The sequence below is a fragment of the Curcuma longa genome, chromosome 20, assembly GCF_044706935.1.
Source record: "Curcuma longa cultivar G26 ecotype Majalengka, Jawa Barat chromosome 20, ITB_CL_G26_1.1, whole genome shotgun sequence".
Classification (NCBI taxonomy): Eukaryota; Viridiplantae; Streptophyta; class Magnoliopsida; order Zingiberales; family Zingiberaceae; genus Curcuma; species Curcuma longa.
Genome location: NC_133880.1, coordinates 8653332 through 8710741, shown reverse-complemented (window position 1 = coordinate 8710741; position 57410 = coordinate 8653332). Strand labels below are relative to the sequence as shown.

General features: G+C 34.3%; 6 protein-coding genes across 8 annotated transcripts; 2 read left to right on the top strand and 4 right to left on the bottom strand.

Moving 5' to 3' along the window:
• Positions 1 to 6477: 6477 nt before the first annotated feature.
• Positions 6478 to 9764, top strand: LOC141813884 (uncharacterized). The gene is made up of 3 exons (XM_074701883.1): positions 6478 to 6569; positions 7228 to 7650; positions 8785 to 9764. The coding sequence occupies exons 2-3, from the start codon at positions 7255 to 7257 to the stop codon at positions 9601 to 9603; spliced, it is 1215 nt and encodes a 404-aa protein (XP_074557984.1). The 5' UTR covers positions 6478 to 6569; positions 7228 to 7254; the 3' UTR covers positions 9604 to 9764.
• Positions 9765 to 11797: 2033 nt separating this feature from the next.
• LOC141813896 (replication factor C subunit 5) lies at positions 11798 to 25498 on the bottom strand. Its single transcript, XM_074701895.1, has 11 exons — positions 25396 to 25498; positions 25148 to 25258; positions 25029 to 25061; positions 24650 to 24818; positions 23866 to 24047; positions 21569 to 21705; positions 21314 to 21412; positions 19635 to 19704; positions 19475 to 19549; positions 17685 to 17730; positions 11798 to 12100 (listed from the first exon to the last, which is right to left on the bottom strand). The coding sequence occupies exons 1-11, from the start codon at positions 25477 to 25479 to the stop codon at positions 12042 to 12044; spliced, it is 1065 nt and encodes a 354-aa protein (XP_074557996.1). The 5' UTR covers positions 25480 to 25498; the 3' UTR covers positions 11798 to 12041.
• Positions 25499 to 27318: 1820 nt separating this feature from the next.
• LOC141812927 (uncharacterized) lies at positions 27319 to 29605 on the top strand. Its single transcript, XM_074700877.1, has 3 exons — positions 27319 to 27390; positions 28255 to 29403; positions 29471 to 29605. Exons 1-3 carry the CDS (start codon positions 27319 to 27321, stop codon positions 29603 to 29605), a joined length of 1356 nt encoding a protein of 451 aa, XP_074556978.1.
• Positions 29606 to 32450: 2845 nt separating this feature from the next.
• Positions 32451 to 41882, bottom strand: LOC141813465 (zinc finger A20 and AN1 domain-containing stress-associated protein 9-like). 2 transcript variants are annotated; one of them, XM_074701434.1, is made up of 2 exons: positions 41794 to 41882; positions 32451 to 33242 (listed from the first exon to the last, which is right to left on the bottom strand). In XM_074701434.1, the coding sequence occupies exon 2, from the start codon at positions 33160 to 33162 to the stop codon at positions 32656 to 32658; it is 507 nt and encodes a 168-aa protein (XP_074557535.1). In that variant the 5' UTR covers positions 33163 to 33242; positions 41794 to 41882; the 3' UTR covers positions 32451 to 32655. The 2 variants fall into 2 exon arrangements, with proteins under 2 accessions (XP_074557535.1, XP_074557534.1); XM_074701433.1 differs by lacking the exon at positions 41794 to 41882 and adding an exon at positions 33921 to 34010.
• LOC141813467 (zinc finger A20 and AN1 domain-containing stress-associated protein 9-like) lies at positions 40753 to 49143 on the bottom strand. Of its 2 annotated transcripts, none has more exons than XM_074701436.1 (2): positions 49053 to 49129; positions 40753 to 41384 (listed from the first exon to the last, which is right to left on the bottom strand). In XM_074701436.1, exon 2 carries the CDS (start codon positions 41275 to 41277, stop codon positions 40771 to 40773), a length of 507 nt encoding a protein of 168 aa, XP_074557537.1. In that variant the 5' UTR covers positions 41278 to 41384; positions 49053 to 49129; the 3' UTR covers positions 40753 to 40770. The 2 variants fall into 2 exon arrangements, with proteins under 2 accessions (XP_074557537.1, XP_074557536.1); XM_074701435.1 differs by lacking the exon at positions 40753 to 41384 and adding an exon at positions 47912 to 48633 and having other exon boundaries at positions 49053 to 49143.
• A 5206-nt stretch (positions 49144 to 54349) lies between these two features.
• On the bottom strand, positions 54350 to 56377 carry LOC141813003 (uncharacterized). Its single transcript, XM_074700924.1, has one exon. It carries the CDS (start codon positions 56375 to 56377, stop codon positions 54629 to 54631), a length of 1749 nt encoding a protein of 582 aa, XP_074557025.1. The 3' UTR covers positions 54350 to 54628.
• Between the last annotated feature and the right edge of the window lie 1033 nt (positions 56378 to 57410).

The window sequence follows — 57410 nt, the reverse complement described above, 5'->3', positions numbered from 1 at the left end:
TATATAAAAGATTTGTATTTTCTATTAAAGCTAGACTAATTAGGCACTAAGGGAAGTGAGACTGATAAAATATGATGGTTCACGGTAATTGGTTGTAATCCTCGTCCTTTTTTAATTAAATTTGGGACTGACTTCGATGGATTTAAGTGAGTAAATAAGAGAATAGGAGAAGAAGAAAAATCTAAAATTCTCAACATCTATTTTTTTTCTTTTTCCCCCAAATAAACACCAAGTTAATCCATTCATTGGGTCTATCTCATATGTTGTGAATCATTGACTTGAATATCTAAGTTGGTCGAATTATATATATTGACTATGTCATCAAAATTAATTAGACCAAATTCATTCTTGATATTGCTCTTGATATTTAGATATTGTGTTTTTCAAATATTGAGAGTGTCTAATATATTAATGGTTAAAAATCAAAAGGGCATTCTTTTTCACTTATTGTCAAAATAGTAGTCCATCCCACAATCCCACCTCGGTCTATTTTTTGTATTTTCAAAATATCTTTATTTTCAATGATGTTGTAGTACAACTATGATTTCATAGCTGCTACAACTACACAATCATAATAGTTATGATCCTATAGCTGATACAATATAATACTGATTAGTATTGACAGAAATAAATTATTTATGTTGCAATTGCTACGATTCATAGCTGCTACAATATAATGTTAATCAATGTTGATCAAAGATGATTATTATAACTATGTAGTAACTATGTTCTCGTAACTATTATATATAATATAATATTAATCAGTATTGATAAAAAAATAAATTATCTATGTTGTAATAGCTACGATTCATAACTATTATAGTATAACATTAATCAGTGTTAACTAAAGATGAAATACTCATATTGTAGTAGTTATGAACTATAGCTGCTACAATATAATAATATCATTATTGATCATATTATAGTATGGTAGTAGTTTCTACCATAGTGTAAAAAATAAGAATATTTTCAAAAATTAAAATGTGTTGAAATGAGATGGGAAGTTGTTTTAATAATAAATTAAAAACATGTTTTTTTATGATTCCAATAAATTAAAAAGAAATTTTTTTATGATTCGTAACTATTCTTTTGATTTTTACCTTATATTAATCAACATCAATTCCTTGAGGCCATTTTCAATATTACTCTATCTAGATAAATGATCTTAGACATTAATGAATTTGTCCATAAAAAGCTCATGTCTAAAGACCAAGGGTATAAGAGGAGAAGCTTAGGACTATGATACAATGATAAAACGCTTTCGTAGTTAACTAGGTGATGCAGGTGCCATAGATGATGTGACTTACTTTAGGACAAAAGTTAAGAGTCAAACGAAGGTCAGAATTCAGGCTGACCTAACAAGACGAGTCAACATGAACCCGAAGAGAAATGATCCCACCAGGGTGAGATAGTTGTCGTCTCCGACTCAAGTTGTACTTCAGGCTCAGCATGGGCTTAGTCCTGGACCTCACTTGGGCCTCCAAAGCAATCTCGTTTGGCCCCAAAGTCTCATTTCGACCGTCTCAATCTCGGCCATCTCGGTCTCAATTGTCCATCTCAATCTCGGTCGTATCAGTCTTGACCGTCTCGATCTCGGCTATCTCGCCTCAGCCATCTCATCACGCCACCTCAGTTGGCTATGCCACCTCACTTTTACGTTTTATGTGAATCTAGCTTCATCCTATTAAAGGGGACTCACTTTTAGTGGCGGTCTAAAAATACCAGGCGGTTATGAGGTTGTTAGACATGGTCCCCTCGGATATCCTTTTTTTTCACATAATACCAAAAAGAAACGAAAACAATCAATAACACTCATCAGATTTGGTCTCCTCATACACTTCCATAATGATACCGCTCTAGTCGACGTGGAGATGCTCGCTTGACGGCTATATAAATCCTAAAAAAGATTTTAAAGGGAGGCTTCTGCTCTCTCTGAGGTTCGGCTTTGAAAACTCTTTTGGCATCTTTTTCTTCTTCTGCAATTTCCTCCTCTTGAATCAATTCTAACTTGAGCGTCGAAGTGGTCTGCCGGGACTCTTGGGCACCATTCTCATCTTCTGTTGAAGTGTATTTCAGGTCATCATGTTCTCCTTCGAGCTCCGCCAAAAAGTTATGCACACATCAGATCATTCGTTGACTTGGTAGCTTGACCATTCGTGGTGTTTAACCGGAATATTAGGTATCCATGGGTCAATTCCTAATTATGACGCACTGCGGATTAATTTTCTCTGGTGAAAAAATAATCCTGGAATGTTGACTATGGAGCAACACACCATTCATGCTTCTCAATGTATCTTAGTGATTGTGGAAAACTTCCGTGGGACCTGATTGATTATCTTCAAGATTAATAGATTCGAAGAATTGAATACATAAATTATCTTTAAAAAAAAGGGTATAAGAGGAGAACCACACCTATGAGATGTACCAAATGGCTTTAGTGTTGACCCATCATTCTCGAATATCCTCTACATTGGCTTCAAATCCCATGATGAAGTCCCATGATGAAGAGCATTAGGTCAGAAATTCTTATTCAATTATCAATAGTTTGTCGAGCATTAGGTTTTAAATTTCATTCAATATATTCTAAGAATTTTTCTTATGGCTTTCTATTTTTTGCCTTGTTGATGAATAGTTTTCCCACACTTGAAGTAACTTCCCTAACCCTTGATTTTATTAGATGTTTCCATTTCTTACTAGTGTATGCTTTAGCCATACTAAACCCTAACCTCTTTTATCATGGCGAGTTGAAATGACTCACTTAGTTTTATGCCCTCGACATAAATACATACCTTGCATGATCACCTTTAGCTCTAGCTAGTCTTGACTCATGATGAACTTGGAGTCCACTATTTTGTAGTCGTCCAAGATCCTCTCCTCTTGATATATATGAATTTCTTGGAGTTAGATCCTATATATCCTCTACTTTGTATTTCTTATATAATGATGCTTACATATATAGTTTCCAACATGATCAGTTATACTACCTAATGTACGTACAGTTACTCATTGAGAATATATATAGTTTTTACATAGAAATATTTTACATAGAAATGCTAACATTTCAGGCCAGAAGAGAATGGATGACCATTATTACTCCTGCCTTGGGTAGAGTATAGTGTAGAGAAATTACAGTGAAGAATCTATCCAACTTCTTCCTCCACGTTCTCCACCTCCCTCCTAGGCAACATTATCTAGTAGCTCTTTGCTTTTTGGATGATAATGTTCGGGTAGTGGTCGGAAGGTAAGAAAGAGGATCCATGTTGTAGGTCCTTGATTTAGTCAAAATTAAAGGAAGTCTATGTAAGAAATCCCTTAACTTGATCAACGTAAGAGCCATGTCATCTGCCACTCTTGACTTCTTGATCATGCGAAGGGACTCGGTGATTATTATAATTCGAAGAGACTTGACAGTTGCCAAAAGACAAAGGGACATGATGACTATGACACCCTTTATTGAGGTGTGTTCCTTGATTTCTTTCCAAGAGGTATGTCCCTTCGCATGATCAGGAAGGGATGATTGGAAAAGAAGAAATGATTGGATAATCGTCGGTTAATTGTTGATATTTTAGGTCAGTCGGTAGAGAGTGGATGACCATTGCTCCTACCTTGGGTAGAGTATAGTGTAGAGAAAATACAGTGAAGAATCTATCTAACTTCTTCCCCCATATTCCACCTCCCTCTTGGGCAACAATATTGTCTAATAGCACTTTACTTTTTCGATGATAGTGTTCGAGTATGATTCAATTCATCAAGTAACTAGTGCTTGTTGCTAAAATGGTTGAGTTGTTGTATCAGGAGAGATAGACGTTCATACAAACCTCTAAGAATTGTTAGAGAGAGAATGAATTTGTTTTAAGAACTATGTCTAACTATAGCCTCAGAAATGCTCAGAACACCTCCTCGCTTGGCAACTCGATTTGCTCAACAAACTTATCTTCTAATTTGGCAACTCTCTATCTGGCCTCCCATTCAACACCTCCCTATCCAACCTTCCTACTTGACAAGTCGACCTACCCGATTCAACACCTCCCTGCTCAGCCTCCCGACTTGACAACTTGGTCTCCTTGCTCGGTCCACTCAAGCTACTCAACCTACTTGGCAGCTTAGTCACTAGGTCATTTAGGTAGTTCAGCCTTCCTTGACAGTTGAGTCATCTTAGATAGCTCAGTCTTTCCTAGCAATTAGACCTACCTAGCTTGGTAGCCTGATCTCCCGGTTCGACCTTTTCAACTCAGAGTTTAAATCCATTTGGTAGATCAAATAAATTTTTTAAATTTAATAATTTTTTAGTTATCTCCAATATAAAATAATTTTAAAAAGTAAGATGGTCCTTAGGAGAGTGTCATTTTAATTTAAAATTAGGAGAGAAAATACTAAAGGAAACGACACCATTTGTTTTGTTTCTATTGTGTGTTCTATAGCACTATTTTACATGTTTTTGTAAATAAATTAAATATTTATACGTAAATTTAATATTATATTTAATAAGAATTTATTTATATTCATATAATATATAAATAAATTAAATTAATTAATTAAATTTACATAATTTATTAAATTTAAATATAAATATATTCAATCAATCAATCTCATTAAACAAATATTAATAATATTTATAAATAAAACTTATGAATCAGATTCATTAATAAATTTTTTTATCAAATTTATAAATAAATAAAAAAAACTTTCAAAATATATAAATAAACTTATAATATCCAACTCACTAATAAACTAAATAAATTTAAAAATATAAAAATTTTAAACAATCAAACCACCCTATTAGGAATTTGATAACAACTAAATGAATCAAACTGCTCCACGGCTTTTCTTAATTTGATTTGATTATGTTATCAAATAATCTTTATATATATATATATATATAGATATATGTGTGTGTGTGTGTGTGTGTGTGTGTGAAATATTCAACTTATACCGATTACTAGGTTGTTCAAATATCGTATATATGCATTGTATGAATTTTGAACTCTAGTTATTTGATAAAAGTATCTTGCCTCTTACCATCACACCATTAACATCTTATCTAAGAGTGTCAATTCGAGTAGTTCGGATGAATTCGGATTGGATCAAAACAAGGATATTACAAAAAAAAAAAAAAAATCTCAACTCAAATCCGACCTGAACCCAATCTGAAAACCTTAAACTTTACTTCGAATAACCCAACCACCTAAATAACCCGACCGACCTGATTTTAAAAAAAAATTGCTATCTTTTTTGCTATTTTTTTATTTTTATCTCAATACTTTATTATTATTATTATATTAACCTTTTCTGTTGCTATCTTAATATTTAAAATAAAATTTGATTTAACTCTAAAAAATTCTTAAATCTTAAATTCAAATCAATCCAGGTCAATCCAAATCCAACCCAATCCAAAAACTCTCAATTTGAACCTGAATACCCCCAATCCTAATTAACTTGATATTTTTTGGGGTTGGATCCATATTTGCCACCCCTAATCTTATCAAATAATCTTAAACAATGTTTGACTTGTTTACCGCCCTATTAATCTATATAGTTTTCTCATCTATTTATTTGTGGCTCATGCAAATTTGAGGTTCCACATATTAGGTTTGATATTTTTTTGATAATTCAGATATCCAACTCTTATGATTCGATTAATCCTGAGGCGATCAGTCAAACTTAACAAAAGTTTTTTACTGACCACCAAGATAATTATGAAGCTCTCACAAGGGTCATCCAAGCGTGAAGCGGCTAACGTTCTAGACATATCATCCCACTGTAGGAAAAACCTTGATAATGCACCTCAACTGAGACTACCTCAACTGAGACTTGAATCTTAGATGCATGATTATCTGGATTGACCACCGTATGCGCTTCTCGATTTACCCTGGTGGTCGGTGGAAAACTTCCGTGGGAATTTCTCGATAATGCACCTAGAGACTGACCACTCTCAGAAATTGAGTTCATGAGACTGACTGGGATTTATCATTTTTTTTAGATGCATGATTATCCAATAGAGAACTTAATCGCTGTATCGTAGCCCAAGAGCTGATTTGGCTCTTTGTATCTGTGTTTTGGGCTTTTATTCATCTTCCTTGATCGATCGTTATTAAGTTGAGTCCAAGTTGAATTTAACAATTTATCATAATTTATCAGTGAATCACAAAATCTATATTCAATGATTTTTTTTCTTTTCAAATAATGATTTCTACTTGATTTGTGGGCTAAAAAACTAATTTTTTTTCCAACACAAATAAAGTATTTTTTTTTTTATCTTCTGATATTGTGATGTTCGAAATAGTTTTTTTTAATAATAAATAATTAGGAAATACGATAAACTCTCCCTTTCTTTATTCTTTCAAGCTGTGATGAGAAAAAAAATGTCATCTTTGAACCAAACAATCACGCCGTTTTGATGTATAAGCGGTCCTGCTACGCCCAAATCGAGCCTTCCTAACCGCCTCAGATCCTTCTCCGATCGGACTCCTCCAATATTCCCCTCCTGCTCTCAAAAGATTACTACTTTTTTTTTTGTCTCTTCTGCTTCAGACCCTGCTGCTCTTCCCCGATCCCAAAATCCGAACTTGGTAAGTTCTGATTTGTCAGAAAATTGTTCTTTTCATGTGATTTTTTTTTTTTGGATTCTTCAATCGAGAAATGCGATCGAGTTGTGCTATTACTAATTTAGGTGTCGCTTAAAGTTCATTGTTTTTGGGGATTGCGTTTATCGGGGGTGGTAATTTTGTAAGCTTTGGTGCCACTTCTATGCTTTGTTCTTTGATTTATTAAAAGGTCAGTGCCATTAGTTTGATGCTAGTTTATCGCCTTCTGCACTTCGTAGTCTTATTAGTCTATTTCTTGGCCAGATGTTTGGAATTCTCTTCTACTTGATTTTAGCTTTATGTTCGGACTCCTTTGTTGCATAGTTTTGGATCTTGATGAATATCGCCACCTTTGGAACCCCTGTTTCAAAGTTAGTTTTTTTTTTTTTTTTTGTATGCTTTTGCTTTAGTATCTTGCATCGTCAACTGAGTCTCTGTTGAATGATACGCTTCATTTTATCATTAGGGATCATAAGAAGGGAATGGTGGATTAAAATGTTTTTGGGTTCGCTTAATCTGGCTAAATTATTTGGCAAAGTCATTGTCACTTGACAAAATTATTTTCAGATCAAAATGCTGTTATCTTCTTTGCCTTTTGATCTAGTTATAGTTACATGTGTCGATTGTTTTGCGAATCATACAGGTTTAAAATGAGATTCTGAACAAAGCCATGAAGTTCAAACCGGGAGATGAGGTGGAAATATTAAGAAGAAGTGAGGAACCAAATGGCTCTTGGTTTCCTGCAGTGATTTCATCAGTTCTTGTTGACAAGTATTCTGTAAGATATAAACTATTCATATCTCCTCGAGGAAAGCCCATTGTAGAAACAGTGGATGATAAAGATGTCAGGCCCTCCCCACCTTTTGTTCCTTGCAAGCAAGATTGGAGTACCGGTGAAATTGCTGAGGTGCTTGACACACATTCTTGGAAGGTTGCAAAGATTGCTAAGATTCTGAAGAATGGATATGTCGTCGCCAAAGTCCTTGGCTCTATCCAGCTTAAAATGTTTCCTCTATATGATGTAAGGGTTCGACAAGCTTGGCAGACCAACCATTGGATTAATAAGGTAAAATTGTGGTTATACCTATATGACATATCATCAATCTTCTTCCTATGAGCATATTTTATATATTTCATTTAGATGTAATTTAAACAAATAGACAATCAATCACACTTAGATGGCATCAATTTTGTGTTTTTCCCTTATGAATGTACATGCTGCATTTTTTCCATTTAGATGAGAGAAGGCATGCTAACCTTTTTTATCGGATATCTAGCTCTAACCTTCAGTTATTTCAGATTCTTGTTTACACTTTCTATGTTCTAATCATTTGCACTAAGACTTATTATATATCCAATACCTAGAACGAATGCATGCTTGCTTGAATAATTTTTCACCCGCATCTCAGTGAAATTGCTTATGTAGGTATATTTACAACATCATTAAACATGCTTTCATTGTGGGGATCTTCTTGTTTCGTTTATCGAAGGATGCAATTGCTGAGAGATGCAGGCAACTGGGTTAATATATCTTACTCGTATAATATGTATAAGCATTATCACAAGTGTGCAATTAGCAGTAACTGTCATAGGAGGGGGCCAGATTTTCTGAAATCTTAATTGTGTACTCTCATTTAAGTTGGGTATCTATGTTGTCTAATTCAAAAAACAACCTAGTTCTAATCAGTGTTGACTATCAACTTCATCTCATGTCCGTGGCAAATACAACCTGCATTATTTTAAGAAACATATAGCATATATCTGTGCTAAATCTAAGCTTGATTGATCCAGTTAAACTAACATTGGCTTGAATATTTTCTGGTTGTAGCATTTTAACTTCAAATTGAGAATAACTAATGAGTTAACTAAGCTCAATCTGTTCATAAGACCCATTAGTTAAATAAGCTCAATCTGTTCATAAGACATTTTGGTTTGCTTTCATTTTATTAAATTTTATTAGGGTTTTGCATTAATGGCCATATAGCCTTATCATACTTAAGTGCTTCCTTTCATTAGTTCCATTTGTTTGTTATTGTTTGTATGCACAATAGATTATCAATATCTTGAAAAAAATAGCCTATGATTTGAAAATGAGCGTAGAGCAATAGAATTTGATGGTTGAAAGTCCTGAGACCTTTACTTCTTGTGAAACATTAAATATCCATTTTATCTCAACTTCTGTTGGTTAATTCCCTTTCAGATCACTAATGAGAAGTATTTCGATTGTGGTTTGATGCCTTCAAGCTCCAAACACACAACAAAAGTCAAAGACGGAGCACACCAAGAAGCTTACATTATACAGAAGTTTGGGACAAAACACTCAGAACCTTACAATGCACATAAGTTTGACAGAAAACAGTTTTGCACCACGCCTCAGACAACTTTGAATAGGGACCTCAACCTCCGCTACATCTCAATTCCTGATCGTGAGATAAGAGCTACAGACAAGAAAAGGAAGCCAACATCGGAAGCTGATGACCCTGACTGGCTTACCAAAGAAACTTCGCCAAGAAAAGTAGATGCTGTTACTTTCTCTAGAGTTTCAGATCATGGAAATCGCACCCCTACATCCAGTAAAACTAGAAGAAACATAAACACTCAGATACACATTGATAGGTTGTTCCTGGATGATCATGACACGAGATTATTTAGAAGACCTATGGGAGTTGCTGAAGAGGCTGATGAATGCTCTGTTGCTAGTTGTAGTAGTAATGATATAGCAGAAAGTTATTCTGGAGGTACGAGAAAGCATTCTACGAATGCTTCTGGTGAAGCTTCTGATTTCATGTCTTCGAGTCCGTATAAAGGTGAGAGAGAGCAAGAAAACACTTCTGAAGATAAGTTAGCTGCTGGCATCCATATGTTAGAACTACATGCATATCGGTCCACTCTGCAAGCTCTATATGCGTCGGGCCCTTTAAGTTGGGAGCAAGAGTCACTTCTAACAAATCTACGGCTCTCTCTCAACATAACTAACGAGGAACATTTGCTTCACCTAAAGCAGCTACTATCTGTGTAGTTAACCTTCCAAAGATTATTTTATGTTGCATTTCTTTCTGAGAAAGAATTCTTAGTCCAGGTTGACTCAGCAATACCCTGACATCTTCCATTAACTTTGCTCTTGTTTCATGTGTAATATGACTATCACATTGATTTAAACAATGCCCTTCTTCTTATCATTATAATTAACTTCCAACTGCAAATAATTTAGTGAGTTGCAAAGTAGATTCTTCAGAAATGATCAAATGTTTATCATTTTGGCAGTATTTTCAGTTGCTTCAGATGAAAAAGTTTGTCATGTTGCTTTCTTTCTATTTGTGTTTTGACTCTTGGTATTATCTATCAGATATTGGGTTCTCTTTCAATTCACTTGACAGAAGCTTGCATCCACTAGAATCAAGTGTTTTTAATGACTATGATTTGTTCACTGAAAGTTTTGTGACAATAATTGTCACCATATTTTATATCAATAGTCATAAATTGATAATCAATACTCTCATGATTAAAACTTTTATTGAAGATAGTATTAATTAAGAATCATCAAATCGATGATAATAATTTTTTATCACAAATATAATCAACTATCAACAACTATGCCTCCTAAATTATTTTTAATGACAACTATTTAATATTTTGTTGTGGATAAAATCTTATCTTTTTGGACACCTTTCCTCACCTCTTCTACACTCTTTTTCTCTTCTCATTTCTTTAATTGGTAGCCTTAATGGTGTGTTTGGTTCTGGGAATTAACTAGATAAGAAATGAAATATGTCTATCAGAATGGAATAAATTAACAACAAATGGAATTGGAATAATTGTTCCAAAGAATAGTTTTCACAATAATAAAAAATATTTCTATAGAACTATTTTGTTTGACTTGTCTAGTTTGTGTAATCTACATGACCTAGTTTGATAGATCTTCCATGCTTGTGCCTGTTGGTCCCCTTTCCAACCTAACTAACTCATCTAACTTGATAACCCTCTTGGGTGCATTGACTCACTTGGCTCGAGGTGTCTGACTAGCATGACTGTTTCATTAGCTTGATTAGATTAGTTCACCCACTCAATTAGACTAATCCACTTACTTAGCTAACTAGCTGATTGATTTACTCTGTCTGTCTACCTAAATTGAGCATCAAGTGAACTAGTTGGTTTAATGACACTACCATCTCAGCTTGATTATTTTCCTTGTCAACTCAATTAGACTAGTTGGCTAACTCAACCAAACCAATCCAATCCAATTAGCGCCCTTGGCTCTGTTAATCCAATTGGCTTGCTTACTTAGCTCAATTAGTTCAACAAACTCACGCAATGTTTGTTTTGCTAGGTTTGTTTGGTTCAATTAGTTTATCCCTACCAATATGTTTGGCTCAATTAAGTGGCTCAATCTATTTGATTTGATTTATCATTCAGCCTACCAACATCCCAATATGACCAATCCAACCAACTAGTTTGGATGGCATAGTGTGACCAAAGATCGATCAGATCATCCAGCCTAACTCACTTGTCTTGTGGTCTTGCACATTCGATCCACTTGGTTAAACTACAATTTTAATGCCCAACACACAACAAAAAATGAAATTTGTTAACGCCCAACACACAAGAAATTACGTTTTTACAAAGGAAGACATTGTCTCTATTCGAGATTTAACTTTTACCCACTATAATAAATCTACACCGCAATAACTAATTCAATCATGTCCCAAGAATTTGAATACCCAGCACATAAAACACATTTTTGGAGATGTGATGATATCCCAATTTAGGAGCCTCATTTTGTGATGTTGAGATGAATCATTATGGGAAAATGAGAAAAGACATTTTGTCAATAAATTAGTACAAGAGAAACAAGAAACAGACCACAAAAATTACAATTTCTTGAATTCATGTAAATCTCAATAAATGGGTATCTAAATGTTTTGGTTGATAAAAATGTTTTATGCATTCATACGGATGATTTTCATATCAACCATCAAACAACCATATGACTACATGTAAAGCATGAATAAACTGTAATTTTTCAATTTACCTCTTCACAGATGATCATAAAACCAACAATATAAAACTGCTAGAATAACAAATTTCACCTTAGGTAAAAAGAGTAAAGCATGAATAAACTCAATTATGTCGCTTCTCCTGTAATAACAAAGACTTGATTGCAGACATGCGTCAAGTTTTGACAAAAAATTGAAAATTTCAATGTGAAATGTGGTAGTACTTCGTTACAAAGTTCAGAAGTAGTCAAAAACATCTAATACAGTTTTACGCATTAAGTTCTTGGCAGAACAGAGGATTTCTCTTAACACGCCTTGAACTAGACCTGAAAGAGCAAAGAAATGCGTTTAAAAATAAACAACTGCCCGTCTATCAGCGTTGCAAGAAACACCATAAGGTTGGAGCTTCAATGGCTCCAAAGTTTCCAGTCAGAGCATAAACGTTTTGCTTGCTTGAGTTTGTTCACCCAAATGTTGCAATCAGGAATGACTTGTATATGCTCATGAACTTTGCGACAAATGCTGATCAAAAGTGCAGAAAGAAAGCATTAGCTGTTTCTTCATATAGGCTTTTTAAGATTTCAGCGTTCACAATTGCAAAATTGACGTGTGAAGACAATAAAGAAGTTTATATATTAGCCAGGCTATTTCACAAACATCTACCACAATTCCAAAACCATGGCATGTGAGGCGAGTATATAAAATGGCGATGCAGAATGTTTATGATTCATAGTAAAACTAGGAGGTGGATCGCCATTCTCCCAAGGAGACATAGTCAACAGTCCTTTTACTTGGGCTAATAGGCAGCTCACCAGATAACCCGAAAAAGTAGTTTTCCAAATATCTATTCTAATAATGGGCAACTCATCAGATCATCATAATGAGCAGCTCATCAAAAGATGTTATTCGAATATCTCTTTAGAAGATCTGCACTAACCCACAATCAAGGGTTTCAACAAAAATGATAATTCTAGTAACTTACATTTTATTTTTGAAGTCAGTAAAATTTCAATTACCGTACCCATTTCATTATTAGCATGGAACAATGTCGTTCCAATGTTAAGTCATGACAACACTCAACATAACAGCTAAACCAAATATATGCTATAGGTATATAAATTACCCCATTAATTAGTATCTGATAAAACTTGTTGTCATGTACATGATCAGCAATTTATAACTTTCAATGCCAATCACCTAAGGGTATAAACCAGCCAAGTTGCTCACAAGCTATTCGAGTCTCGGTTCGAAAAAAAATTCATTTGAGTTCGTTTGATTAAGTTAACGAGCCGAGCTCGAGCCTAATTTCAAGCTCAAAAATATTATCGAGCTGAGCTCGAGCTTAACAGCATTTGGTTTGTGAGCTCGCGAACATGTTCGTTTAAAGGCTCACGAACGTGTGTATATATATATATATATATTTCATGAATTATAAATATTATATAGTAACGAGCCAAGCTCGAACTAAGCTCGTTTAACTTTTAAACGAGCTATTTTCGAACCAAGCTCAAACTAAACTCGTTTAACTTTAAATGAATCATTTTTGAACCAAGCTCGAGTCGTTCGCAAACTATTTAATTTCATTACGAGTTGAGCTCGAGCTTAATAATTAAAGTTCGAATCAAACTCGAGCTTAGGGAAAACAAACTAAGCTCGAGCCTCTTACTGTTCGGCTCGGCTCGGTTCGATTACACCCCTACAATCACCTCCACAATGATCTCCAGGGAGGGAGCAATTGAACTTGTTTGCCACACCAGAAACATCATGCAAAGTTTCTGCATGCATCCTGCTTTTGGCGTTTCGTCATGAAACCCTCATCTTGAGCTCCAACATCCATGTCTGCCTTTTCTTTGTTTGGCTTGATTTTGCTCGATACAAGCCAAGATGAAGTCATGTATCACCCATACAAACAATACATGGTATCAGGTGATACATGAAAACAAGTTTTCTTTGTTATTGATTAGCATGGAATGAGATTTAAAACCATGTTTAATGGTGTGCTAGAGTATATGACATACAATGACCTAAAAAACAATTGAGATCACCATCGGGATGTTATTTCAAATGCAACCTAATGGAGTGCCACCACGGGTGTGGTGCAGTGGTAAAGCATTCAAAGGAACAATAGAAGGACTAAGGTTTGAATCCCAAATGAGACGAATATCCTAGAAATCTTCTAAGTGTGCATAAGTTATGCTCTGAATTTATCCAATAGACAAACCGGGGGGAAAACTGTCTATCTCTAGGATTAGTTAGGTGAAGCTCGGACACCTGATTATAAAAAAAATGCAGCCTAATGGAACCTTTAAAATAGTTAAAATCTCATTCATCAAAATGAATGTTAAACGCATTGCTTTCTCTTCTCATCACATATAATGATGCATGACTCTAAGAGAAGATGAACTTTGGTAGGTTTCACTTTAGGCAGAATGAAAAGATGGAGATTAATTGTCACACCACACATAGGTGAGATGTGACTCAGTATTTCGACAGGCCCAACCATTGGCCAAGATGCTTAACTAAAGTTGATACAGTAGGTCATTTATATAATTTGCTTCATTATTCCGCAATTCACCATGTACACCTATCCTATGATGTCAGATTGGCAAAATGAAGTTATCTAACTATTTTAAAAAGATCACAAAATCTGATCAGTTTGAATTCTCATGAATTTTAAGTTGAATTTCAGTAAACACCCATGCAGGACAGAGATTATACAGCTCCTGATGGAAATGGAAATTCTTATCTTTGATGGACAGAAGATGAAAAAGGAAAGAAGCCTTTATTTGAATAAAAAATTGAAGTGCTATAAGATGAGAAATACTTTTAGTACCTGTTATCGGTGAATAAAGACTGGTTCGAGACACCCCTAATTCAAATGGACAAGTGATGTGCTTGAAATTTAACTAAGAGGACAAAGAATTTTGATCAATTCAAGTTTGAGGCCCTTCCCCATGTTTAATTTGACGGTGGCAACAGGAGAATTGAAGGATGACAGAATCTACAGATCTAAAAAGCACAACTATGGAAGAGAATTTTGGCGGCTGTGGTATCACATTCAAGAACAAAAATACGCTCATGACATTATACCACAGCCACCGTAAGCACCCTCTTGTTGCCTTTCTCTCACTTCCTCAACGCCCACCATTGTTCTTTTACTTATTCCATCATGTTCACTGACCTTGCCATTTCCCTTGCCTCCCTGATTTCTATTGTTGTTGCAGCTCTCTTCCTTTCTGATCTTGAGCAAAATCTTCACCACATCTTCTCCATCTCTGTTCTTAAGTGCAGTTGCCCTCTCCTTTTACAAATGCAAGTGTCGTTGCTCCCCAAAGGAGCCCCAAACACAATCTAGTAGTGTATTTTAGCACTCTTCCTCTCCTTTCCCTTTGTATTTTGTTGCTTGCAGTAAACTTTCCTTCTCTTCTCTCATCCACCCTCCCCCTTCCACTTCCTTCTTCCTCTCCTTCCCCTTCAAAATAGAGACAAGTCTCATCAAAATAATGCTCTTTAGGACTCATGAATAGGCCTATAAATTCATTTTTGGGGACATCAGTGAATAAATTAATTTCTAATGAAGAAAGTATGGTGGGATGTCCTCATTAGGGTTGTAAACAAGCCAAGTTTTGTGGTGTTCAAGCTTATTTGATAAGGTAACCGAGCCGAGCCTAAAATGAACCAAGCCGTTGAAAGGGTTATTCAAGCTTAGCTTGATTTCTTTTTATAAGCTTGAGCTAGGTTCAAGCTTGGCTTGAGTTTGGTTCGTTTCCATATTATAGAGCTTTCAATCCAAGCTTGTTTGATTGTTTGAAACTTTAATATTTTAAAACTTGTTTGATTGGTTATTGAACTTCATAAGACAACCTTATTTGTTCATTGTGAAAGTTTCTTTGTTTATTTACTATATTCAAAAGAGTTTTATTGATGAACATGATTCATAAACTTTGTTCTCAAACATTGTTCATGAATAGTTCCAGAGTTTGAAATTTTAAGCCGTATCGCACGATATGGGCAAAATTTTTTGTTTCACCGATGGACCAGCACCGGCACAGCGGGTTCCGACCGGGAGATGCCTCCAGAGGCGTCGCTCGGGCCCGGCGACGCCACCGGAGGCGCCGCCCGAGCTTGGTGACGCCTCCGCACACGACATGGGGAGCAATTTTGGGGTTTTTTGAACTTAAAGTTTAATTGAATTTTAATAATCAATTCCTAACTATAGTTGGGAATAATTTAAATAGGCTTTATTAAAATCCATAAAATTATCATATTATTTTTTAAAAATATTTTATTTTTTATTTTTAAATATTTAGATTAAATTTTTTATTTTAATTAATATATTTTATATTTTAAAAATACTGAAATTATACCAGCACGATACGATATAGTACCGAAACTGTATCGTTCCAGTCTGGGATTGAAACCTCGGCACAGCTCGATATTTTAAACCTTGGACAATTTTTATTCATGGACATTAATGAACTGAACACAAATGTATTCAACCTTATTCATTTAGTTTAACAAGTTGTTCAAGGTTGTTCATTTGATTAACCTTGTGTATATTGAATAAACATAAACAAACTCTTACCAAATCGAATACCAAGTTTGCACATGAATATTTGGTTTATTTACAGCTCCTTAAAGAATAGATCTTACTTTAGGACTTGTAATGTGGATTTCATAAAATTTTCAACAATTTTAGTAGAAGATTGAATAATATTCCAAAATAATCTCACATCAAATAGCTTCAAAAGAATATGAGACACTGTCCATCTATGATGGTGATCCTTTGGTTTGAATTAGAGAATCCTCTTAAGGTTATTTAAAGCACATACTAGTATTTCTCTTATCAATTTGTTCAACTGTTGTTAGCATCACTAGAACATTATTCTGCCAATACAATAAAGTGAATACGAACAAGCATAGATTTGGAAACTTCAATTAAGTGATTAAGATATCACCAAGTGGTTGCTCATAGACTCTTGTTACTTTCTTAGGTAGACATAGCAAAGCATGGATTAGCCCATAAAGTGTCTATGGTATCGAGTGTATCAACATTAAGTTGTTCATAACCAAACTATAAATTCTCCATGTGCAACTAAAGTGTCTATTGTAGTGATCAAATAGGAATGACTTAAACTTGAGGGCACTTGAGTATGTGATTCCATTCATGGATTAGGGTGTTGACCTATGCACCAGAAACGGATGATTTTTACCATTCCGATACAGGTCCAACCTCAATACCCGTGCGGCATCGGCACTGGCAGAGCCCTTAGCGAAGTCATGCTCCTTTCAGTTGAACTATAAATTCTCCATGTGCAACTAAAGTAGGTTGTCGCAACATCGCGATGGTTTTGTAGAGGCCTCCACAAGGCTGCGAGACCTCCACGACCTCATGGCGGCATTGCGGCGGCCCTTGTGAGGTCACGAGGCCGCTGCGACCAATTTTTCTTTTTCTTTTTAAATTGGGCCACTACTCGTTTTTGTTCTTTAAATTTTCTTTCTGAGTTTAGATTTTTTTTATTTTATCGAATATTTATAGGGTTTAGAGTTTCATATTTATGGCAGTTAATTTTTTCCCTCTTTCATTTTTTAATTTTTTTATCAATTCATTCTTTTCTTTCTAGTAATTTTTTCTCTTTCATCCGTTTCTTTTCCTTCTTCATTCATTTACAAAATAAACAACAAAGACTAAAGAAAAAAAACTCTTTCAAGATGAAGATGGAGATGAATTATTAGAAAAAATATCTATAGTAATCATATACTAATAAAAGATTTTTTAATTAGTATATTTTATATTTTAAAAAGCACCAAAACTGTATTCGCACGACATGAAACGACACCAAAATCGTATCGTTCTAATCGTAAACAGAAACTCTGACATGATTCAAAATTTTAAACCTTAATTCTATTGCACAAGCAATAACATACAATGCAACTATCTACAATAAGAATATGTAATATATGTATAGATTAAGCATCACTATAATAAGATTAGTTTTTTTGCTAACTCTTTGATCAATTTGTCATTTTTCAAGAAATTACAAGAATATTCCCATTTTAGGCTAAGTCTATGAAGTAGCATATACAAAAAATTTAGATGAAATACCTTCTATGTGGAATATGGCCTTTTGTCCAAGTCGCATCCTATGTTCCTACACATAAACATTGACATCAATTTGGACTACAAAAAGATGCAAAAAATAAAATAAATCCAGGGTTAGTCATCTGAAGATAAAAGAAAGTGTAACATCAGTCAATGTAGAGGGGGATTTGCCACTGAATAGTAGTATCGTAGAAAGGGGTTGTCACAAAGTTGAATTCACATTATGATCCAATTACATGGGAAGAAAGGAATTAGAAAAGATAATTATAAAGAGAGATAGACAGTAAGAGAGGAAGATTTTTTTATCCACTTGTTTACAAGGGAAAAAAAGAAAGAGAATGAAATTTTTTGCATTGGTTACTTGGGAAGAAAATAAAGAAGAAAAAAACATGTAAGTGATTCAGAACACATTTTACTTATGGTGCTAATCATGTATTATAAGAAAAATAACCAATTTGGTCATTTCATTTTTAAATCACACCCCTGCCATCACTTTTTCCTAGTAATTGAATTGGAAATAAAGATTAAGGTGTTAATCCCTCCAACTTTCTTAAATTTTTTATCCAAGTAAACAGTATTGTCTAAGTCATCACTCCTACTCCCTCTCATATTTTTTATTTCTTCTTTTCTTTCTCTCAGTGTAAAGAATAAACAGGGACTATATACATCAAAGACATCATTGGTCAAGAATCCTCAACATTTTTAGCATATTTTAGTATCATAACAGTTGGATATAACTCATCAATCAGTAAGTTATTTTTTGGGAGGATTGTGACGATTTTGGGATGATGAGATGCCTCAAAGAGGACTGTGTTATAGTGACACCATTATTATGCCTTGCATGTCATCCATTAAAGATGACTCTGAGTAATAAGTTGGACTTTGTATCTTGATCAAAACATAGGAGATTTTGACACACTATATTAATTTCATGTGGAAGTTATGTGCTATAAAGGGGATTTTAGGCTTATATGAGTAAACTACTATTAACTTTGGCTGAAACATTTTGGGTAAGTGGTTGAGAGTAAAAAGTTGATGAATCAATTCCCAAATTTAGACAGCTCATAAAAGATGTAAAAACACTTTAAAGATGTAAATTTTGTCAAGATATAACTGCAACGATTTAGTATTTTTTATTTTTGTTAATGCATACAGGATAGAATGCATCAGATTAGTGAGAACTCCTACTAGTTTCATGTTTCTTTCGTAATTTTATTTGTTCTATCTTCTTGGTGCAAAAACTGTAAATAGATAGAAGTTATAAAGTGATATCAGGGTATGATGTTTCCATCAAGTTGTTGTTCTCTTTGGTTCTCTCTCCTCCGTCTAATCATCTGGTTTTTATCTCAAGCTCCTATTATACTATTCTACCTGTCCCACATAGAGTAGGAGAGGTAATAACAATTTCAATTTGGTTCTTTCCCAGCAGCTTAAGCCTTTTGGATAGGTGATCATTGGTGAAATTAACAGAATCAAACCAGATTTCAATCAAAGTATCAACTAGAGAAAATGAAGAGAAAAACCTTTAGTTGCTTAGTAATGAAAAGCCATAAAGCAATATACAAGTAGATATGTAAAAGGAATCATCATTATCCATAAGAAAGCTCAACCTGATACAAAACGCCTAGAATCTAGAACGGCACGTGCTCTCAAAATACCCCAAACAAGAATAAGCAATTGCTTTGGCACCATGCCACTTAAGAACAAGCACAAAAATACTAGCAAGGTGGGACCAAGGTGCATCATGCACCCTTAGCAGCAATAATGATAGTTTGCATGAATAAAATACTCACATGATATGCAGCCCAATGACATACTTCATGCTTTAATTCAGAGTCCAATTTCTTCAGTAACTCTGCTAATAGCTTCTGCAAAATCAAAATAAGATAAATACAAGTAAAAAAATGGGCTCGGTTAATATAATATAAAATAATATAATATAGTAACTTTCACCTTTAGAATAATTTCGGGGGGAATGCAGTTCACAAGAAGTTCATATATTTTTCCACGTACTGCAAATAACCTAGCATTGAGAATATATAAAGAGGGGAGCAATTACAATGAGTTGTGGCATTCCTTGAGACAAGTACAGAACATAGCATTCTAATATCTAGAATTCTAGATGACTTTGAGGCAACAGCAACAGGACCAATAGCAGGTTAAATCTATGATTGCATTCCCGATTTTGTGACTCTTGCAAAGATTATACCATGTTCACTTTCATAACAAGGCAACATTTTGAAATGAAATGACAGATTCAATAGACATAAATTATTGAGAAAGATTCCATTTCTATTCAACCACAATAAATATCAGACATGATATTTAATTTACACAAAGAAAACAGAACCTTGTTGCCTATATTGTAAATGACAAGGCACTGCTAAAAGGTTTCATTATTTTCTTTTTTAGAAAATTCAGAATTGGAAAAGAATGAGCTCGGAATTAATGCCAACACTAAGGTATCAACATATGTACAAGATCCTTTCCTCATAAAACGATGAAAATAGAATCCTCAAATTTATGACAGGTGCATGCAACCCTAGTGTCACAGACACATCTGACCACAGGACACAGAAACAACCTCAATAAGGATGAAAAAATCTTGGACTAACAGGTTGACACACAAAGATCATGGCTGAACTTTGTGGGATTGTAACAACTGACAACAACACTTTCTTATCACTCTGAATGTACAATGTGTTGGGTCTCATGTGTATATGTATCTAAATTATATGAATAAATTATATATATATATAGACTAATGATTGAGAAAAAAAAACTGCATCCGATTACTAAATCATAATGAACATGTTCCACAGCAACATTGAGCACAACAGGTAACAACACTAAAACATAAAGGCCAACTTAATGAGAATAAACAATAAATAAAAGCATGATTCTCAACAAAAGAAGTCAGGAGATGCTTAGTAGTTATTAAGAAGCACTGCAATGTTTCAACCAACCGAACAATTACTAATTTTTCAGACTTACAGCTATGCTGTTCAAGTATTTCAACAATTTCAGGTTTTGTTGGAGAGATATATGAGAAATGAACCATTTGAGCTGGGAACCAGTTCAGAGGTTTTTGCCCATGCTTAGATCTCACTGCCTAAGTTGCTTCAGGTTCCAAATTTTTTGGTAAATGGAAGACTCTAATACAGATACCTTTAAACCTAGCTTTTATTCATCTATTGTTCAATCAAATACCAAATCAATCGCTAATGCAGATACTTAGAAGCATGTGGCATTGCTCCTCTAATGCAGATAGGAAGGTCTCAGCAGGAACCTCCTTTATGCTTTACCATTGAGATCAGCTTTGCCCAGTTGTTGACAAATTGAAATGGCATATCTGACATGGTGTCACCCTTATAATATTATTCCAAGTTTCAGTGTGAGGTCAGAATGATACGTCTAACCCCCATCAAGCTGGATAGCACAAGAATTTACTCGATGCATTGTTTAAATACTTTTCAATTAAGATAGGTCTAGGAAGTAAAGTTTGCGAAAATCACAGGTGAGAAACAAAGTTCATCTTAAGAGTGTCATATTTGTTCGATTAGGTCCATTAGGATATGAAATGACAAAAAGTGTTGTAAAATAAAGATGATTATATAAATCTAAAAACAGACCTTTTAGGACTCTGTTCCTTCATTATATCAGATGCTATTTCAGAAACATATTGCTCCCAGTCCAAAGGTGGCAAGGCCTGGTTCGCTGTGAATGGATACCTATTTCAATAAAATGGCATTCCAAAATAAATGCACTTATTACATAGTTGAGGATGCAACTTCAACAAAAATCCTACAAACTCACATATATACAATGTATAGGAAAAAGCATGTCAAACTCCAATGTTATTATTGTATTAATTATAATGAACTTACTGCTGTACTCGACATGCTTCAAAAGTTAATATTGCTCTTCTTAAATTACGGTTTGATTGAGCTGCTATACGAGCTGCGAATCCAGGTGGAAGTTTTAGATTTTCCTTCTTGCTAATTAACTCCAAAACTCTGATAATCTAATTGAATAAGATATAAGATACTTTAATCGAAAACAACATGGAAAATCACTAAAATACCTAGAAGACCATAAAACATAAGGAGATTACCAGTATAATAGAAAACAGTGACCAAGACATTTCGAGATAAAAGTTAATATCTACAAAACTTCAAGAAACAGACTAACCAGTTTCACATTCCAATGTTCAAGATCCTAGTTATACATGCAAGTAGACGGGTATCTCACATCATGGAAGACAACTTATAAATAATCCTTCTACATAAATATTTCTTAATTCTATAGATTACAATGCACAATAGATGTTAAGGCGATCGTAGCATCCATATATATCAAGACAAAAAAATAATTAAAAAAAGGGTATAACTGAAGAGAGAGAAAAAGAAGGAAAACCAAAGATCAATACTTAAGCATCCAAGGAAGTAGGATAATCAAAGGCCAAACAACAAGATGCTAATGTATCTCATTCTCCAAAGCAATAAACAATGACAAACTTGGAGTTACTAATACAGCTAAAGTAACTAATGAGTTTTATCAAAACTAGCGCCAATGAAATAGCACCAGATAATGGTCATCATTCCTTTAGTTGCCATGTCTTTTTCATTCCACTGACACAAGATTATCATAGTGTTTGTGACAACCTGTTAACTCTGCAACTCAACCCATCACATTACCAAAAAACTTCACATGGAAACTAAATTGATTAGTAGAACATGCACCCATTGTTACCACGTGTTGTTTGATGTCATTACTTATTAAACAAAATACTGATAGACAACAGGAATGGTCAAAATTGTCATTTAAGTCTATCCATCAGATCTTCCTTTCTCCCCATAATCCCTGCACTTGTCACCACAATTTGTACCCACCCCCAAAGGTGATCAACCACGAGAATGGACTTGTAGCTCTGCTGCCACCATGGAAAGCAACTTACTATGGCTGTAAAGTCTTTATAGTTGGTAGCCCTACTCACGATTTGCATGATTGGCTTCTCCCATTGCAAGGAGTCCACATCAAACCACACAATGAAGGAGTGGAGTGCAGCTCCTTGCCAAGGGCAGTAGCGATGAGGTGAGAAGGGATCATGTCATAAGCAAAGGAAGAGGAGAAAGATTAGGGGGATTAGGTGGGGAGGAAGAGTTTAAAAAACGAATCAGCCAGATGGAAGGAGGAAATGGAAGAGGAAGAAGGAGATTAGGAGGAGAAAGAAAGGATCAGGAGTAAGGAGGAAAGGGAGGAAAGGAGGAGGAAGCGAGGAGGGAGGAGGGAGCAGGTGGTACCATGGTAGGGAGAAGCGAAAAAGGAACAAAATATTTTTAAAATAGAAATCAATTTTGCACATGACATAACAACATACAAGCTTTTTGGGTATTCAGGTAGTTAACAAATGAATAACGCAAGGTAGCAACAAAGATTCCTTGGTGCCAACAATCTGTACATTGGTTGGGCAAAGTGATAGAAAATGAAATCAAGTGGAAACTTGAGGTTTGCCTCCAGCAAATCAGGTCACCCATTTGTTCACAAACTGCTCGTATGCATCACACTTCTACTTACAAGATTCATACAAAGTAAACTGCAACAGAAAAACTTGAAGAAAGAAGTAGGGTTCAAAATTATAAAAAACTTGGTTTCAAGGATAGGAACCAAAAAAAACTTAAAAGGAATAATGAACTGAAAAGTTGTTCACAAGATATCCATGCATTGGATTCTAGAAGGACTATAATGAGCATGCTGACATTCACGATCAACTAAGCTCAAGTCAAATGTCATTGTAAAGCAAGCTGAAGGTCCCTTTCGGTTTTTGATGGATGGTTAACACTGCCTCTTCCCTCCCTTGACCGCCTTCAAGAAAAGGACTGAAAGGACAACCCTTTTTCTCATATTGCCAGGAGGGGTATCAGTAGTGAATATAGAAAACGGAATTCATGGAGAGAAAACATACTAACAGAAAATTTTCAAGAAAAGTAGAGATGAAAATTATTTCAATTTGAAAAAAAAAAAAACTTGGTTTCAAGGATAAAGAAGATAAAAGGATTAGCGGACAACAAACTTGTTCAGAACAAATCCAGAAGTCAGATTGAAAGGGCATCTGCAGAGGACTAGCATTAAAATATGCAGTAGCATACTGGCAATATTTGTCCATTCCATTTCAAAAACTAACCTGTTCTTCACTAGGTGAATTGACTCTAATGTTCAGACAGCGAGATCGAATAGCCTCAGTTACTTTTGACGAGCTGTTGCAGCATAAAATTAGCCTGCATGAAGCGCTATATTTTTCCATTGTTCTTCGAAGAGAATGTTGAGCTTCCCTTGACAGCTTATCAACTTGATTCAGCACTAGTACTGCCAGTTAGACTACCATATCAGCATAAGAATAGTTAATATGTAGCAAGAATTTTTTCTCTTGAGGTAAACAAACATCAGAAATTCAACATAACAAAGTCAGAAAAGAAACTACTATATGGGGAAGAATAAGTTAGTTAATTTAAGTTTATAATAATAGGTAGAACTGTAGAAGCATCAAGACATATATTTCATAGTTGCACCTCAATAACTCTTGCTTCACAATCCATCATTCAAAGAAAATGTCAACCATATGTTTACGTTACGGAAGTCAAGGACTGTGGTTCACTTTAACAGATAGATCAGAAAATCAACTGAGGTCTATCTATCTAAGCTTCCTAGCAGAACAAACCAAGTAAAATCAACTGAGATCCAGAAGGTCTAATCTTAAGATATTGCATCAATCAAGTTCCATATCTCTGATAATATTCTGTAAATAGTCCAAAATTCCCTATTAACTTAGAAAAGAAAATCAATAAAAGAAACATATTGTAATCTCTCGCATTGTATCACAGGTAAGAAATAGACAAAAAAATCATCCCATAGTTTGCAACATTCTCCGCCTAAAATTTTTTTATAAACAAAGATCAAATGAAATCTACCTTTGAACCCTCTGTTGCCTTTCGCATCTATGAGTCTGTTACTTGCAATTTCCTTAATAATCTCCTGAACTATATATCTATCCTGAAATCCTGCATCACTAGGATTCATCTCAACGTGATGAGCGCTGGAGAGCATTGCCAGTTCCAACTCAATGTTTCGAGTACCAGCCTAAATTGCCAAAAAAAAAAAACAACACACACAAAAAAACAAAACAAAAAGAAAATTAAAGAAAACAAATATTTTAGTAGATTAAGTGATCAAATCATTGACCAGAGCTGATGCATGAAAGTAATAGTTCTGAGTGGAAAAAAAATTCCAGAAGCTACTACACACCAGAAACAAAGGACTAAGATAAAGTCCAAAGCTTCAACAACTTACATCAATTTTCCACGTCTTGTTCTCCAACTTCACCTGCCGTAGGCACAAAAGAGAACAAAAAAGGATAAACAACTGCATTGGGATCAAAGCATATAATTACCAGAATTCTATATAGAGACCTTCTCAATCCCAGGGCCAAACATTTGCTTGAGAAGGGCAACGACTAGGGTTTTTTTACCAGCACCAGTCGGGCCATAAAATAGAAGATGAGGGCAGTCCTGCTCCGTAACCTGAAACAAACGCGCCGCAGGGAAGAAAAAAAAAACATAAGCATTGGCGCGTTCAGAATGGAACGAAGATATAGCGGAAAAGATCAGCAAACCCTAGACGAACCAAAACTAAAAGTAGGGTTTTAGTCGAGATTCACCAATTTTTTCAGGTTTTGGGCGATGTCTTCGTGGGAGACGATATTGTCTAGGTTCCTCGGGCGGTGCTTGTCCACCCACAGCATCGTCGCAGGCAATGGATGGGGCGAGAAGAGGAGAGACGAGGCAAAAGTGGCAGATGACGCCCGGCACGGCAAGAAGACCGGACAGACCGCGATGTACTTAAATTTAGTTAATTAATTATTTCGGTGCATTTTAATTTTAAATTTTTTAAATTAAATTTGATAAATTTTTTATAATATTTAAAAATTTTAATTATTTTAATTAATTCAGATATTATGTTTAATTTTTATTTAAAAATTTAAACAATTTAATTATTTAAAAATTTTGATGAATTCGATTAAATCGAATAAATTGAATTAATTAAAATAAAAAATAATTTTTAAATTTTTAATTAATTGATAAATTTTTTAAAAAAATTAATTATTTTAATTATTTTAATTATTTCAGTTTAATTTTTTTTATTTTAAAATTTAATTAATTCAGTTGATTTAAAATTTTGGTTTAATTTAGTTTCGATTATTAATTTGATTCGATTCATTTTAATTTTAATCAAATATTCAGAAGTTTTTAAAATCGAATTATTTCGAAATTTTATTTATTTTTTTTAAATTAATTAATTTGATTAATTAAAAAATTAAAATAGGATTCAATTTTAAAATTTTAAATTAAATTTAATAAATTAAATTAATTAAAATAAAAAATAATATATAAAAATTTTTAACTATATTAAATTTTATAAAAAAATTCTTTAATTAATTAATAATTTTTTATAATAATATTAAAAATTTTAATTATTTTAAATTTCAAAATGATTTAATTTGGTATTTTTTAGCTTTTGACATTTTAAAAAGGGGAGGTATCTTTTTAATGATTAATTTAAAATAGAGATCAACAAATTAATATTATCCTCACGAATTAACGCAATTTGTATATACATAGATTATAAAAATAACTTGGGGTTAATTTCCAATAGATACGAAAATATCTTGTTGGATAAATTATAAAAATAACTTGGGGTTAATTTCTAGATACGAAAATATCTTGTTGGATACCTGACCTCTTTCATGTAAAGGGTCATTATGTTAGGACATAGTCCTCGTGATTTATCCTCTTTTAGAATGTGTGAAGCAATTTTAGAGGAGGTCAGTTTGGTGACATGGTGACTGGTTCACCTTAATAGCAATTCTTATAAGTAAATTTATTTATCAACTTAAATAAAATTTAATTGTCAAAATAGTATATTTTATAGATTTTTGTATTTTTCTAAATTTAGTATTCGTCATATAAAAAATATAAATTTTATAAATAATTAACATTTTAACATAAATTATAAAAATAATAAAGTTGATAGTTGAGCTCGATTAAAAGTTTAAATAATGTTCATGAATCAGTTTGAATTCCATTTGAGTTTGATAAAAATTAATAAATAAATTTGAACAAACTTAATAATTAAATAAATAAATTTAAATATAATTAAATTTGATTTGGTTTGATTGGGATTCATTTACACCTCTAACTAGGTATGATAACTAAGCACGAGCAATTTTGGATGGACAATCATGAGCCTTTCTTAATTTATCTGATGAATAAAATATGTGATCGGATCGTCCATCTCGATTTATCTTGAGATTAAAAAAAAATAATTAGACGAGTGTCCTTTTATTTATTTATTTTTACAATATATACCTTTTAAAATTATTTTTTAGTATATATAAAATATATATCATGAATTGTTACGTATTTGAGAGTAACATGGTAATAGTTTCAAATTTTATAAGTTAGTTTATGCAGCGAGAGCGAGTTATCTTCCCGAACCGTTTCCCGTGCCTCTTTAATTTGCTACACCAGCACACGTCCAAGCGAGGGAGCCAGAGAAGAGATCGAGAACTCAGAAAAGGGCAATGGCGACGAGCACCGAGCAATGCGAGTTCACCATCCCTACTTCGCGAATCAATCAAGTGGCACCGACGCAGGTAAATCATCCAAGCTTCAATCTCTGTCTGTTTTTGCTTTTTTTTTTCCCCTTGCCTTCTCTCTTCCTATATCCCTTCTCCGCGTCGAAACTGCTCCGCCAACCGAAGCCCCCATTTTAATCTCATCAACCTCACTATATCTCACCTCGCTTCCGTCGTCATTTGATTTCGCTTGTTTTTTTTGGCTTTATTTCTGGACATTTTGAATTGTTTATGTTGATTTGGGGCTTCCACCATTCCGTGGATCCATCCGCCATGAACGATAGATGCAAAGAACTAGTCTGTAAAATTCCTCTGGTTTTATTCACATTCCCTCTACTTTATCTCGTCTAATTCCCATGGCATTTTCAGATTTTTGTTCTTCTTTTATTTATCCAGATCTAAACAGCAGCGATAGACATTTAGAATCCTGTTTGTTCTCAGTTCTCATGATGAGGAAAAAGCTGTTTGTAAGAAGACACACTGAATAATGTTGTGAAACAACAACCGATGTTGTTGTTGAGCGCCGTACAACGGTTATAGAATCGCTCATTATCTTAAGCAGCAAAGTGGCCAACAATGGATGGTCCTGGAGTTTCCATTCAACTTTTGTTTTGCTCTTTTCTTTTCTGTGTTTTGTTGTGGGGTAAGAATTAAGATTGCCCTAAAGCTGAAGCCTTGTGGCCTCCTCTGCAAGTAAAAGATTATTCTCCACTAGGGTTGCAATTACTGTTCTTTACAAAATAGTGACTTCCAAGCAAATTTTTAAACTTGGAAATTCAATTTTTTTAAAAAATGATGTTAGTTTTGGCAAAATCGCATTCAATGGTCAAAGTGTGTGATCTAACGATGATGACTGAAGATAAAGAAGATACTCCTTTGCAGGTTGTCGACGTCGCTGAACTGTACTGCTACCGACGGCCCACCTCCAACTTCGCCGGCCGGCTAGCCAAGCTTCTCTTCTTCTCCCACCTCATTGCCACCGTCATTCTCATCTCCTTCCTATCCATCGCAGCCTTCCTCTCCCGAAGCCTACTGTCTTTCCACTTCCTGCTCCATTGGCACGCCCCTCTCCTTGTTGCCGCCGCCGCCTCCGCCGTCATTTCTCTCCTGTTCCTGCTCGTCTCCCTCCGCCACCCGGCCATCGCCATCAAGTCCTCCCTCTGGCTCTCCCCTGTCATGGCCTGCGCCGTCGCCGTCATCCTCCTCGCTGATGGCACTGCTCTCGGCCTGGCTTTCGCGGTGCCGTTTATTCTCCTCGCCCTCACCCAATCGCTCCACGCCTGCTGGACCGCCCGCCGCCTCCGCCATGCCTACGAGATCCTCTCGGCCTCAGTCGCCGCTGTTCCACCGTCCTTGGCTCTGGTCAACTTCCTCTCCCTCTCGCTCCTCGCATTACTCACCTTCTTCGCGCTCTGGACGCTCGGCGCCGGAGGAGTCACCGCCGGCGTCCACTCGCGATACGACACTATTTACCTGCTCCTTCTGCTGCTCAGCCTCTGGTGGACCGCGCAAGCGGTCCGCTACACGATCTTCGTGGCCGTGGCGCAAATCGCCTACCTTCGGCTGGCGTGTGGAATCACGATCCCGGCGGCCGCGGCCTTCGAATCCGCCGCGAAGTTCGGGCTCGGGGACGTTTGCTGCGCAGCCGCCTTGGTGCCTCTGGTGGCGGCGACTCGAGTAGTGGCGCGGGCGATGAGCGCGGGCGGCTCCGATGAGTTCATGTTCTCCTGCGGCTGGTGCTTCAAGGGGGTGGCCGACGGGGCGGTGGCGCGAGCCAACCGGTGGGGGTTGGTGTATGTGGGAGTGTATGGCAGGGGGCTGTGGAGCTCATCAGCGGAGGCGTGGGAGATGTTCGCCAAGCAGGGGATGGAGCGACTGATCGACCTAGACCTCACCGGGTCATTCTGCCTATTTTGCGGCATCGCCGGCGGCGGGGTCTCAGCCTTGATCGCGGGTTTTTGGATGATCGCCGCCGGCAGTGACCACTCGACGGAGGCCAAGCTCTATGCCTTCATCATCGGCTATTTCATGGTAACATTACAAAACCAAATTATGAAATCGATTACGGTGATGAATGAAAGCTCTCTATATATTACAGGCACGAATTGGAATGGCATGGCCTCAAGCTTGTGTGGCGGCTTATCATGTGGTGTTCGCGGAGAACCCGCAGATGAGTTCCTGCATTGGTGCTCGGATGAGGGAGCTGCAGCAGTTGTCGTCTCCACCAGATTGACGTCAACATCTCCAAATACTGAAGTAATTTACTCGAACTGTCTTCCATTACTGCTTCGTTTCTGCATTCTTACTTATCCTGTTCCCATACAAAAATTGGCTAGATTAACAGAAAACAAGCAAATTGTGTTACGCATCAGATAGAAAGACGAACAGGAAACGTTCTAGTGAAAATTTTCGGATTCAACCGTATGCTATTTCACAGTAAATGCACACTGGAAGAGCATTTACCAAATCTAGCACATTTGAAGAGCAAATGAAAACAGAACCTGTTCTATATTCCAATTTAAAGTTCGATTATGTTCTTCTATCAAATCCAAACATAATTCTTTACAACCTGCTTCATATATCAATTTGAAGTTCAATTAAGTTCTGCTATTTATCATACCGGGAGACTGCTATATTTGATTAGAATTAATGGAATGAAAGGAAGCCAAAGAAAACATGGCTCAAAGCTATGTTTGGTAGGAAAGAATAGAATGAAATAAAATTAAAATACAGAAGAACAAAATAGAAGGCTAAGTGAAATCACCCCTTCTATTTTTCTTGTTCAGTTATATTAATAGAACAGTTAACAAATTGAACGATTCATTCTTGTTTGGTTTGTTAACTGATCTTATGCTTTTGGCTAATTCGCGGGGCTTAGTCGCGTAGTTTGCTCTGGTGATCTAGTCTAAACTATTCACTTGGCTTGCTTAGGCCTTTTGATCTTTCCAATCACCCTTTTATCTAGCTTATAGGTCCAGTTAGTGCATCCAATTCATTCACATTGGCTTATAAGTCCACTTAGTCTGTCTATTTTCATTCGCAATGCAATTAGGTGGACAAGTTTGAAAGCATGGTCTAGCTTATTTTAACAACTTTCATCCTCAATTTATAGTTCATTGTCTCATTGATAATAAAAAAGAATCACAAGTACATAACAAATTGCCTCATAATCTTTTTACTCCCCACACATACAAATGAGGAACTAATGAGAAATGTTATGCCCATGGATTCTATACAAGTGGGCTTAGAATGAGTGGTCTATAAAAGGTTAGTATCACCTAAATGTCCTTCCGTAATAGGCCAGCTCTATTTGATTAAATAAGGAGGAGAGGTGCTTGGGCAGTGCCTATTAAAGGTCTTTAATATTTGTGCAGAAATTAAAAGAACATTTTTTTTTAATTCATAGGAGGTCATGCCTCTATGGCTCTACTATAATTTAGCACTCGTACCAACACATACGCAGAATTGGGATCAGAGGACCGACCCTTAACAGGAGATTGGCAGGTTGTCGACCCCTTTCATCAAGTTGGCATGCCAACACTCTGACACCTGGAGATTTATAGTCATCGATTTCATTGGAAGGAGCTCCCCAAGCTCTCTACTCTAAGCTCCCTGAGGTGAACTACTCAAACTCTCTCCTCTAATGCTCTGAGTTCCCTGTGCTAAATCTGATCTTTTGAGCTCCCCACTTTGCTTGCAACATAGTTAAACGACCCTTACAATTCAACATTGTAAGGGTTCACGGTTTAATAATGTAGATAAACCCAAGATGGTGCTAGATAGACATACTCTATTTTTGGTCCACAGTTTAATAATGTAGATAGATAAGGAGATGAATGATAAAGCTAAATAATGTAGATAGAGGTCATCTAATTCTATCACAATCCAACGTTAGTAGCTTTAGACAATTGGAAACTTGAAATACTCCACCCTTCTTCAAACAATCCATTCGAACACATTTATTCCCCCTATCGATTGAGCATTCCAAACTACTTTTGTTTGAGCATTCCAAACTTTTTTGTTTGGTATCCCTTGAGAATATTATTCAGTGTCAGCTCAGTTGATAGAATTTGGAGGATGCTAATTCTAAACCCAAGAACAAACGGCCAGTTGTGATCGTACAAAATATAAAACCTTTTAGTAATCATTATGTAGTGTGAGTTAGGCCTGAAAACAAGGATAGTTGATAGAACATAGCATATTCCCTGGAGCAGATGAAGCTGTGTACTACTAGTTTAATATTAACCTTTTTTTTCTTTAAGAATAGGTCTCCTTGTCCACTTTCACCATCTTTAGGTATATTATAAATAGGGCACAATCATTTGAGTAATTGCATAGCATATGAAGTGGGTCGGGAATGATTGTTTTTCAGGGAGATGAGATGCTTAGTGTATATCATTTGTTTAGCTGCTCGCTTAATTCTCACTATTGTTGGTTTATTACCTCTTTAAAACTGTGTTTACCCGTAGGGAAAGCAATTAGGCAAAAGGATATTATGATGGAATCGGTAACTGCATGTTAAAGATTGTTTTAACTACAAAATAGTATCTAAAAAAGTTCACTGTCTTAAATTTTAACTACAAAATATTTGAAAAGTATTTATTATATATAAACTTATGATTAAAATTTAAAACATTATGAACTTCTTCAGATTCATGACTTTAGATATAACACACACTTATAACTCTAAAATGTTGAAAATATTATTTAAGGACTAAGCTGCTTTTACCCTACAAATAATGAATGTTAAAGAGGCAGAGATATTTCAAATGAGAATGAAACAATGATTCGAAAACTTAAGAAAGTATTTTGTAGAAAGACAACAGATAAACTATTAGAAGCAAAATAAATAACGACAAGCAATTTACATGAGACCAAGCTTTTTCATCCATGAAATCATGCAAATCCCCAAAAAAGAAACAGAGATGAAATTTGTTGAAAATTAGAAATCGTATGCTCAAAACTTGTTAAATACATACAATCGAAATGCTATGTTATATATTAATACATAGGGTTTTTCTAGTCACACTTATTATTATTTTTAAAAAAAACTATCTACGCTATCACACCCCATAATCTATGAAAATATTCATATTTTCCCACGAGACTTAAACAGGGTTAAACCCATACATTTGATAGAGTTTCTTTTTACATCAAAGGCAAACCACCATCTTCAATTCGAAGAATAAAGCACTTCAATACTCGCTTTCATAAAGACTTGCTAGACTATCTGATTCGCATTGGAACATGCCTTTGTATCCCCATTCAAGGACAACAATAACTTCAAATTTTCTCCAACTTCTTTGCCATCACAACAGGATTCTCTTTGGCTAACACCACACGACCAGCAGCCTTGTAGTCAATTGAGCATTCATGTGCCTCAGAGTACCTATGAGAGGAACAGAAGGTGCCGCCACACCGGCATGTGAAGCCAAGTAAACCTATCTTTTTCTGACATTGGGCGCATCGGTTAGCCGGTTGCTTCTTCAACAAGCCCTTCAGTTGATCATCGACAACCTTGGGCTCACTTAGCCCCTCCACTTTACTCGAACCTTCAGTGTGGTTGATCTGCACAGAAGAAGATGGAACAATCTTCGGTCTCTCCACTTCTGTAATAGGGGAAGAAACCATTGACTTATGTTTCATGGCAATATCCTTGTAGCATTTGGAGCAGAGGTTATTGTTCATGGCAGTTCCAAAAAACCCACATTTGTTTGCACATAAAATGGGGACTTCAGGGGTTTCGCAGTCAGTTTGTTCGGTATCCTTTTTCCAGCTCTCTTGCGCCATTCAGACTCGAAGATCTTACTTTTTCTCTGATTTTTGGTGAGGCAAAATCGAGAGGCAGGTCCAAGATATTCCTGTAGTACCTACAATTACAATAGCAGTCAAGAATCCACCATCATGATAAAAATTTAAGTAATTATCGCAAAAAAATCTTTTGAAAAGGATAACCAGATCATAACAACATTATCATAACAAAATATCAAAAAGATGATCAACATCGATCAAGGTAAAACAGCGAACAAAAGAAAGGGGAAATAAGGACCAAATTGAGCACAAATAAAAGAGAGTTTCATATTTTGATGGAATATAGAACAATATTAGCACAGAAGAATACCATACATATGAAACGATCTGCGGAAGAATATGAATTCAATCCAGAAGTAGGAACTCAACAAGACCAATTAGATGGCAACCAAAATCCAAAACGAAGGGGAATAGGAACAAATTCCAATCTTCAGCTTGTAGATCTCTCAATTAACAAAGAAACAAAGAAAAGGAAAGATCCCGCTAGCATCTTGATCCTTGAAAAGAAAAACACAAAATTAACAAGATAACCTTAAATTTACAAGGAAAAAAGGCGAATTTTACAATTCAAAGAACTTTGGTTAAATCCCCTTCCAAAATCCAGAAGGCAACCAAATCCCTCCATGGAACCAAAAAGAGGAATCCTATCTCGAATCCATAGAAGAATAAACGCTATCTCAATCTTGGAAAAAGCACGAAAAGATCGTATCTTTGAAGAAGACAGAGACAAGAATTACCAATAATCAAAAGCTCAGACGATCGAAGCGAAATAGCAAGCCAGAAGATGGTCGAAGACGCGATCGCCTCCACTAAATCGAAAGCGGAACTGAGACAAGAGAGAACGAGATATTGGAGAAGGGGTAAGGGTTTTTATAGCACGATTTTGAGCACTTCGTCCGGTTTCCCATGATGAGGATTAAAAGATCAAATACTTACGTACTACAATTTCCCAGACAATACCATTATTATTACTGGTGAATTGTTGCACCGAAACTATTGGTGGTAGGAATTAGGTATGCTTGTCCTTAAAATCTTTAAAAAATCTGTTAAGGGTTTGAATTATAAATTTGTTGGTTTGTTAAAAAAAAATCTAGAAAAATTGGTCAATTCGTTACAACCAAAAACAGGGAAATTTTTTTTGGCTTGATTTGATCACATCTTAATTAAAATAACTAATTTACTTAAGATTAATAAAATAAAATTGTTTAAGTCTGACTTGATGATTACAAATCATTTAAGGTGCGTTTGATTCAAACTAAGTTATCATATATAATTTTAATTATCTGATTATCAAGTAATTATATAATCAAGGCTATAGAGGTACAAAATAAAACCTAATATTATTTGATTCAACTTATTTATTTGGAAAGAATAAAACATAACGAGTTTAATATTTACTATATTACCCTTGATTCAAATAAATTAAACTAAATTAATAATATTAATATTAATAATATTAATGATGATAATAAATTAATAATATATCAAAAAATAAATATAATTTATTTATATTTTTTTAAAAATTTAAAATTAATTTATATATATTTAATAAAATAATTTATTAAAATAATTATTTTAATAAAATAAATTATTAAATTAATCAATATAATTCATTAATTTTATTTTTTAAAATTTAAAATAAATTTATATATATTTAAAAAAATAATTTGTTAAAATAATTATTTTAATAAAATAATTTATTAAATTAATAAATATAATTCATTAATTTTATTTTAATAAAATAATTTATTAAATTAATAAACATCATTTATTAATTTATTTTTTAAAATTTAACATCAATTTATATTTTTTAATAAAATAATTCATTAAAATAATTATTTTAATAAAATATTTCGTTAATTTGATTGTTTGAAATTTAAATGAAATATATATATATTTAAAAATAATTCATTAAAATAAATTATTTTAATAAAATAATTTGTTAAATTAATAAATATATTTCATTAATTTTATTTTAATAAAATAATTCATTAAAATAATTATTTTAATAAAATAATTTATTAAATTAATAAATATCATTTATTAATTTTATTTTTTTAAATTTAACATAAATTTATATATATTTTAATAAATCATTCATTAAAATAATTATTTAATAAAATAATTCATTAAATTAATAAATATAATTTATTAATTTTATTTTTTTAAATTTAAAATAAATTATCTTTTTAAATTTATAAAATTTTAAATTAAAATTTATTAAATTAATTAACTTAGTTTTAATTAGATTTCACAATATATTCAATTAATTGAGTTTTAAAATTAAAGGATAATCATGAAAAAAATTTTCGTTAACCTTGGAATTGTAAAAAATCTTAGGCTGCCAAGGTAATCACATTCTCGAGTTATAACCCATTTGATGATGTGACGGTGATATTATATTATTTGAGAATCGATCATAACCTGAATCAAATAAGGTTATTGTTGATAATTTTAAACAAATAACTAAGGTTATCAATGATAACCTCCAACTAAATGCCCCCTTAAAGTTCCATAAATATTGTCAACAATGATGGGAAACAAATAAGAGAAAATTTGATTTATTTTTTTAGTGAAATTTGTCTATTTGTTAACACAGGATTTAATTTCCTTCATTGACTATCCATTTTTTTTAACATGGAGTAAATATCATATTGGAGATCTTGAAAAGAACAATAAAAATAATTTGTAATAAATCAAAGCAATTAAAAACATAGGATATATTTGCTAATCCTCTCTTGAGAAACACTTTACTATGTATATGAACTAGTTAACTCATTATTTCAATGAGGAACAACTAACATGATCAAAATTCAAATCCCACTATAAATGAATATTTTAGAGGCCAGTTTCAAGATATATATAAGTTGTACTATGACATTATCCAAGGAAGGTCATCTACTTATTATCAAAATCAACAATAAAAAAAATAGTGCCTCGAATAATCATGCACAACATATTATCACATGCCACAACCTACTACATTACCTTCATAGTAGTTTGTGGTGGTGCTTTGCGAGTAATTTAGAAGAAGTTTAAGATATCCAAATCTTTTATGAAGTTGAAACATGAAGAATGGACTAGTGAAGTTTCTAAAATGGTCCAAAATGGAATTATGAAACAGAATAGATATGCCCTTGATTCATCTCATCAAGCATAAACCAATAAATCTCTTTTTAATAACTTCAATTGTTCATTAAATAGTTTGGGGTTTATACCTTTTACCTTGTATTTTCCTACAAGTTTCCTTAAGTATGATAGGGTTTATTACTCGATTAGTGCAAGCCGACAGTCTAGATAAGTTTATTTTAAACAAAATAGTTGATTATAAAAAAAGTTTTGATACTTAGCAAAAAGTTGAAGTTAAAATTATAATTGTATCTGTGTATAAAGTTGTGCAGTAGCTTCGTTGAAATACACATGGATACTTGATGATGACTTGATAGTCGAGGTCCAATAAAGGTCAGAGAAGAATGCTGGAAATGCCTTCAAGCTAATAACTCAGGGTATATTTGGACTCAGGTGCATTGTAGAAACCTAACATACTTGGAATGGGTCCGATCAAAGCTTGTTAAGTTTATCAATGAGTTTTGATCGAAACCTAACATTGATGGACTTAGGGAATTTACATTTCTAAAAAATAGACATGTACTTAAAGTGGCGTAGACAAGGTAGTTATGGTGTGGAAGTCTAATTCTGAGCCTTGTAAATGAAGTTATGAGTCAGTGTTAATTGAAACAAAGTCTAAAACTTTAAAAATCTTTTGAACACTATTGCGAATGCCTTCAGGCGATAAGTGAGGACATATTTGGACTTCGGGGCACTATACAAATCTATCAAACTTGGAATGAGTCCAATTAGAGCTTGCTAAGTCCATCAATGAATTTTGATAGAAATCCATTGATGGACCTAAGGGATTTGGATTTTTAAAAAAATTTCATGAAATGGAAGAGGTGAGTGTAGAGAAGGTAGATATGATGTGCAATCCTAGTTGTGAGCCCCTTCCATGAAGTTATGGGTCGTGTCAATTGGCACGTATGATAAAAATTTTAAAACAGTGGTGTTGGTTTTGCAAAATTAGAACCAATGTTTTTAGAAATTAGAAAATAGTAGTGTTGATTTCCAAGGATCAACACCATTGTGGTGCTAGTTGTAAAGATTAGCACCCAACATATATGATAAATTTGAAAAACTATGGCATTGGTTTTAAAAATATGAGGAACAATATGGTGTTGAGTTATATCGAAGATGGTACTGAATTTAAAAATTCAACACCAAGCAATAAATTATTGTGGTGGTAGAATAGTTCAGTATCAATATGATGTTGAATTTAAATCATCAGCACCACCATGGTGTTGGATTTTGAAAAGTAGTAATGTAGTGCTAGAATTTATATTCTAGCACCACAATAGAAAATTTATCTTCACAGTGGTGCTAGAATTTATATTCTAACACCACAATAGAAAGTTCAACACTATAGTGGCACTGAAATATAATGTTAAACACCACTATTTTACGGGTTGAAATTGTTGGTGCAATCAACCTTTAGAATTTTGATATTTATTTGACAATATGTTTAATGGGAGGATGGTCAAGGTTGGCCAAGGGAGTTGGTCAAGGTTGACCAAGTTGGTGAAAGAATTCAAGCAAGACAAGGTTAACTAGATGCTTGAAAAAAGATAATATAGGTTAATGTTGACGAGATGTTTGATAGTCAAGTGAGAAGTCTAGTTAGGTTAAGATTGATCGAATAACTAGCAATGGAAAAGTCTAGTTAGGTCAAAGTTGACCAGATGACTAACAAAGGAAAAGAGTCTAGCCAGGTCAAGGTTGATAGGATGGTTGGCAAAGGGGAAAGTCTAAGCAGATTAAGGTTGACCGGATGCTTGGCAACAGAAAAGTCCAGACAAGTCAAGTTGACCAGATTTTTAGCAAAGGAAAAGGTCTAAACAAATCAAGGATGATCGGATGCCTAGCAAAGGAAAAACCCCAAGCAAATCAAGGTTTAATGGATGTTTGGCAAGAGAAAAACTCCAAGGGGAGTAAATCCTAGGTAGTGAGAAGTCTTAGAGGAGTGAACTCTAAGCAAATGTGATTAGTGGATTAGGGCGACCAAAATAAAATTTTTGATCGACCATAAGTCGATGGACCAATGGGTTTTGGTAGGAATATTATTATTACTAAACCATAAGTACAATGTTTAATCGTTCAACATTATTTTACACTACTATTACACTATTTTATATTGCTAACTCTGTTTTGTAGGAATATTATTATTACTATTGTGCTAACCATATCTTGTAGAGTATTTTGTCGATCGAATAGTTCAATCTCTATTCGAACAAGGAAGCGTTGCAGCCATTGTTGGGTTATTACCTCTTTAAAATTGGGAAAAGCAATCGTGAGCACTGTGACCAACCTTTTATTTTAGTAGTATACACAAGAAATACACAGAATACTCGAACATGACCGACTCATGATCAAGATCTATTTTATTTCCACGTAGAATCTCTAGCAAAGATAGCCAAAAAGCAAACTGGAAACACAATGCATGACTGGAACGCTCGGAAACGTATTCCTCAGGCTAGATGTCCTATCTCATGGAAAATGGAAGAAAGGAAATAGAAGGGGGATAAACGATCACTTCGAGGGGATCGACCTCCAATAATCAATAGAATTGATTAATCAAAATAAATTACATTATTGCTTCATTATCTCCTTAAGGTTTACATAACGTCTCTTTAAATAGGCACATAAAGATGTCTTTTCAAGAGAAAAAGTCTAATAAAAAACTTATCTAAAAAATAAGAGAAAAAGTCTAAAATAAAACTTATCTAAAAAATAAAATTAAAGATAAAGTTTGAAGGATTCATTTGAATAAATCCATCGAAGGGTCGTATCATTCCACTGTCCTTCAAAACAACCTTGTCTTCAAGGTTGATCTTTTTCTTCTTCTTCTTTTTCTTTCGATGATTTATATAAAATAACTTTTTATTGTGCACCGATTGAAATCTTCTTTTGAGAAGACATATGACCTTTTATAATTCCTTCTTAAATTTGAAAATTTCCTTTTGGTCTTCATTGAAAATTTATGAACGTGTCAATGCTTTCTTTTTCTTCGTTTAGCCTTACGTCGGGTCTTGACTCAATGATTTATCGGATGTTGTTGAAGATGACAGGGCATAATCGCTTCGTTCACTAGAATGACAGAAGTAGAGATTGTTGTAGATTCAATGACTTCAATTATGGGTGTCACAGAATTTAGCTCCTCATATATATTGTCTCTGTAACTATCTCGTTGTTGTTCAATGAATTCTCTTTCCTTTATTGTTTGTGAAGATTGTAATTCTTCTGATACACAAATTGATTTTATCATAATGACATCTTGTCTTTCTTGTATTTTTTCTTCATTGATATCATCTTTTTCTTTTGGATCCTCTATTGGTTCATCCATCAATATTCTCCTTTGTGTATATTGATGACTTCGGTGCCACTCATCATTTCTTCGCGCTTCCTCATTGATTTTCTCTTCTTGAATTCGTGCAAAGGATAATGCAGCTTTTATAGTGCCAGGATAGCGTGTCTTCACCTCTTTTTGGATGTTAAGATGAAGTCATTCAATAAAAGTATTCAGCAATCTTCGTTTTGACCAATTACGAGTTTCATTAAAGAGTCGAAGAAAGCGAGTATGATATTCTGTTACCGTGGTGATCTGTTGAATTTTGGATAATTTTTCATCTGCATTATTATATTCTTGAGGTGCAAAACGAGTTAGAAGATCATCTGCAAACTCTTCCCATAGTGTAGATCCATGACATGATATATATAATTGATACCATCGGAGAACCTCTCCATCCTGATGCAAAGAAGCTACTTCGACCTTCGAATCATTTGAGGTGTTGTGTAGAATAAAATATCTTTCTGCTTTAGAAATAAATCCGTTAGGATCTCTACTTTGCCAACAAAGGAATTCATCTTCATAGGATCTCCAATTTGTCATAATATGAAATCAACCTTGCTCTGATACCAAGTTGATAGGAACCCGTGTCCTATCTCACGGAAAATGAAAGAGAAGAAAATAGAAGGAGGATAAACGATCACTTCGAGGGGATTGACCTCCAATAATCAATAGAATTGATTAATCAAAATAACTTGCATTATTACTTTTATTACTTTATTGCTTGTCCCAAAAGATTACATAATGACTCTATTTATAATCCAATGACAATACGAAGTCAATATAAAAATATTAATAAATCTAATAACGGATAATTAATAAATCTGACATTATCTAAATTAATAACAAATAGCATATTCTAAAAGATAATATTTTGAAGGGGCTATTAGAATAAGTCTATCCAGGCATCTGGGTTGGCCGCTACGTGTGCTTCCTGATTTACCCTGGTGGCCGGTGGGAAACTTCCGTAGGACCGGGCATCACCCCCAGGGATTGAATCAATGCGATTGATTGGAATTTATCATTTTTTTTTTGAATAAAGCACTTCAATACTCGCTTTCATAAAGACTTGGCTATTTGATTCGCATCAGAACATGCCTTTGTATCCCCATTCAAGAACAACAATAACTTCATATTTTCTCCAACTTCTTTGCCATCACAACAGGATTCTCTTTGGCTAACACCACACGACCAGCAGCCTTGTAGTCAATTGAGCATTCATGTGCCTCAGAGTACCTATGAGAGGAACAGAAGGCGCCGCCACACCGGCATGTGAAGCCAAGTAAACCTATCTTTTTCTGACATTGGGCACATCGGTTAGCCGGTTGCTTCTTCAACAAGCCCTTCAGTTGATCATCGACAACCTTGGGCTCACTTTGCCCATCCACTTTACTCGAACCTTCAGTGTGGTTGATCTGCACAGAAGAAGATGGAACAATCTTCGGTTTCTCCACTTGTGTAATAGGGGAAGAAACCATTGACTTATGTTTCATGGCAAAATCCTTGTAGCATTTGGAGCAGAGGTTATTGTTCATGGCAGTTCCAAAAAACCCACATTTGTTTGCACATAAAATGGGGACTTCAGGGGTTTCGCAGTCAGTTTGTTCGGTATCCTTTTTCCAGCTCTCTTGCGCCATTCAGACTCCAAGATCTTACTTTTTCTCCTCTGATTTTTGGTGAGGCAAAATCAAAGAATCGAAGAGGCTAGCTGTTCAAACGATGGAAGAGATGGTTTCAATAGGATCTGTGGAAGAATAAGAATTCAATTCAGAAGTAGGAACTCAACAAGACCAATTAGATGGCAACCAAAATCCAAAAAGAAGGGGAATAGTAACAAATTCCAATCTTCAGCTTGTAGATCTCTCAATTAACAAAGACACAGAGAAAAGGAAAGATCCCTCTAGAATCTTGATCCTTGAAAAGAAAAACACAACATTAACAAGATAGCCTTAAATTTACTAGGAAAAAAAAGAGACGAATTCTACAAGGAACTTTGGTTGAACCTCCTTCCAAAATCCAGAGGGCAACCAAATCCCTCCATGGAACCAAAAAGAGGAATCCTATCTCGAATCCATAGAAGAATAAACGCTATCTCAATCTTGGAAAAAGCACGAAAAGATCGTATCTTTGAAGAAGACAGAGACAAGAATTACCAATAATCAAAAGCTCAGACGATCGAAGCGAAATAGCAAGCCAAAAGATGGTCGCAGACGCGATCGCCTCCAATAAATCGAAGGCGGAACTGAGACAAGAGAGAACGAGATATGGAGGAATTGGAGAAGGGTTAAGGGTTTTTATAGCACGATTTTGAGCACTTCGTCCGGTTTCCCATGATGAGGATTAAAAGATCAAATACTTACGTACTACAATTACCCAGACAATACCATTATTATTACTGGTGAATTGTTGCCCGGTCACCGAAACTATTGGTGGTAGGAATTAGGTATGCTTGTCCTTAAAATCTTTAAAAAATCTGTTAAGGGTTTGAATTATAAAATTTGTTGGTTTGTTAAAAAAAAATCTAGAAAAATTGGTCAATTCGTTACAACCAAAAAAGGGAAATTTTTTTTTTTTTTTGGCTTGATATCACATCTTAATTAAAATAACTAATTTACTTAAGATAAATAAAATAAACGTGTTTAAGTCTGACTTGATGATTACAAATCATTTAAGGTGCGTTTGATTCTTTTTCTTAAAAAAAAAATCCAACGCACCTTAAATGATTTGTAATCATCAAGTCGTTTGATTCAAATAAGTTATCATATATAACTTTGATTACCTAATTATCAGGTAATTATATAACCAAGGCTATAGAGGTACAAAATAAAATCTAATATTGTTTGGTTCAACTTATTTATTTGGAGAGAATAAAACATAACGAGTTTGATATTTACTATATTACCCTTGATTCAAATAAATTAAACTAAATTAATAATATTAATATTAATAATATTAATGATGATAATAAATTAATAATATATCAAAAAATAAATATAATTTATTTATTTTTTTAAAAAAATTTAAAATTAATTTATATATATTTAATAAAATAATTTATTAAAATAATTATTTTAATAAAATAAATCATTAAATTAATAAATATAATTCATTAATTTTATTTTTTAAAATTTAAAATAAATTTATATATATTTAAAAAAATAATTTGTTAAAATAATTATTTTAATAAAATAATTTATTAAATTAATAAATATAATTCATTAATTTTATTTTAATAAAATAATTTATTAAATTAATAAACATCATTTATTAATTTATTTTTTAAAATTTAACATCAATTTATATTTTTTAATAAAATAATTCATTAAAATAATTATTTTAATAAAATATTTCGTTAATTTGATTGTTTGAAATTTAAATGAAATTTATATATATTTAAAAATAATTCATTAAAATAAATTATTTTAATAAAATAATTTGTTAAATTAATAAATATATTTCATTAATTTTATTTTAATAAAATAATTCATTAAAATAATTATTTTAATAAAATAATTTATTAAATTAATAAATATCATTTATTAATTTTATTTTTTTAAATTTAACATAAATTTATATATTTTTTAATAAATCATTCATTAAAATAATTATTTAATAAAATAATTCATTAAATTAATAATATATTTATCAATTTTTTTAAAAATTTAAAATAAATTATCTTTTTAAATTTATAAAATTTTAAATTAAATTTTATTAAATTAATTAACTCAGTTTTAATTAGATTTCTTAATATATTCAATTAATTGAGTTTTAAAATTGAAGGATAATCATGAAAAAAATTTTTTGTTAACCTATGGAATTGTAAAAAATCTTAGGCTGTCAAGGTAATCACATTCTCGGATTATAACCCATTTGATGATGTGACGGTGATATTGTATTATTTGAGAATCGATTATAACCTAAACCAAATAAGGTTATTGTTGATAACTTTAGACAGATAACTAAGGTTATCAATGATAACCTCCAACTAAATGCCCCCTTAAAGTTCCATAAATATTGTCAACAATGATGAGAAACAAATAAGAGAAATTTTGATTTATTTTTTTAGTGAAATTTGTCTATTTGTTAATACAGGATTTAATTTCCTTCATTGACTATCCATTTTTTTTTAACATGAAGTAAATATCATATTGGAGATCTTGAAAAGAACAATAAAAATAATTTGTAATAAATCAAAGCAATTAAAAACATAGGATATATTTGCTAATCCTCTCTTGAGAAACACTTTACTATGTATATGAACTAGTTAACTCATTATTTCAATGAGGAACAACTAACATGATCAAAATTCAAATCCCACTATAAATGAATATTTTAGAGGCTAGTTTCAAGATATATATAAGTTGTACTATGACATTATCCAACGAAGGTCATCTACTTATTATCAAAATCAACAATAAAAAAAATAGTTGCCTCGAATAATCATGCACAACATATTATCACATGCCACAACCTACTACATTACCGTCATAGTAGTTTGTGGTGGTGCTTTGCGAGTAATTTAGAAGAAGTTTAAGATATCCAAATCTTTTATGAAGTTGAAACATGAAGAATGGACTAGTGAAGTTTCTAAAATGGTCCAAAATGGAATTATGAAACAGAATAGATATGCCCTTGATTCATCTCATCAAGCATAAACCAATAAATCTCTTTTTAATAACTTCAATTGTTCATTAAATAGTTTGGGGTTTATACCTTTTACCTTGTATTTTCCTACAAGTTTCCTTAAGTATGATAGGGTTTATTACTCGATTAGTGCAAGCCGACAGTCTAGATAAGTTTATTTTAAACAAAATAGTTGATTATAAAAAAAGTTTTGATACTTGAGCAAAAAGTTGAAGTTAAAATTATAATTGTATCTGTGTATAAAGTTGTGCAGTAGCTTCGTTGAAATACACATGGATACTTGATGATGACTTGATAGTCGAGGTCCAATAAAGGTCAGAGAAGAATGCTGGAAATGCCTTCAAGCTAATAACTCAGGGTATATTTGGACTCAGGTGCATTGTAGAAACCTAACATACTTGGAATGGGTCCGATCAAAGCTTGTTAAGTTTATCAATGAGTTTTGATCGAAACCCATTGATGGACTTAGGGAATTTACATTTCTAAAAAATAGACATGTACTTAAAGTGGTGTAGACAAGGTAGTTATGGTGTGGAAGTCTAATTCTGAGCCTCGTAAATGAAGTTATGAGTCAGTGTTAATTGAAACAAAGTCTAAAACTTTAAAAATCTTTTGAACACTATTGGGAATGCCTTCAGGTGATAAGTGAGGACATATTTGGACTTCGGGGCACTATACAAATCTATTGGACTTGGAATGAGTCCAATCAGAGCTTGTTAAGTCCATCAATGAGTTTTGATAGAAATCCATTGATGGACCTAAAGGATTTGGATTTTTAAAAAAATTTCATGAAATGGAAGAGGTGAGTGTAGAGAAGGTAGATATGATATGCAATCCTAGTTGTGAGCCCCTTCCATGAAGTTATGGGTCGTGTCAATTGGCACGTATGATAAAAATTTTAAAATAGTGGTGTTGGTTTTGCAAAATTAGAACCAATGTTTTTAGAAATTAGAAAATAGTAGTGTTGATTTCCAAGGATCAACACCATTGTGGTGCTAGTTGTAAAGATTAGCACCCAACATATATGATAAATTTGAAAAACTATGGCATTGGTTTTAAAAATATGAGGAACAATATGGTGTTGAGTTATATCGAAGATGGTACTGCATTTAAAAAATTCAACACCAAGCAATAAATTATTGTGGTGGTAGAATAGTTCAGTATCAATATGATGTTGAATTTAAATCATCAGCACCACCATGGTGTTGGATTTTGAAAAGTAGTAATGTAGTGCTAGAATTTATATTCTAGCATCACAATAGAAAATTTATCTTCACAGTGGTGCTACAATTTATATTCTAACACCACAATAGAAAGTTCAACACTATAGTGGCACTGAAATATAATGTTAAACACCACTATTTTACGGGTTGAAATTGTTGGTGCAATCAACCTTTAGAATTTTGATATTTATTTGACAATATGTTTAATGGGAGGATGGTCAAGGTTGGCCAAGGGAGTTGGTCAAGGTTGACCAAGTTGGTGAAAGAATTCAAGCAAGACAAGGTTAACTAGATGCTTGAAAAAAGACAATATAGGTTAATGTTGACGAGATGTTTGATAGTCAAGTGAGAAGTCTAGTTAGGTCAAGGTTGATCGAATAACTAGCAATGGAAAAGTCTAGTTAGGTCAAAGTTGACCAGGTGACTAACAAAGGAAAAGAGTTTAGCCAGGTCAAGGTTGATAGGATAGTTGGCAAAGGGGAAAGTCTAAGCAGATTAAGGTTGATCGGATGCTTGGCAACAGAAAAGTCCAGACAAGTCAAGTTGACCGGATTTCTAGCAAAGGAAAAGGTCTAAACAAATCAAGGATGATCGGATGTCTAGCAAAGGAAAACCCCAAGCAAATCAAGGTTTAACGGATGCTTGGCAAGAGAAAAACTCCAAGGGGAGTAAACCCTAGGTAATGAGAAGTCTTAGAGGAGTGAACTCTAAGCAAATGTGATTAGTGGATTAGGGCAACCAAAATAAAATTTTTGATCGACCATAAGTCGATGGACCAACGGATTTTGGTCAACCTAAGTACAATGTCGTCAACATTATTTTACACTACTATTACACTATTTTATATTGCTAACTCTGTTTTGTAGGAATATTATTATTACTATTGTGCTAACCATATCTTGTAGAGTATTTCATCGATCGAATGGTTCAATCCACCGAACAAGGAGGTTCGGTTGACCAGATAGAAGAGTAAGGTCAAACTAGATACGATCCGAGCTCTAATGGAAAGAACGGGATCGGTTGACTAATACATGGATTAGTCGACCCGACCTAAAAGGAAATTGAGGTTCGATCTGATCGGATCAATACAAGAAAGGAAAGATTGGATTTGGTCAATCAATATGGAAGTCAATTGATCAGAAAACTCAGAAATCAAGCACTGACTGGAAAGTATCTACATTGGCATGAGGCCTTTTGGGGAGAGCCCAAGAACAAAACCATGAGGGCTTAGGTCCAAAGTGGACAATATCATGCTATTGTGGAGATACAGACATCCTTGGGGACCCTACAATTGGTATCAGAGCGAGGCCACTCTTCACCGGACTAACCGCCGGATGAGCCATGATCCGGATCTAACCACGTGGGTTGAACCTTAAAAACAAAGGAAGTAGGGGCTCCCGTGTTTGAATCAAGAGGACCAGACACCGGGCAGGAAGTCCTAGTAGGTCGGGTAGACCGAGGGGCATGAAGTCCTGGTTGCGGCAGGGCAGAAAGTCCTAGTAGGTCGGGTAGACCGAGGGGCATGAAGTCCTGGTTGCGGCTGGGCAGGAAGTCCTGGTTGCGGCTGGGCAGGAAGTCCTAGTAGGTCAGGGTGGACCGAGGGACAGGAAGTCCTGGTGGGTCGAAGATTCAGACATCAAACGGAGGCTTTCCGTTTGAGGGGGGTCTGTGGTCCTTTGTTTGAGGGGGGGGGGAATTGTTGGGTTGCAAAAATGCAAACATAGTCCCACATCTAAAACACATGGGAAAGATCATGGGTTTAAAAGAATGGAAAATATCTCTGGCATGAGGCCTTTTGGGGAGAGCCCAAGAACAAAACCATGAGGGCTTAAGTCCAAAGTGGACAATATCATGCTATTGTGGAGATACAGACATCCTTAAGGACCCTACACAGTTGACCAATAAAATTATATAAAAGTGTTTCAACGACCGAGCTCAGAATACAATACTTACAAACAATCATCTTCATTCTCGTGCTCAAAAAATCGTCCAAGCTCTATTCGTGTGATTCGAGAAGCGCTAGGAGTAGCGTTGCAACAAAAAAATTTCGCTATTGTCGGGTTATTACCTCTTTAAAATTGTATTTACTCATAGGAAAAGCAATTAGGCCAAAAGGATTAAACATATTAAGTCTATTACATAGAGTCTTATCCTCCTATTTGATCCTCAAAATAATAAATGTTAATAGAGCCTAGATATTTCAAAAAAGAAACAGAGATTTCAGCATGAAATTTGTTGAAAATTAAAAATTATATACTCAAAACTTGTCAAATACATATGATCGTAATCCTATGTTATATATTAATAATGATATGACAGAAGCCCATAGCTACCACGTAGTCATATATTTTTGAAATGATGTCATTTGAAAAGTTTCTTTTTTTACATCAAAAGCACACCACCATCTTCAATTTGAAGAATAAAGCACTTCAATACTCGCTTTCATAAAGACTAGACTATCTGATTCGCATGGGAACATGCCTTTGTATCCCCATTCAAGAACAACAATAACTTCAAATTTTCTCCAACTTCTTTGCCATCACAACAGGATTCTCTTTGGCTACCACCACACGGCCAGCAGCCTTGTAGTCAACTGAACATTCATGTGTCTCAGAGTACCTATGAGAGGAACAGAAGGCGCCGCCACACCGGCATGTGAAGCCAAGTAAACCTATCTTTTTCTGACATTGGGCGCATCGGTTAGACGGTTGCTTCTTCAACAAGCCCATCAGTTGATCATCGACAACCTTGGGCTCACTTAGCCCCTCCACTTTACTCGAACCTTCAGTGTGGATGATCTGCACAGAAGAAGAAGGAACAATCTTCGGTTTCTCCACTTGTGTAATAGGGGATGAAACCATCGACTTATGTTTCATGGCAATATCCTTGTAGCATTTGGAGCAGAGGTTATTGTTCATGGCAGTTCCAAAAAACCCACATTTGTTTGCACATAAAATGGGGGCTTCTGGGGTTTCGCAGTCAGTTTGTTCGATATCCTTTTTCCAGCTCTCTTGCGCCATTCAGACTCGAAGATCTTACTTTTTCTCCTCTGATTTTGGTGAGGCAAAATCAAAGAATCGATAAGGCTAGCTGTTCAAACGATGGAAGAGATGGTTTCAATAGGATCTGTGGAAGAATAAGAATTCAATTCAGAAGTAGGAACTCAACAAGACCAAATAGATGGCAACCAAAATCCAAAAAGAAGGGGAATAGGAAAAAAATTCCAATCTTCAGCTTGTAGATCTCTCAATTAACAAAAACACAGAGAAAAGGAAAGATCCCGCTAGGATGTTGATCCTTGAAAAGAAAAACACAACATTAACAAGATAGCCTTAAATTTACAAGGAAAAAAAAGAGACGAATTCTACAAGGAACTTTGGTTGAATCTCCTTCCAAAATCCAGAAGGCAACCAAATCCCTCCATGGAACCAAAAAGAGGAATCCTATCTCGAATCCAAAGAAAAATAAACGCTATCCCAATCCCGGTAAAAGCACGAAAAGGTCATATCTTTGAAACTCAATCGAGAGACAGAGACAAGAATTACCAGAAGCTGAGCCGATCGAAGCGAAATAGCAAGCCAAAGATGGTCGAAGACGCGATCGCCTCCACCAAATCGAAGGCCGAACTGAGACAAGAGAGCACGAGATGGAGAGGAGTTGGAGAAGGGGTAGGGGTTTTATAGCACATATTTGGGGAATAAAGATCATATATTAACCTCACGTGCTTAATCGATCCATTCATACCTTTATTATTATTGGTTACTGTTTCTCAGGCACCGAAACTATCGGAGGTAGGAATCAGGTATACTTTAAAAAAAAAATCTGTTAATGGTTTGAATTATAAATTTGTTGATTTGTTTAAAAAAAATCCAGAATTCGTTAAAGCCAAAAAGGGAATTTTTTTGGCTTGACCGGGTTCAGAAATTAGTAATTGATTTGCTAACATCTTAATTAAAATAAATAATTTATTAAACATTAACAAAATAAACTTGGTTAAGTCTGATTTGATTTGATGATTACAAATCGTGTAAAGTTCCATAAATATTGTGAATAATTAACGTTTAGGGCTATGGTGCGATGATTAAAGGTAGGGTGGCTTCCAAATCTCACCCAAGACACAATATATTTCAGAAATTTAAAAAAAGTATGATACCGATCATCCGTTAGGATCGGAATATTCTAAAAATCAATTCTCGAATGTGAATAAATTGTACTTTGAATTTGCCCAGTAGATGAAGTAGAAGAAAAATTATCTAACTAATATATTAAAACATACACTATAATTCCTTAAATAATAGTGCACAACCTATTATCATAACCTCCTACATTACCTTTGTAAGTAGTTCATGGTGGTGGTTTGTAAGTAATTTGGAAGAAGTTTAAGATCTTAGAATTTTGTGGTAGAGAAGAGACTTGAAGAATGGACTAGTGAAGTTTCTAAAATGGAATTATGAAGCAGAATAGATAGACCTCCTGATTCATCTCATTGAGCATAAAACATTAAATCTCACTTAATAACTTCAATTGTTCATTAAATAGTTTAGGGGTTATATCTTTCTTGGCATCTATTGGCACTAGTAATTGAGAGATCCTCCCTCTCTATCTCCAATTTGTAATTTGATGATTTACCTTGTATTTTCCAACAAGTTTCCCTAAGTATGATAGGGTTCATTAACGAAATTGTGCCATTTGTGGTTAATTTTAAGTTTTGGTATTTGAACAAAAGATTCAAGTTAAAATCATAATTATATCTATGGGTATGAAGTTGTGCAGGGGCTTCATTTAAATATATAGACACTTGATGATGGCTCAATGGCTCAAGGTCTGTTAGAGATCAGAGAAGAATATTATGAGACATCTAACAAATTATGGGATAAGAAGGATGAAAGTGCATCTTAATTGAATGAGAGACGAGCTTAATAGATGAAGAGTTAAGATGACATATGAAATAAAAAGGGTTAGATGCATCCATTAGATGGGTAACTTAATGAGAGATAATCTCATGGTGAAGATGAGTTGGAAGGTAAATTTTTAAGTGAGTGAGAGTTGTATCTAGGAAAAGGTAGTCTTCAACTTAGGCAAATAGTTGACTAATAGGATGATTATAGTTGATTGAAAATAGTTTTAGTTAGTTGGTGGTTGAGTTGATTAGACAATCAATTTAAATTGATGAACTAACAAATAGAAATAATTATGTTCATGATTGAATTAGTCAAATAGTTAACTGATATGAGTCAGCAGTCTAATAATAAATTTTAATTAATTTATAACATAGTAAAAAAGTTATAATGATCATACATAATAATTATTGGATGACCTAAGAACTATAAGAGATAGTCGACTACTGTAGTCATTGATTGACTGAAAGTATTGCTATGAAAAACCAGTTAACTGACGATGGATCCAATCAATTGATTGATAATAGATTGATAAATTAGAAAGCTATAAAAGTAGTGTAAGATATATGAGCACACATTTAAACTTATCTGTATTTACATTTTCAACTCTCTTTTTGTGATCTTAACTTAAATCTTCATTGCTTATCTTGTAAAAAAAATATAATAGATTTATTCAACTTTAGAAAGAAAAGATAATGGACTTTCTTAGCATGCTAACATTGGTGTGCTTTATTATTTTTGTTATTATTATTATTATTATTATTATTATTATTATTATTATTATTATTATTGTTATATTATTATTATTATTATTATTATTATTATGCTCGATTTTTTTTGTATGACTCACGTATCTGATTTTTTGAATCAAAATCCTAGGTGATCGGCCTAATACTATAAAAATTTTTGATCGATCATCAGGATAAATCTAGAAATCTCTTATAGTGCACCGTAATTGAAAATCAAACCATAGATTAAAATTATTGGTTGTTTGCTTATGATTGTAAATTTATTTTAATGCCAACCATCTCATCTCTTAAAACGCTATAAATCATCTTTTAGAAACTTATTTATTATAATAGTCAGATTTGCACGCTTTGAAGCACCAATTAAAAAAGGATAAATTGTATGAGATATTAAAATATTTTTCTTTATTTGTCTATTAAAAAATAATTGACGGACAAATTTCAAATCCATCAAAGAAATATTTTTTGATTCATTTTTTAGTCCACCCCAAATAAGGCAAAACAAAATTTTCGATTACAAGAACAACAAATTTCGACTGCGAATGAATCTTCATCTCGAACATCAAAAAATTGATTGCCGCAAGTTTACGGTGAGACCACGCAAGTCGTGGCTTCACCACAAATTCGCACTCATCCAGCCTCATTGCAAACTAACGATGAGACCATGGCCAATCTCTCCGCAGTCATAGTAAGCGGCAAGGCCACAAACTCGCATCTGTCAAAAAATAAAAAATATTAAAAATATTAAAAATTTTAAATTTAAATTATAATTTGAACGGATCAAGTTGTAAATTTTAAATTTGGATTGTGATTTCGATGAATCAAACTCACTATTTCATTAAATTTTCTCTTTTAATTTTAAATTTAAAAAATAAATAAATAAATTTTCTCAACCCGCTCGCGGTGACTCCGCATACTTGTGGTTTAAATTATTCAGCAGACGGCGAGCCTAATCCAAATCGATGGCTCTAGCGGTCGAGAGACTACAAGTTAGTGGCCGTTGCGAGTTCACAACATTGTGGCCGCAAGCTCGAGCTCACCTGGCCAATCGCGACTGCCGACCACCAAACAAACATCCTTGCTTTAGATCATAAAAGAGATCCATCTCCTAGCACAATTCCATTAGCTCATCATTATAGTACTAGATAACACCATGATATGAGCCAACTCAAGTAAATCTTTAAAGAAAAAAAAAACTATAGTTGATGTATTATTCCATCATTTTGAAAGGCAAAAATACAAATGGGATGATAAGAAATAGAAAGAATCCTTAAACAAAAGATAAATCTCATAACAATTTACAAAACTCTTAATCAGGAACTCCTGCCATTCCTCCGTAAACTCAAGTAAAGGCTAGAGATAGATATCCATGGAAAAATTCGAGCAGAAAAGATATGAGCCAACATCACATTCAACAGGCAAAGAGATGAACCAACTTTTGATTCTCCCTTCACAGACGTCCAGTAAGGCAGCTTAAATCTGCACAATCCTGAATGCGTGGATCTGCTCATTATGGTTTGACTGTCCAAGCCAGCAATTTTTCGTTTTGCAAAAGCAAATGAATTTGCACAATCCAAACTCCCAAAGAAAATCCAAGCATGATGGAAATTTTGCGATCATGAATGCATGACTCTGCTCATATATTCCTCAAAGTTTCTAGAAAGGGGAAAAAAGCCTTGAGAACTGTCTTCATTCAAATATATCTTCTTTTTGACATGCCCCAATGGCTTCAAAATATTTCAAGAAGTCAACCAACAATGAGCCTCATGTTCAATGAGTGCACCAAAACTTGCGATGAATGAAAACACAGCCAGCAAAATACTTGACCCATAAATTCTGTTGAGCTCATTCTTTTTGAACTTCATCATAAAGAATGAAGCTCATAGTCATCAGCTGAAAAGGGTACTTGAGCATGAGTTTGCAATTTTCATTCTGAAGTTCTAAAACACTTGAATAAAGACAGGCCATCTCCTTCAACATGTGTCAGGCTATCTTACTTGTAACACAGTTAAGTTGTCTAATTTGCCAACAGATAAGGTGTGCTAGAGTGCAAAAGTATGATGCATTATACTTGATCTGGTAGAATGTCTGAGTCATTTTTTCTTATATTAATGCTCGCGTATCACATATTGTTGAAGTATTATTCCCTGGAAAACAATAGCTTTTGTAACTTCTGCTGAATGATATAGTCTAACTTTCGTGGATGTTATCCTCACAGGCAAGTAATAACTTCACCCATCATAACCATCACTCGAGGTGATCGTGTCAAATTCTTCTAAATTTCTGGACAACTTACCAAAAGTTCAGTCTCAAGAGTGCAACATAACTGTCTAACCATTTGAACTTTTGTTGAAAGCTCACTGTTCAGCTTTTAGCATTTTCTTTGCTAGCAGCATGAAAGCATATGAACATGGCACCAACTCCTTTATAAATAGGTAAATGTTCCTTTCCATTATGAATAGCGATTGTATGGCCAATCATTGTGGGTATAATGGTAGATGCCCGAGACCAAGTTACTATTATTTCTTTCTCTTCCCTCGTGTTGAGTTTTTCAATTTTTGCCGATAAATGATTAGCTACAAAAGGGTTTTTTTTTAGTGAACGTGTCATGTCACAGTGTATTACTCCTTTTTTTTTTACATTTTTTATTTTAAAGATTGGCATTCTATGTCCAATATCTCGATCTAAGTTAAGTATGGAGGTCAGAATAAATACAATAATGATGAATGGAAAAAAGATAAAATCCTTTAGCTAGAAAAGGGGCGGATGTAGCCAAGTGGATCAAGGCAGTGGATTGTGAATCCACCATGTGCGGGTTCAATTCCCGTCGTTCGCCCATTACATTTTTTTCAAATTAAAAAAAATTCTATTTTCAATATTCCTATTTACGGCGACGAAGAACCAAAACTTGCGATGAATGAAAACACAGCCAGCAAAATACTTGACCCCATAAAATTCTGTTGAGCTCATTCTTTTTGAACTTCATCATAAAGAATGAAGTACATAGTCATCAGCTGAAAAGGGTACTTGAGCATGAGTTTGCAATTTTCATTCTGAAGTTCTAAAACACTTGAATAAAGACAGGCCATCTCCTATAACATGTGTCAGGCTATCTTACTTGTAACACAGTTGTCTAATTTGCCAACAGATAAGGTGTGCTAGAGTGCAAAAGTATGATGCATTATACTTGATCTGGTAGAATGTCTGAGTCATTTTTTCTTATATTAATGCTCGCGTATCACATATTGTTGGAGTATTATTCCCTGGAAAACAATCGCTTTTGTAACTCCTGCTGAATGATATAGTCTAACCTTCGTGGATGTTATGCTCACAGACAAGTAATAACTTCACCCATCATAACCATCGCTCAAGGTGATTGTGTCAAATTCTTCTAAATGTCTGGACAACTTACCAAACAAAAGTTCAGTCTCAAGAGTGCAACATAAATGTCTAACCATTTGAACTTTTGTTGAAAGCTCACTGTTCAGCTTTTAGCATTTTCTTTGCTAGCAGCATGAAAGCATATGAACATGGCACCAACTCCTTTTGAATCATCTCATCATAGAAAATAAGTGCTCTCTGTATACCACCTCTGTTACAATATGCTGTGATCAATGAATTATACATGCAGCTAGTAGGCGTCAAACCTTTCCTCCCCAAAATGCCAATAAATTTCTCAGCTTCACTCATTTTTCCACAATTGCAGAGGTTTTGAACCAAGGACTGATAGACCATCACACTGGGCTCAAGACCCATATGCACCATTTCATAGTAAAGTGTGATGATTTTCTGATAATCTCCAGTTGTTCCATAGCCATCAATTAGAATCAAGTATATTTCCTGATCAGGGACAAGCCCCATGTTCAACAAAGATGTAAGAGTTCTGTTGGCTTCCTCAATATTTCCTGTTATGCAGAGTGTCTTTATCATCTCATTGCAAGTGCCAAGATTGGGCAAAAATCCACCTTCAAGCATCTTTTCACTATATCTCAAGCACTGATTTGTCCACCCATTTCTCGACAGACCAACTATCAGATGATTATATGTCTCGTCATATGGCTTCAGTCCTATTGAAACCATCTCTTCCATCATTTGAACAGCCTCTTCTATTCTTCCTTCCTGAGAATAAAATCCTATTAGACAAGTGTAAACAAATGAATTCGAGCTGCATCCCCTGTTAATCAATTCATCTTTGGATTGAAGTGCTGAGTCTAGTTTGGACAACTTGCAATAGCTAGCTACAATCAAAGAGTATGCAATATCATCAAACATCATGTTTCTTTGCAGCATTCTCTTCAAATGAGTGATTGCTTCTTCTGCCCTGCCCTCCTCAATGATCCTAAAAGCCAGTGTAGTATTCACAATAATGCCAGGGGCACATCTACTCCCACGAATTCTATCCAGAACACTCACTAACTTTGGCAAAACCCCTTCCTTGAGCATCACATCAATCATAACTTCGGTCGTTGTTTGGTTTGGGTATATTCTTCTTACAAACATATATTCAAATATCTTCCAAGCCAAGTTATTCTGATCAGATCTCTGTGAAACATGAAGCATTGTGTTAAAGCTGATTATATTTGCATCGAACCCGTGATCTCCCAAGTATCTGCAAGCATCAAACGCTTCATTGACCATTCTCATCTTCGAATACACCTGCAGCAAAAGATCAAAAACACGATGTCCGGGAAAAACTGCTTCGTAACTGCCGAGAAGCACCTCCACAATCGAAGCATGTTTGGATGCAACTCTCTCTGTATACTTACTGACTGCCGACTCCAGCAAAGCACGCGCATCGATAAGAAGGCCAGAACGAACAAGGACATGAACAATGAAGCAATAAGATCGCAGGCCGTGTTCGACATGTTTGGTCTGGGAGCACCAGTGGAAGAAAGTTAGCGCCTTTTTTGCGTCAGTGGGCTCCTTGAGGTAAAGTATCACTCGCTCCACCAGGAGTTCGGTGAATTGTACTGATCCGAAACCAGCGGTTAGGCTATCAAAGCTCCAACCTTTGTTGCTCACATCATTGATTACAGAGGAAAGATTGCAAAAGATTGGTTCTTTTTGCGGTTGTCGGCAGTGGACTGAATCTGCGTTGGAATTATTAGCAGAGACGTGGAGAGATTGGCGACGAACGAGTATCAATTCACTGCCGAAGTATTTCCAGACGAGGGTTGGGGAGCGACGGAGACGGGCGGAGAGGCATCGAACCACCGTGGCTCGCATGGAAATGACTGATGTCGCAAAACAATTGTCGAGCTTCCGGACACCGTATAAACCCTAATCCACCAGCTCGAATGGGCATATTCCAAGGCTGCGTTTTTTCAATGGATAGAAACAGAGGATGGAAAACTTCAAAGAGGACAGAAATGGAATAAAAATTTTCTTGAGGACATTTTTTAAATTCATGTGAAATAAAGTTTTTAAAAATAATATTTATTTTATTATTATTTATTTTCTTTATTAACAAATAAATAATTTAAAATGATAAAATAGACAATTTAATATTTCATTACTTTTTCGTTTTTACCTTTTATCTGTTACAATGAAATTTCCATTTTATCGTTGCAATTTCTCTCTTTTTCAAAATTTTTTTGTATGGAGGTTTTTTTATGCATCTACTTAAGTTAGACCTGTTATCAAGGTATTTCAACAATGCAAACTACATCAGAACTGTTTTTCAATTTATCTTTTTACGGATGCTCATGAAATCAATCATATAAAATCACTAAGTTGATAAATTTGACCTTTTTACTGAAGCAATGCAATTACAACTTTCAGAGTGTGCGACCAAGATCGATCGGCATGAGGCTTTACACAAGGCCATCAATTGATCCGATCTGCAAGCTGCTTACTTCAGTAGACCTGCAAGAGCTTTCGCTGTTAAGCAACCCCTCCACCGACTTCTCCATGGCCTAAGGTTAACATTCAGCATAGCTATCGATAAGGGCACGACACTTCTCATTCCAACCAGGGAGCAAAAAGAAGCTAATTACAGAAAGGACTTGCTGAGTATATGCTAGGACTTGTGGATCAAATAGAATTTTATAAGCAAACATTCAAACAGATTGAAGAGTTATCATTGTCAAAATGATTGTTGAGCGAGCAGGCAAACAAAATTTTCATCTAAAACATTAACAAAAGATTAAACTAGCAGGCGTTTTGAGCACCATCAATTGAAAGTTTGAAGTAGAGTTCTAGAGGTTCTCTGAACGCTGATGAGCATAGTGAGATGTGCTAGAGCTCATCGTTTCTTCGA

Coding starts and splice junctions, on each gene's coding strand:
- LOC141813896 (XM_074701895.1), bottom strand. CDS start 25,479: ATGCTGTGGGTGGACAAGCACCGCCCGAGGAACCTAGACAATATCGTC. Junction 25,259..25,395: donor CCCAAAACCTGAAAAAATTG/GTGAATCTCGAC, acceptor CGTTTGTTTCAG/GTTACGGAGCAGGACTGCCC. Junction 12,101..17,684: donor GGCCATATTCCACATAGAAG/GTATTTCATCTA, acceptor ACTTTTGATCAG/CATTTGTCGCAAAGTTCATG.
- LOC141812927 (XM_074700877.1), top strand. CDS start 27,319: ATGGCGACGAGCACCGAGCAATGCGAGTTCACCATCCCTACTTCGCGA. Junction 27,391..28,254: donor ATCAAGTGGCACCGACGCAG/GTAAATCATCCA, acceptor ACTCCTTTGCAG/GTTGTCGACGTCGCTGAACT. Junction 29,404..29,470: donor TCATCATCGGCTATTTCATG/GTAACATTACAA, acceptor TATATATTACAG/GCACGAATTGGAATGGCATG.
- LOC141813465 (XM_074701434.1), bottom strand. CDS start 33,162: ATGGCGCAAGAGAGCTGGAAAAAGGATACCGAACAAACTGACTGCGAA.
- LOC141813003 (XM_074700924.1), bottom strand. CDS start 56,377: ATGCGAGCCACGGTGGTTCGATGCCTCTCCGCCCGTCTCCGTCGCTCC.
- LOC141813884 (XM_074701883.1), top strand. CDS start 7,255: ATGAAGTTCAAACCGGGAGATGAGGTGGAAATATTAAGAAGAAGTGAG. Junction 7,651..8,784: donor CCAACCATTGGATTAATAAG/GTAAAATTGTGG, acceptor ATTCCCTTTCAG/ATCACTAATGAGAAGTATTT.
- LOC141813467 (XM_074701435.1), bottom strand. CDS start 48,527: ATGGCGCAAGAGAGCTGGAAAAAGGATATCGAACAAACTGACTGCGAA.